The 72,089-nt window shown below is 41.7% G+C and overlaps 1 pseudogene; it reads right to left on the bottom strand.

The window, feature by feature from the left end:
• Positions 1-35,427: 35,427 nt before the first annotated feature.
• On the bottom strand, positions 35,428-39,181 carry LOC710971 (large ribosomal subunit protein uL29 pseudogene; annotated as a pseudogene).
• Positions 39,182-72,089: the final 32,908 nt, after the last annotated feature.

Genomic DNA, 72,089 nt, shown 5'->3' with positions numbered 1-72,089 from the left:
TGAAACATCTAAATTTCTGATAACATAGCTGTAAATGAATAAAACACAGCATTTCAGTCTCACCCTCAAACAGTACTAGTGCAGCCCTAAAAACATGTTCCTTAGCACACAGCATGTACTCAGTCATTCCTTTAATTTCTCTGCAGCTGCTACCATTCCTGGCTGTCTTCAGTATGGAGGTGTCTATATCAGGATAGGTTAGGTAATTCTCCAACAACAAATGGCCACACCATTTATGTGGATTCCACTACAAAGGTTTTTCTCTTTTTTTTAAATTTTTGAGACAGAGTCTTGCTCTGCCGCCCAGGCTGGAGTGCAGTAGCTCCATCTTGCCTCACTGCAACTTCTGCCTCCTGGGCTCAAGTGATCCTCCCACGTCAGCCCCCCAAGTAGCTGAAACTACCGGTGCACACCACCATGCCCAGCTAATTTTTGTATATTTAGTAGAGCTAGGGGTCTCGCTATGTCGCCCTGACTGGTCTCGAACTCCTGACCCCAAGGGATCCACCCACCTTGGCCTCCCAAAGTGCTGGGTTTAGAGCCATGAGCCACCGTGCCCAGCCAAAAGTTTCTGTTTCATTCCTACTTTATGTTCCTTCTGGATTGACCGAATCCCTGCTCCCTGTGGCCTTCACTCTGGGATCTCCATCACAGAAGTTATCTTTTTCTGGAAAAGTGGTGGGTAGAGGAAATAGACAGATAGGGTGAGCCACAGGCTGACTCCTAAAACCTCTGTTCAGAAATGACACACATCACTTTCTATTGCTATGTTGCTGGCAAAAGCATGCAGGGTCAGAAATGTGCAATTGTCCCACAGTGAGGGTTACCACAAGAAGGGCCCTGCAGGGCCACCAGAGTATTGGCCAACAGTAATCCAGTCAGCCACAAAGTCTTCTGTTCTCTGTAAGGCTTTCCCATCATTCATTAAAATGCTGGTCTAAATTGTCAGGTATCCATAAGCCTTGGCCAACTGAATAGCCAACTCTCTTCTTGTTAGGGACCTCCAAAAAACACTGATGTATTATGTTGGGAAAATAGATTGGTTCAACATCTTTAGGGAGAAAACTGGTGAATGTGAAAATTTCAGATATGCATTTCTACTTCGAGGCATGTATCCTAGACACATTCATGGGGGTGAGCAGCAAGAAACACGAGCAAGGGTATTCATCGCAGTGCTGTGAATGAATGAAAAGCTGTAATATATTGATATCATGGAATTTAAGTGATGTACAACAGTTTAAATGCGATAACTATATATTGTACCTTCATACAGTAAAGCTGAGATGGGAACATGATAATTGAAATGAATGGGATACACATGTATTACCATGAATAGACATCAAAAAGGTACTGTGAACCCCAAACAGCAGGATGCAGAATTATATAGTGCAATCCAATATTATATATAAGTCCATTTTTAAAAGCCACAGTAGATAATTTGTGTGTGTGTGTGTAACGTGGTTGGGAAATACATACATCAAATTCCCATGATAGTGGTTTATGAGGCCAGGCTGGACACAGGAAAAAGAAAGGTAGTTCACTTTCTTAAAAATGTTTTCTCGGCCGGGCGCGGTGGCTCAAGCCTGTAATCCCAGCACTTTGGGAGGCTGAGGCGGGCGGATCACAAGGTCAGGAGATCGAGACCACAGTGAAACCCCGTCTCTACTAAAAATACAAAAAATTAGCCGGGCGCGGTGGCGGGCGCCTGTAGTCCCAGCTACTCAGGAGGCTGAGGCAGGAGAATGGCGGGAACCCAGGAGGCGGAGCTTGCAGTGAGCCGAGATCGCGCCACTGCACTCCAGCCTGGGCAACAGCGTGAGACTCCGTCTCAAAAAAAAAAAAAAAAAAAAAAAAAAAAAAAAAAAATGTTTTCTCATTTTTCTTTAAACAGAATTAAATACAACAGAATGTTGGCATTTGTAGATTCTGGGTAGTAGCTGCACAGGTGTTTGTTTTGTTATTTTCTGTGCTTTTCTGTAGTTTTTCTTAAACACACAAAGCAAAGAATTAGATTAGCAGATGTTTCACATGTTTTTGTAATCGTGTTTTTTTGTGCTGCCTCCTCCACCTGAAGTTTTTAAAGTGGTCAGCCTCATTTTTTTGCCACAGATTTCAGTCTTTCACCTGGGTGTCATCAGTGAACTCACTCATATTCATTGTCTAGAACGTAACCCCTCCCTTTTTCCCCACTGCCTGAAACTTTAGTTTCAACCCCTGGTCAGGGCTGGGAAGCAACATTCCCTCGTTTCATAGCTCAGAGTCACCCGGATTTCATCCTCACTTTGCACGGAGTTTACCCCAAAATTCAAAGCTACTCTTGGGGACTGAAGGAGAAAACATCCAGAGTTGTCAGATGTATCTGTCCATGGCCCAAGGGAGGAAACGATTTCAATCCTTTTATGCCCGTCACACTTCCAAACATGTAAATTATGCCCCTATCCCAGCCCCCTCACCAAGCACATGGGTCAGGAAAATTCTGGGAGTCATGCCAAGAAATCACCTCATGATTTTGAAAAATACAGTTTCTCAGTATGGTTTTATAGGTAGCCTAAGGGAGGCAGCAGGATAAGAATGAAGGCTTATGTGCTACTCACCACTTTAATAAAAATCCACATTTTCCCCCTATATTGAGGTTAGTCAGCAACACTGTCTCTGATAAATCTGTTTGTGCTTTCAATCCATTGCCTGCTCTTAGTTCTGCAACGCACACTGAGTGTCACCTGATGATCCACTTTCCTAAGCCTCATAGATGGTTCTTAGCAGCCCATCAACCCATTAGAGCTGGCTTCTGAACCTTTTGGCTTTGACTTTACTGTTGGAACTCCTGCAGGTAGTAACTTAAGACTCACAGCAAGAAAACAAGAGGGAAAAAGACTATAATAAAGACGCTTCCTTCACATGTTGGCTCACGTATGGAGGGAAAAAAAAGAGTTCGAAATGTGAGCTGTTGGCACATCCAAAATAATTTTCCCCATGTTTACCTTTGCTATCAACCAGCAAGGGCTGTCTGCATTAAGTAAACTTTCAATCCACACAGTTTGCATCTCGAGCATCCAAAACCTCCCTGTGAATCTCTGAGACTCTGGAAGTCTCCGGGGCTGTGTCCTTGCTGCACTGCTTTTCTCAGTGATGCCATTGATCCCATGTCGCCACGCACAGCGTGCAAGCCGATGACTGAGCCAAGCTGTCTCTCCACAACTTCCGATGTCCATATCTCACCTCGCAAAGCATCTTCATCTAACCATTGCACAGACACCTCAGATTCAAGAAGGCAAAAATTCACTTCATCAGTTTTCCAACCCAACCAACAAAGAGAAAAGCGAAATGAACAAAACTAGCTCTATGTTTTGTATTCTCTCCTTCTGGTCAGGCTCTCAAACTAGTGACTTGTTCTCTCTTATTCCTACCTTAGGGCAAATACAGGATAATCTTACTTCCTAAAATATGTTTCCAGCTCTGTGTCCTTCAGGCTCTCATCACCTTTTGTTTTTCCTTGTTTTTTTTCTGGAGGCAGAGTCTCACTCTGCTGCCCAGGCTGGAGTGGAGTGGCACGATCTCAGCTCACTGCAACCTCCACCTCCTGAGTGCGAGCGATTCTCCTGCCTCAGCCTCCGGAGTAGTTGGGACTACAGCTATGGATTGGCTAATTAGAACAGGCAGCCAAGGCTAGAAGCAGACAGGAAGAGGCAGAAGCAGTGTCATGGTGTCCACTTCCTGCGTGCCACTGTGCCTGGCTAACTTTTGTGTTTTTAGTAGAGATGGGGTTTTGCCATGTTGGCCAGGCTGGTCTCAAACTCCTGGCCTTAAGTGATCCACTCACCTCGGCCTCCTAGCATGCTGGGATTACAGGTGTGAGCTACCGTGCCCGGCCAGGTGTCACCATCTCTTGTCTCGACTGCTGCTCCATTCCATACACCTCTGGTAACCATAGAATTTAATGACAACATCCATCCACAGCAAGCATTCTTGCTAGGGTCTCCACTGTTTAGAGGCTAAAGTGTGTGGTCCTTAACAGGTCATGAAAATCCCTCCAGGTTTCCAGTGATTTTAGACCTAACCTTCTTCAGAGCATCCCACCAAACTCCTGGGTTGGGCATGGGTGCCTGGCTCTTCCTTTGTTCTCCTGTAATAAGACTCAACTGTCTTTGTGTCCCTTCACACTAAAACTTCTCAAACATTTTCTATCCTTTGTGTTGCTAAATCCAATGGTTAGTGACATTTCTCCTTCCTTTTATAAAAAAAAAAAATTAAGTGTTCTGTTGCCTAGGCTGCGGTGTAGTGGCTGGATCTCAGCTCACTGCAGCTTTGACCTCCCCAGGGCTCAAGTGATCCTCCTCTTGCCTCAGCCTCCCGAGTAGCTGGGACTACAGGCACAGGCCACCACACCTGACTAAGTATTGTGTTTTTTGTCAAAACGGGCTCTCGCCGTGTTGCCCAGGCTAGTCTTGAACTCCTAGACTCAAGTGATCCACCTGCCTTGGCCTACCAAAGTCCTGGGATTGCAGGTGTAGAAGCCTGCAGGATGTGCACACCACGACACTGGTCCTGTCTCTTCCTCTCTGCCTCGAGCTTTGGCAGCCTGTTGTAATTAGTCAATCCATAAATATGCATCAATAAGTGAATGAATTAAATGGATGGAGAACTACTGTTCTCTCACAAAGTAATTGGCCTGTGCTCTCCTTAAGCAGAGAAAATGAATAAAAACAAAATAAAAAACTTTAAAATCTACTGGCATTTATGATTAGCTCATGGGGACAAGAAGATATTTCAACTTTGAAGTAGTGATCTGGTATTTACTACCCCCCCAAAACTCCCCACCCCTGACACTTCACCTTACATATGTGTATCCTTTATCTGTCTTTGATTATCACACAACTCTTGGGCTCCATTTATCACCTAAGCTCCATGCAACAGCCCAGAATCCTAGAACTTTAAAATGGAACTTAGGCCAGCATTCCTCAATCATGCCACCCTAATCACATGGAACACCAGCCAGGCAATGGCCTCTCCCAGGCTCAGAGTGGGCTTGAGGGCCTCGGAGATGCAGGACTGAACTGCCTCATTAGAAATTAGAATTATGATGCTCTCAGTCTTTAAGACTCACACCTTTTTAAAAAAAAAAAAAAAAAAAACCTGCCGAATTTTGTTTATACTTTTTTAAAAGGACAGAAAATGTTTTCTCCCTAAATTTTTGTATGGCTAAAAAGCCAACTGGTGTTGGACAGATTTCACCTTCAGTATAGTGCTGGAGGGCCAGCAGAGGCGTCGAGAACGGCATCTACGAGGTGTGCCATGACTGCCGGGCGGAGCAGAGAGGGCGGGTGAGATCTTCCTTTTCAGATGCTGTTTTTTTCTGTCTATGTTCTCAACTTATAAATATGCCAGCTGGGAACAGTGGCTTCTGCCTGTAATCCCAACACTTTGGGAAGCTGAGCGGGAGAATCATTTGTGCCCAGGAGTTCGAGACCAGCCTGGGCAACTATAGGATGGCCCCATCTCTACAAAAAATTAAAAATTAGATGGGCATGATGGCATGTGCCTGGAATCCCTGCTACTCAAGTGGCTGAGTGGGAGAATTGCTTGAGCCCAGGAGTTCGAGGCTCCAGTAAGCCATGATCGTGACATGCCACTGCACTCCAGCCCAGGTGACAGGGTAAGACCTTGTCTCAAAAACCACCCCCAAACCCCACAAATAAATGACGATGCCATCGAAAGCTATAAAATATGAATGCCTGTGTTTTGAATGAGAGCCTAGGTAATGACATTTACTCCAAGTCTGCAGGATGACATACTTAAAGCCATCTTACCTATTTGCCTAAACTTGCTCCTTAACCTTGGACTTGTGAGTCCAGTGGTGAGGAATTAGAGCATTGCTCTGCATGCATTCCGGGAACCAGCAAGAACTTACCAAGCTGACCCCGATCACACGTAGGTTAGAGGCTGGCCCATGCAGCTCACCGTGCAGAATGACAGGTATACACCCTAAACACCCCCTGTCTTGCTCCTGCAAAACCCTGTCAGTTCACCAAAAGGTTTCACATGATTGGGCAAAACCAAGAATTTTCCAAAATTTTTATATGAAATCATATTACATTATCTCCTCTGCAACGACCAGCTGAAGTTAGGCATTGAAAACTTACACAAAAGTAATTTGTTGACTTTCATAAGGTCGACATGTAGAGATTTCTTTTCCTTTCTCAGTATTTATTGTCAGCTTGTTCAGAATGAGCACTTCTAGAATAAAGAAACATTAAGCTGTTCCAAATCATCACTGGGCATTTTTTTTTGTTTAAGTGTACTTTATTGCTACTGCTGCCACTGCCATTTTTGCTGTCACCCTTGTTCAGGTGTAGTTGGGAGGCACGGGGCACTTCCAGTCTGGGAAGGTTTGTATTACGGGTTGAGTTGTGTCCTTCAAATAGATATGTTCAAGTCCTAACTCCCACTACCTGGGAATGTGACCTCATTTGGAAATAGGGTCTTTGCAGAGATGATCAAGTCAGGGTGAGGTTATTAGGGTGATCCTCATCCAATATGACTGGTCTGCAAAGTCAGAGAAGGAGACGAAAATGCCGGGGGAAGGCCATGGGGCAAGAGAGGCAGAGACTGGCGTGAGTGTCTACACCCCAAAAAGCACCCGGGAGGGCTAGAGACAGGAAGCCTGCTTTTCCTTCATTCATAATCTTACCTACAAGCTGCATACAGGAATAACTGTGAAGTTGAAGCCTGGGTGTAAATTAAATAAAATATTACTTTGTTTTTTCATTCATTCATTCATTCAACAAATATACTCTCAGTGAATGCTAAGCACACTCCAGGCATTTTGTGCATCCTGTTTCTCTTTGCTTGACCCTCTCCTGTGAATGTAAGATGGTGGTGAGTAGAAACAGTGAGAGGGAAGTAAGAGAAAAAAATAGGTTAAGGAGAAACCTGCACATCGGGTATGGATAGGGCAAACCCCTTCCATAGCAGAACGTGGCAAAACAAGTCCATGGAGAAGGAGAGTGTGGTCAGCAGGAACAACGGAACTTGGAAAAATTCAGTATATCAAGATGTCTGGCTTCAAAAAAGAGAACTTTTTGGAAATGTTCAGCAGAGATAGACATGAGGAAAAGCAAATTTCCAGCTGTTCTCAGGCTGTTAGGTGCATTCAAGTCCTTCATAAAATAGAAATATAGACTAAAAGGTTGATCTGTGAAGATTTTAACTTATATAATGCACATAATATTCTGAAAAGTTTTTAAAATTAGACTTCTCAGAGAGTAGTTGTCGGTTCACAGTCAAATTGAGCAGGAGGCACAGAGATTTTCCATATTTCCTTTCCCCCCGCACATGCACAGCCCCTACTAACAACCTCCCCGACAGAGTGGTTCGTTTACTGCAGTGGATAAAACTGCACTGCCACATCAGCATCACTCAGAGTCCGTAGCTTCCATGAGGGTTCACTCTTGGTGTATTTCATACGGGCGTGGACAGTGCATAGTAACACATATCCACCATTACACCTGCAGTGTCACACAGAGTAGTTTCACTGCCCTAAAAATCCTCTGTGCTCTGCTGATTCAGCCCACCCTCTCCACTAACCCCTGGCAACCACTGATCTTTTTTACTGCTTCCATAGCTTTGCCCTTTTCAGTATATTTTAATACGCTGAGCAAAGTAGTAAGAGAAGCAAGGCCAACCCCCAAAGCAAAGTGAAATTATTATAACAGTTGGTATTATATTAAACAATAATATTTCTTTAAGCTCTGCTCACAATACATTTTTGTAGTGGAAGATAACAGTTTCACAATACCACCTGAGAAATAGATGGTGACTAAATTTAAATATATGTATATGTATAGTTAATAAGGATTTGTTTCCTTTTCTAATTATTTGGAAAAAACTTTAGAAAAATTACGCCTGAAACACAGAAATGTTCAGCTTTCTAACACATCCATACATCTAGTTTCAAATTTTTGCTACTTTAATTTAGACATTTGTACCTGTGGTTAATTTAGACTGATTATGCAAATATTAATCTTATTGTTTTCCCCATTTTTCTCAACATTTATTTTCAGATGCCAGCGCAGATGTTGATTGCTTCCATAGCTACTTTCTAAAAATTAAATGTAAAACTTGAGTACCAAGGAAGTTTTAGCTGCTAACAAAAATGGGAAGGAAGTGCGAATTTACAAAAGGAATTCTGACTTCAGTGGGGTCAAAATATTAAAGAGGGCTTAGCATGGTTATTTTCATACTAAGATTTCTTTAAACAGATAAATATCACTTGCAAGTAATTATTTTGAATTCCTCTTTTTTGTTGCAGTTTTGGCCATAAAAAAATATAACAGGTGGCTGGGCATGGTGGCTCGCGTCTGTAATCCCAGAACTTTGGGAGGCCAAAGTGGGCAGATCACTTGGGGTCAGGAGTTCAAGACCAGTCTGGCCAACGTAGTAAAACCCCATCTCTACTAAAAATACAAAAATTAACCGTGTTTGGTGGCACACACCTATAGTCACAGCTACTCAGGAGGCTGAGGCAGGAGAATCGCTTGAACCTGGTAGGCAGAGATTGCAAGTGTGCCGAGATCGTGCCACTGCACTCCAGCCTGGGCAGCAGAGTGACACTCCCTCTCAAAACAAAGAAAAAAAAAAAAGATAATAGCCTAAGTTCTAATATTTGTGTCTTCATTCTTGGGGAGAAATTTATTACATCATATACTTATAATGAGATCAAATTTGATTATTAACTATATCTTAAAAATTAGAAATGGCAGGTAAATTGGTTTTATTTGTATGTAAAATGTATTTAAGTCCTAAGCTCTAACTGAGCACTTCTTTTTGCAGGATTTATGGGGTACCTTCTGCTGTTCTTAGTTCTTCGTGGTAACATTATTATAGTGTATTAACATAATTTCCACTATGCATCTTATGGAGAAATGAAGGCAAGCTAAATGATTTGCTAATTATTACGAGAGTGTTAGAATTACACACATGAGTTTTTATTTTCGTACTACTAATCCAGGACATTATTCATATGATATTGCCTCTAGTTTATACTTCTCAAAATGTGCACATAAATATACCTACAGCTTATTAATGCAAATCATTTGTTACAGGTTAACTGAAGCTCCAAAATGCTAAATATAATGTTTCTATGTTAGAGGATGTATTTTACTAAAAATTGCTAAAACATTCCTTAATTGTCATACTTTTCCATCTCCTATTAATGTGTTTAATGGAACATTATCAAATTAGAATGTTATCATAGGGTTTGGCTAAAAAAATAAGTAAAATAATAAACAGCAAAGTATTTAGTCATAAGGACATTTTCCAGCCTTTCAGCTGATAAAATAAGTAAGCCTGGAAAGTAGATTAAGAAAATAATCAAAAGTATAAAAATAACAATACACATATGAGAAGAATGAAACATTCCTGGGCCAGCACAGACTTTGATTTTAACAACTATCCAGCATGAAAGAAAAATTGTTAAGCTGATGAAAGAGAGGCATGGCTGTTTCATCACTGCGAAGTCAAGTCCTGTAGTCTATTGCAACACAATTCTTACACCTTGAAAAGCAAGCTGACAGAGTAAGCTGGCACTTCAGTTGTGTCTGACCTTGATGCCCCGGTGTCTAGGCCAGGATAGCTTAATTAATCCATAATTATCCCAAGTTCAGAGATTCTGGTAAACCACTACTTCCTAAGTGACTTTTAAAAACTATTAACGACCATTAAAATGATTAGAGACTACAAAATGCTTCTACACTTGGAAGGAATTGGAGAGCTTCGCGTTGTTTCCCCAGTAGCCTCCTGGCATTGGGCAGAACCTCCTCCTCTGTGGCAGGGTTGAGACAATGGAGCACAAAGGAACTCATCCCTGTGCTCAGGGTCTGCGGTCAGGGAAGGGTCCTGGTGGGAGCAGAGGCTCTGCAGGATCAGGCCCCGATTTCAGGGCGGAAGTGTGCGCTACAGTTGGGCATCTGGTAGACCTGGAGGGCGCTACCCAGCTACTGGGGAGGGATTTCTCCCGGGCAGTTGGCAGTAGGGCCCAGGATGGCCTCCCATGGAGCCCCTATCCCCGGACCCCCTCCTGCCCCACAGGGGATCTGGATCTTCCTACCGCCCTGATGGCAGCGAGGGTGCTCTGGAGGCCGTCGCGGAGAAATTATGAAATGGATGTGGAGTGTCTCAGAGCCCTGGGGAACAGGGAGGGGCGCGTGCTTCTCTTTGTTTCGCCAGCAATGTTGGACAAGAAACCTCCCGTCTGTCTCAACTTTTACGCCAGCTCTCTCCTCTGAAGTGGTTACTCTAAATAGTTGAAACATCTCTGATGCTCACACTTGGGAGTGCAGCCGAGCCAAGCCATTCTGGCTTTGGAAAACACATCAGATCATGCAACCATGGGTGATGTAGGGGGAGATGCATGCCTTTCCGCAAGCCATCTAGCTGAGCAGAGGATGTGGCAGGTGTGTTTGTGTTCCCCCAAATTCACATGTTGCCATCCTCATCCCCAAGGTGACAGTATCAGGAGGCGAGGCCTTTGAAAGGGGATCAGGTCTTGGGGGTGGAGTCATCAAGAATGAGATTAGTGCCTTTGTAAAAGTGACACAACAGAGACCTCTCACCCCTTCCACCCTGTGCGCTTAGAGTGAGAAGACAGCTGTCCCTGAGGAAGAGGCTCTCAGCAGACACTGAGTCTGCTGGTGCGGTGAGCTCAGACATCCCAGCCTCCAGAGTGGTGAGAAATACACTCCTGTTGTTTACGAGTCACCCAGTCTATAGCATTTTGTTATAGCAGCCCAGACAGACTAAGTCAGTGGCTTATGTCTGTTTTGGAAAGAGAGAATCGCCAGGCCAACCCAGCACCCCAGAGGGGCCCCAGTGACTGCCAGCTGGCCCCTGGTGCTCGCAGGCCACGCCCAGGAGAGAAAGCACCTTTGCTTCCCCTTTGGTGTCTTGCTCCCGATGGTGTGTAATGCTTGTTGGTTGAATAAAAGAGTGACCCAGTGCATAAACATTTCCCTCTGCAGAGTTGTAAAGGACACATGCAGACCTGCTGATTTCAGCATAGGAACAACGTCCAGAAACTGCTCTCATGTCTCTCTCCAGGATGGTCAGTCAATTTAGCTAATGATACCGCCCCTGGCTCAAGTGATCTTCACTGAGAGCCTGTTAGTAGGTCATTTTCCTAGGTCTTGTGGGGGAATAAGTGGATGAAAAAGAAGGCTCCTGCCCTTAAGAAACTTAGATCCCAATCAGGAAAAGTGGACATACATAAAAACCATAAGAAGCAAAATTGAAAACTGTAGTATAACAAGAGAGTACTTACACATATACAAATAAATGAGCTATTAAATGAAAAACACAGGATTGAATAGTGGGGCCTCAACCAGCTCTGCAGCTTTCAGCATCGTGGATCTTCACGGCAACTCGCTCTGGCAGTTGACACTCGTGGTGTCTGTAGCATATCCCATAAAGAAAAGTTTTACAGAGGCAAGGCTAAAGTGGGCTTCGTTAGGTTGGTGCAAAAGTAATTTTGGTTTTGCCATCGCTTTTAGTGTTATTAAATACTTTTAATTACTATTCCTTTTAATAGCTCCAGTGGGAAGCATTTAAAAAAAAAAAAAAAAAGGCATTTTTCTCTTCTCAAATCCTTCCTGGTCTGTCTGTTTTCCAAAGCTGGAATGGAAGACTTGCCTCTTCTACATTCCTGGTGTTAATATGAGGGACACTTACATTCTGCTTGGCTGTCTTGAAGACTCCTCAAATTCAATATGTCTAAAAAACAGCTTCTCATCTCAGTGGATTACACAAGTGAATAGTGAATTGTTCATCCTACAATCCAGAAGTCGCAGCCACCCTCATGCTCTTCTCCCCCATTTCCCCATATCCAATTTATCAGCAAATCCTCATGATTTTAGCTTCTAAACAAGTTCCTCAGCAGTTTCGTTCTCCCTTCCCCATTGCCACTGTGATGTTCCATGCCGTCATTCTCTGTCGCCTACACAGGTGCTGTGGACTCCTACCTGGTGTCCTTGCACATATTTTGCCTTCTTTGTATCCTTACTCTGTGACCAGAGAGCTGTTCAGCACTCGCATCTGATCAAGCCACTCTCATGCCAGGAGCCCTCTGTGGCTTCCTTATCTCCTAAGTACGGCCAGAAGGGCTCCCAATCACCTGCCTCTGTCTTCTTCTCTGGCCTCGTCTCCCTCCCTTTGTTTTTGCTCCTCAGGCACACTGACCAAATGGACCATGTCTGGGAACCCACTGTCCCAAAAGCTTTGTAGCCTGGTGTTCCTCCTGCTCCAGATGCTCAGAACCCCAGCTCTCACCCCAGCCCCCTGGCCTGGCTAACTCCATTTCATCCTTCAGGTTACATTGCTCAACATGTTTGTCATGTTTTTTGATCAATAGGGAAACCTTCTTAATCCTCCAAGACCAGGTCAATACCTCCTCTTATGTGTATTTTAAAATTTATTTGGCTGGGCGCAGTGGCTCACACCTGTAATCTCAGCATTTTGGGAGGCCGAGGTAGGCGGATCACCTGAGGTCAGGAGTTTGAAACCAGTCTGGCCAACATGGTGAAACCCTGTCTCTACTAAAAATACAAAAAAATTAGCCAGGTGTGGTGGCAGGCACCTGTAATCTCAGCTACTTGGGAGGCTGAGACAGGAGAATCATTTGAACTCAGGAGGCAGAGGTTGCAGTGAGCTGAAATTGTGCCATTGCACTCCAGCCTGGGCAACAAGAGTGAGGCTCCATCTCTCTCTCTCTCTCTCTCTCTCTCTTTCTCTCTCTCTCTCTGACTCTCTCTCTCTATATATATACACACACACACATGCACAATACATATTCATATATATATATACACACACACACATATATATATTCATGGCAATGATCATGGCTTATAAATACATATGTGTGACTGCTAATCAATGTCAGTTAACCCCATCAAACTGCGGGATCTATGAGGCTAAGGCCTACCCGATATTTTGCTCATTGTTTTAAAAATAAGGCTTCTGCTCTGAAGAAATTTATATTCCAATCCAGAAAAATGGACATACATAAAAAACACAAGAAGTAAGATAGAAAATACTCAGTGAGCAAATTATCTGGCTTATTTTGCTTGGCAAATGATGGTTATTCAACAAATATTTGCAAAATGAGACGCTAATATGTTAGGGGTGAGGAACATCATTGTACAAGCTACTAACTAAATTCTAGTGATCATTTAATGTAGGTCACATAAAAAAGCACAGAGAGGACTGGGCGTGGTGACTTATGCCTGTAATCCTGGACCTTCGAGAGGCTGAAGCAGGCAGATCACTTTACTTCCTTTACTTTTTCCCTCCCTCTCTCCTCATTTCTTCCCTTCCTTCCTTCCTCCCTGCTCTTTTCTTTCTGTACTCATGTTAAGAGACATACAGGATGAGTTGAGTTTGGACGGGAGTTAGGGTTAGAGATGGGGTAGAGTGAAACATTGTGTTAGTTCATTTATGCTGCTTTAACAAAATACCTGAAAGAGGGTAATTTATGAACAATAGGCATTATTGTTTACAATTCTGGGGTCTGGGAAGTCCCAGATCAAGGCATCAGCATTGGTGTCTGGTGAGGTTCTTTGTGCTGGTTCCTCACATGGCAGAAGGGCCAGATCTAGCCGGCTCTCTCCTACTCTTTCACCAGGCTGCTAAGCCCATTCATTGGGGCTTTGCCCTCTTAACTTCATCACCTCCTAAAGGCCTCACCTGTTCACTCTCTGTCACTGAGGTTCGAGTCCCAACACGAAACTTGGAGGGGGCGGAAATATTCAAACCATAGCAAACCCTTTTCCTGTTTCTTAATTACTCAAGTAATCATCTGTTGAACACATTAAACACTGTGGCTGGCACTGTGTTGGGAAAAGGTAAAGTGAATATAGTACCTGTAATTTAGGGAGAGACATAAGGAAAAGTGTCTGTGGTATGAATAGTTGAAAAAAAGAAAAGAAACCTGTGTAGGATGCTATGGGAGCGTCGTGGGAAAGTGGTGAATTTTTGGGGAGAAGACCAGGAAGAGTGTCCCGAAGAAGGTGAAGCCTGAACTGAGCCTTCAGTGAGGTCTCAGGTGCTTTGGAGGGAGGAGGAAGGAAGAAGGAGCAGGAACCCAGGTGAGGGAACCACACGCATAAAAGCAGGAGGTGGTGAGCGCGGCTTGTTCGCAGAGCTCTGGTGTCCCTTGTGACCAGAGCAGAGTTCAGAAGACAGACTCCGAGTCCTTTACCAGGGACGTTGCTCTGGTGATTCTCAGACACACTCAGATGCAAAGCACAGGAGAGGCACAGGAGAGCCCTGCTGTGTTCTGTAAAACTGCGTTGAGTATTCTATATGTTAAACTCGTAACAAATACATAATTCAGTATAAAGCAGATACCATTTTTATTTAAAAAAAAAAATCTGAGAAAGACAAATAGTAGTAGGTCCTGAAGGTTTAGGAACTATTTATCAGGGAAAAGCTTGAAACATATTTTATTTTGTTTTCCCAGCTAAGGAAAAAATGATTGAAGTTTAGCAGCCAAACCTGCAGCCTGGCCGGTTAGTGTCTATAGTGAGAGACCTGCTCCAGGCAGAGGCTGGGCCCTGGCTGATTTCAGGAGGCGGAGTTCCTCCATCCGGCTCTGGCTTAGTAGGATCCCTTAGGTTTGGGTTTGGGTTTGGGTGTGCTTTGCTACTTTTAAAGCTCACGGACATCTGTGGGGACACCTGCCCCTCTCAGTCTAGCAGCACTGGGACTGCTGGGTAAGGGAATTAAGATTTCACCTAAGAAGGAGGAAGCATCGGAACAAGACAGAGGAAAGTGCCCCTTTCTAGTAAGAAAATGACTTTATTTTTGTTTTATTTTCATTTTTTGAGACAGGGTCTCACTCTGTCACCAAGGCTGGAGTGCAGTGTCATGATCTCGGCTCACTGCAATCTCTGCTTCCTGGGTTCAAGTAATTCTCTGCCTTAACCTCCCGAGTGGCTGGGACTACAGGTGTGCACCACCACATCTGGCTATTTTTTGTATTTTTTGTAGAGTTGGGGTTTCACCATGTTAGCCAGGCTGGTCTCAAATTCCTGGCCTCAAGTGATCCACCCGCCTCAGCCTCCCAAAGTGCTGGGATTACAGGTGTGAGCCACCACACCTGGCCTAGGAAATGACTTTTGAAAGTGCTGGAGAAATCTTATCTAGTCTCAGCCTATAAGAGAGGCATACAATACTTATGAGGGGTAGACGATAAAAGTGTTTGTTTATTTACTGATTTTTTCCAACTATAAAAGAAGCATGTGCTTATTAGGAAAAGATTAAAATATATATACAAAGATTTAAACATAGAAGTCTGTAATATAAAAAAGTGAAATTCTCTCATATCACCCAGAAATAACCACTGTTAAATAATTTTCCTCAGGTTTAAGATAATTAATTTATGAACACATAAATCTTATAAATAATTTTAAACCAAAATGGAAACTTTCAACTGCCTTCTTTCTCTCCTTCTTTACCAACTTCCTTGCATCACTTTTCATGTCTGTACATAAGTCTAGTTTTCTGTTAAGAGCATTATTATCTTGTTTGGGTACTTTCAGTTTTATTTGATTTTTTTTTTAAATGCGGACTATCAGTAACTGGGAAAAAAATATTATATATCATTAAATCTAATTTTATCCTTCAGATTTTTTTTTTACATTAAGTTAATGGTAAGAATAGTTTTCAAAAGGAGGAATCATTTAATGTTTTATGTGGCAAAATGACCCAAAATTGAAGGATGGCTGGTAATAAACCCATTGGTGTTTATTTTCCAGGGAAAAGATACTTTCTGTTGAGAAATTATTTTTATATTTCATGGATTTGTTCTTTTTCCTTCTCTTATTTACTAAAATTAAAGTTAAAAAAAGAAAAGCATTTGCTGATACTGGGTAATCTAAAGAGACACCTGCTCTGTGTTATGCGTTTGTGATTATAGAAGTTCCTAGGAGGCTGACCCGAAATGGGCACCCCAGGTAAGTGCCTGTGTTGGCACTCACCCAGCAGGAGTGAAATTGTTAGGGATGGGATTTTAATAAAGGAGTAGTGGGAAAGCCATGGAGCACCGCTGATATCTGGAAGCAAAATAAATAACATATTACAACCCTGCAAAATGTCTTTTCTGAGAAAAATTGAAGTTTTCTCTGTGGCTTAAGGCCTGCATACACCACCCATGGGACCTCAATATGTAATTCTAATAGGCAAGCGTTTTATCAAAACAAAAACTAAACTAAAAGACAGTGGTGGTGATCAAACTGTCTTCATTTTGTTAGGGCTGCTGTATTAGTCTGTTCTCATGCTACTGTGAAGAAATACTTGAGACTGGATAATTTATAAAGCAAAGAGGTTTAATTGACTCGAAGTTCTGCATGGCTGGGGAGGCCTCAGCAAACTTACCGTCATGGTGGAAGGCGCCTCTTCACAGGACGGCAGGAAAGAGAATGAATGCGAGCAGGGCAAATACTAGATGCTTCTAAAGCCATCAGATCTCATGAGAACTCACTCATGAGAACAGCATGGAGGAAATCGCCCACATGATCCAGTCACTTTCCCCTGAGTCCCTCTCATGACACAGGGGGGTTATGGGACCCAGCATTCAAGATGAGATTTGGGGGGGGACACAGCCGAACCGGATCAGCTGCTGGAACAAAAATAACATAAATGGGGTGCCTTAGAAACAAGAGAAATTTATTTCTCACAGTTTGGAGGTTGGGAAGTCCTAGATCAAGGCACCCACAAATTCAGGGGCTGTTGAGGGTCATTTCCTGGTTTACGGACAGTGCATCCTTTTTATGTTCTCATGTGGTGGAAGGGGCAAGAGAGCTCTCTGAGGTCTCTGGTATAACGGCGCTAACCCCATTCACGAGGGATTCACCTCGTGCCCTCATCACCTCCCAAAGGTCTCACCTCCTAACTCCACCACACTGGGGAGTAGTTTTCAGTGCACACATTTCAGGGGGTCACAGACATTGTCTAAACACAAAAGGCCAAATGCAGCAAGGTGTATGCTTTGCTGAACTGAAGTGAGACATGGTGGCTTGAGAGGGGCCAGCGTGTGGATGGAGGTTTGACCCTGTCTTTACTGACTGCTCCTCAGAGACCACAGACTTCTTTACTCCCCCACAGCTTCACACATGCTGTTCCCTCTTCCTGGTTTCCCTTTCCCTCTACCCATCCTTCAGAGTCCAGCTTAGATTTCATCTCCCCTGTCAACCTTTTCTAGTACTCCCTGGAAAAATCCTTCCCTCTCGTGTCTGTGTTCTTGCAGTGTTTTTTTTGCGACACCTGCCCTTCCATATCATGACTCATCTCCTCCACAGAAGGTGAGTGTCTCACGGACGTGTCTTCCTCATGAGCTCACCCCAGCTGTCCAAACAAGCTCCTGGAATGGAGTGGTTGTGCTATGCTCAGAGATTGGATGACTGGTGGGGACCAATAGGAAGGAAGAGTCAGCTTCTATACCCAAAAGAGTAATAATAATACCTATCTTGGCTGGACGCGGTGGTGCACGCCTGTAATCCCAGCACACAGGGAGGCTGAGGCGGGCGGATCACTTGAGGTCAGGAGTTTGAGACCAGCCTGGCCAACACGGTGAAACCCTGTCTCTACTAAAAATACAAAAATTAGCCATGGTGGCACACATTTGTAATCCCAGCTACTCAGGAGGCTGACGGGAGAATTGCTTTAACTCGGGGGGTGGAGGTTGCAGTGAGCCAAGATCGCACCACTGCACTCCAGGCTGGGTGACAGAGTGAGACTTTGTCTTGAAAACAACAACAAACAAACGAACAAGAACAAAACCCATCTCCTTCTACCTCTTAGTCATAAAGTAATTCCACAAAGTACTTTAAGTTCCTTGGAATGAATAAAAACAAGAGCTACTGTTACAGAACACATTTGAACATGTTTCCCCTTTGAACCACAGCAAGTGGAGCCTGTGTCTCCTTGCTCTCTTACCCCATGCATTCATAGCTTCTCAACCATTTGGTAAAAATAGATTTTCTTTTACAGCTCATCACCAATGACCACTTTTTGGGAACTCTCCATATTTTGATGTTTATTTGCTGTGGTGTCAAATTTTGATTTTTGTATTGAATTTTGAATGAAAATTCTGTGTATTGTGTGTCCTCCTTTCAGGGCATTGGCCTTAATACAAGACTAGTTTTGTCTAGAGTTGCATGTTTGGTTGGCTTCACAATGCCACTTGGAACATCAAAAGTCAATAGGGTGGTGTCGTGAACCAGGGTGAGATCATGTACTGCAGGCTCAGAACTGCAAGCCTGTGATTCCATTTGTGCATGGGCAATTTTCTGTACTGTTTAGGAATAGTAACACAGTTAGTGCTAGGAGCTCTAGTTTTCAGGGCGTGGAATCACTGTCATAAGGTCTTGTTTGACATTTTTCTTTGAAATATTATGTTTCTCCCTTTCGAGCATCGTTGAAGTTATTCCTCGTTCCAAAGTCCAAAGAGGACTCTAGTTGACAGTAGGTTCTCAGAAGCATATGGGATATTGGAGGTTGTGTGCACAGTGGTTAAATGAGCAGGTTTTAGAGAGAGACATAGTGGAGTCAGGTCTGAATCCCCCTTCCAACCACCACCTTAAGATTTGCTGGCTGTTGTTCCTCCGGCAAATTGATTACAATTTCCTCAACTGTAAAATGAAGACAATACTTCCTATCTCATGTGGTTGTTATAGGAACTAAATACTGTACTTCTGTAGCTCAACCCACAAAGCAAACCAGAACAGAAAATAAATAAATAGACAGGATACCTAGATTCTAGTAAATGCACGATAAATGCTACCTGAAATTACTGATGTAATTAAAAGATGTTATCACTGCCCTCCCTACTGTGGTGGTATAGTATCATGTTGCCAGCCACATGCAAGAACTTCAGACTACCCCTGTGCCTTGCCTTCTGTGGATGTACAGCCTGGGTAATACTCTTCCCTTAACTGTGGGCTGGACCAAGGGACCTACTTCCAACAAAGAGAAGATGGCATAGTGATGGTAATTCACTTCTGAGATTGAGTTACAAAAATGTGCGGCTTCTGTGTTGGGTGTCTTTCATCCTGAGTGCATGCCTCTTGCTCTCCCTTGAATTACTCATCCTGGGGGAGGTCAACTGCATGGATGAGCAGGAAAGCACATCCTTCCATCTCTCTAGTGTCCCTTCAGCTGGGCCAGAGGCAACCAACTGACCTACACAAACTGTGAAACAAAGACTGTGCTGTGTAGGGTGCTACGTTTTTGGGTAATGTGTTATGCAACAATAGATGACTGATATAAAGCTGTAGCTGAAGCTGTCTCAGATCTCATGGTTGCTGGCCAGGCCAGCACTCCATGGAGATAGAAGAAAATAATCCTATACAATGTTCCCTGTTTTTTTTTTTTTTTTTTTTTTTTTGAGGGAGATGAAGAGCAAACTCCTAAGCGTAGCCCTTCATACTGTCACCCGTGCCTTACTTTGCTATAGGTAAACAAAAATGCCAACCACACTGAATTTCTTGACTCTCCTTGCAATGCTGTGCCATTGTTTTGCACCAGTGCATGTACCATTCCCTCTGTATGGAGCGCTCATACACCTTCTCTGTAGGGAAACAAAGGCCTCCCCTCTAGCAAGACTTATGTGAGCTTCCCCTCAGATCTGTGTCTCCTTCCCATGGCAGGCTGTGCATCTCTTAATGACAGGTCTGATAACTGTTGCTTATTTAGCATGTCTGGTATTTGGTTCTCTCCACTAACTGTGAGTTTATTTAAGGACTGTATTTCCTCAAGCCATTGAAAGCGCTTGGCCAATGGGTCCTGCTTAAATGTTTTTTCAGTGAATAATGGAATGACTGCAGCTCTCACACAGCAGAATTGTTTTCTGCATCCGACCTCTTATGAAGTGCAAATATGCTTTTCTTTATATTCTTTTAATATGTGACATGAGGGTTGTCCTTGCAATATAAACAGATCTGAAACAGAAAGAGCAGCTCAGTTACCTGACTCAGAAACAGGCTGGAGCAGACCAGTTTGGTCTGTAGATATCTATCAGAGAGTGGTTGCACTGGGAACCATGTCTTAATCACACAACTTGGGGTTCAGGGGTTGCTGGGAAATGCAATGGTTAGAACAATCTACATTTAATTTGTGAATGAGGATGGAGAAACCGTGGTTTCTGTGCAGTCATTTTGCTCTCTCCTATTTCCCAAGAGGCTTGATATTTCCCTCTGTAGAGTTTGCAAATGTAAAGAGTGATTATAACATTTGTTTTCAGATTGGTTATGGGTTTTGACCTAGAAACAAATTGGATCATAGCCAATGGCAGGGTTAGGGCCAAGACACATCACGATGGCAATTGCCATGTTCACCTCAGGTCTACCAAGGAATCCTTAACAGAGCCCAAATACAAGACTCAATACTAGGTACTGTGTTTTGTCATAAGCATAACATATAAAACTGACTTTTTATAGTGTAATTACAAAACTCTGATAGACTAAGACCAATAACAGTTTTCTTTCTCACTTCTTCATTGAAATGTGTGACAAAGAAGAAATACCTGAGATACTTGGATGAAAGTCACTGCAAATACTTCAGGAACTCAAAACACCAACAGAATGAATTAGAAGCTTTCTTTTCTGCTATGGGACCCAGAGCCAAAAATACAGGTCAGTTTTCTAAGATGGGAAAGTAAAACTGAGAGCGAACCTCTATTACAGAAAGGAACTTGGAAATTTGGCAAATAGTTGTATAATTTCTACCCCCAGTGAGATCTGGTTATGGATGTTATATTGATCAAACCAATGGAAATATTTCAAAATACTGACTTCATTTGGTGGAGGTGGGGAGGGGAGAAGCCTGTAAAAAAGCAGTGGACCAACTTGCTGAAGTGAGTGAGGCTGAGGGGAAGAGTAAATATGAGAAACCATGTCTTATTCATCTCTGTGTGCCACACATAGTAGGTGTTCAATAAAATCACTGAGTGCATGAACACGGACCCTTAATTCTTAGACCCAATGAAGGTTTCATAACCACTTCCAACTAATTTATAATTTAGATCACACGTTTCACAAATCTACTTTAGAATATCATTTGCAATTATGTCTTATGAAAATATGACATCAGATTTCACGGTTTTATCCTGGTCTGGTGCATGTTCCTTGGTTGCCGTAGTAACGAGTTGCCATGGATTACGCTGCAGGAGTTGCAAGGGTCAGCAAAGACCAGAGCTCTGTCATTCTTCATTCCAAGGCAATTGTCCCTGAAAAATGTGACTTGCTTCAATATTTAAGAACAGGGCACTGATATTAAACGAGAATGATACTTCGGTTAAAAACCAATAATTAACCTTGTCTTCAACTCTATGTCACACTTTAATAGCAATTTCATAAAGTGGACATTCCTCTGTCTTTCATTCTTGAAGTCCTAGATAGGTTTTAAATAATATGTCTCCTGGAAAAGCACACGGGTAATCGTTGCAATTTATTTTATGTCATTATCTAAGTAAGCCCTTGAGACCTTGCAATTCCCGCGCTTCTCTCCAGGGTAATTGCATGCATCTTGGGGAGATGTGAGATGATGTTAATATTCAGAACACTATCCCTTTGAAACGATTCACAGCCTACAATGGAACACTGTCTGGGTGGCTTTCTGCAAAATTTATTTTTAGACAAGTATAAGGTATTTCCTTTCTAAAGAATAATTTTTTCTCAAAATCATAGTCTTTGATGTCATGAGTTTACAATATGTATCCTGAAGACCAGTTTTAATTTTAATGTGGAGACTATGCAACTGGATTTTGTTACAATAAAACCCTTCGGGTTATAAATTAAGACCATCTCTGAGGCACGTAAATGCCATTCTTTCCCTAACACTTCTCACTCTTTTTTCCTCACTAAATCATTTTAAATTACTGTAGTGCTTTACACTGTAGTACAGAACATGCTTTAGTTGCTTAAACTTTTTAACACCAGTAGAGTGAAATTTTGGCACCCATGCAAGAAACATATAAAATATTACTGTCTTTCAACACAAAGATTAGATGGTTCTCAAGATTTCACGTTATTTGAAAACATTATCTCTCGAAGTGGTCAAATAATGTTAAATAGTTATTTCTTATAACAAGACAAAGTTGGAATATACATATATATTTCATTCATATATACAAATTCAAGTAGAATTATTTTTACATATTTGAAACTTTAGTTGTCACATTAAAAAGTGAATTAATTATAAAAATGTAAAAATACATTTAAAATATTTGAAATATAAGAATCTAGCTCTTTACTAGTCACAAAAAGTTTAACAAAAGTTTTAATAGTCTGTGTTCGGCTGGGCATGGTGGCTCATGCCTGTAATCCCAGCACTTTGGGAGGCTGAGGCAGGTGGATCACGAGGTCAGGAATTCGAGATTACCCTGGCCAAAATGTTAAAACCCCATCTCTACTAAAAATTACAAAAATTAGCTGGGCATGATGGTGGGTGCCTGTAATCCCAGATACTCAGGAGGCTGAGGCAGGAGAATCGCTTGAACCCAGGAGGTGGAGGTTGCAGTGAGCCAAGATAGCGCCACTGCACCCTAGCCTGGGTAACAGAGCAAGACTTCGTCTCAAAAAAAAAAAAAAAAAAAAAAAAAGGCTGTCTTTAAATTCTCCATATGTTTATTATTTTAAAGGATAAAAGTGATTTTTCTTACGTTTTTTGATTCTAACAATCAATAAACTTTTATGTGATGCCACATTCATTAAGAGTCAGATAACATTATTGATGTTAGGAATGGAAATGATTCCCATTTGCTCAGTTATTAAATACATTGATTATATGACAGAATATTATTTTCTTTGAGAGAAATAAATTTTTTATACTTTTTATGGACTACAGAAACTCTAGGCAAGATATTTGATTTACTGGAGTGTCTAATTATAGTTATAATTGAAAATGTTACAAGTGCTGTTATTTATCCAACTTTTGAGTTTGAATCCATTTTGCAGCAAGAGTGCAGAACACAGAGAAACTTTGGAAAATAAATCTGAAATTCATTATAAACGATGATCTCTTCAGTATTCACCCCTCCCCCATCGCTCCCTGTCCCCCCTCAACAAGTTTCAATGAAGACAAGCAGATTGACTATATTCTAATTAACAACCCAAAGACCTGGCTCGTTCTTTTGAATTGCCAAAATTGCTTTTGCTCCACATTCATCTGGTTTCAGAGAAGGAAAATAATCCACAATTTAAATAAGTGTATGCTAAAATTACTCCTGACGCTCTGAAATGCTTAGCTTTTCTAGATCTAGCTTTCACAGATGAAGGAGAGAAGGGTTGCACTGTTTCTTCTTGATAATTATGTATTTACATTAAACATAGACTCACACTGTGAGTTCATTCTTTAAAAATTAGCTCCAACAAATGTGGTCTTTGCAGTGCTCACCCTCCTTCTCCTTGGTGCTCCTGCTGGTGTCTCCTCTCATGTACCCTACACGCCCTTTGATGTCAACAGGAGATCTTGAGGGGCAGGAGGAGGTTATTGAGAGGCATAAAAAGGAATCAGAAAATCAAATTGAAGGTTTACATCAATTAGTTAAGAACCAAATCACAGAGTGCACCAACTATTTATTCATTACACTAACATATTTACCAAATGTATGTTTGCACTTATTTTAATTATGGATATTATTATTTTATGATCGTTGGCCTTTTTCCCTTTTAGGCATGGACTAGCTTTCCATATGGCGAAATCATGTTTTTAACATGTTAGTGAAGAAGGAGAAAGATCAAGCACTATTTTTAAAATAAAAGATTAGCAATTCCTTAAAATCTTTCTTTACTTATAGGAGATAATTTGATTGTCATCCACGTAAAAGTTCATAAGATTGAGCAAGCACAGATTAAGATGCTTCTAATTCAATATTATTCTTTGAAAATTGGATGCTTTTTATCTTTTCACCCTTCTTCCCTAACTATCCTTTTTCTTTTTCTGCGAGGCTGCTGGAGTGGCACTTCCTGAATGACATTTCAAGAGGGCTTTCCAAGTAAACGGCATAACAAAGAGATCAAGGCCTGCTGGGAAGCCAGAGTACATTTTTTTTTTGCTTCATGAAATGAATAGTTTTAATTATGTCTTTTCTGCCTCCTCCGTATAACCTTCCAGCCTCTACCCCCACACGAATCCTAAGGCAGCAAGCAAAACACTGACACTCATTTCTTCACACCTTTTTACCAACAAGTTTTACAATCAGTTAGGTCTCCAAGCAGGGACATTGTTGCCCTGCACTCACACAGCCTGGGTCCCCATCCTCTGCCAGCTCATTGCTGTGAGAGATAAGCAGACCTCCTAAGGCTCAATTATGATCTTGTTTTCAGTCATGCCTCCAGGATCTATAGCAATGCCAACAACAGCTTGAAAAATGGACCCGTTTTCAAAGAAGAGCTAGCTGTTGCTGTGACTGATGACTAGGGAACCTCTGGTTATTCAGGTTTTCAGAAAGGGTCAACTCTTCACTTCCAGCTAGTCTTTTCAGTACCTTGAAAACATTAAGAAGCAGTTATGCTAGCATCAGTTACACTTCTTTAAACTGCTAAGATAATTGCAAGCAAAAGTCAATGATCTCATAGGGATGCCACTTTCATATTGTGAATGAGCCAGTTTGAAAAATCTTAAATCAAGGCGTTGCAAACATTAAAGTTATTGTAATTCAGAGAAGACTTTTTTTTTTTTTTTAAATTGAGAGTGGAAATCTCTGGTGGGTTGCTTGAAATATTGGTTTTTAAAGTTTAAAAAAACCTGGTAAGTGAATTTGTACCATCCCTTATGAAACAAACTTTTGATAGGCCACAAACTTTTAGTGGAAATGAACATTTTATGAAAACAAACAAACAAATGTATTCAGTTAAAATGTTTTGAGCAAAACTCCATATTCTCTTTTATTCAACTGTCCCTTCCACAATTATAATAGTTCCCTCTCCTTAAGTTTATATTTATTAGGACACATATAATGTTATTAGTACGATACAGAAGCACTGTCTACCTCAGAATATCCTTGCAATTCTATTTTTAAGACTGTTGATAGTGCAACCACTTTAGACTCTTCAACTGAGTGAAACTCTGTTACTTGGTATGAAGCAATCAGCTTTTCTGTGAGCTCAGAAATCTCATCAATCTAACCTTGCCTTCAAATTTACTTTATAGAAAAACCAAATAATATACTTACTACTTGAAGCTGTTTACCACAGTTTTTACTTGAAGCACAATTTCATGAATTTAATAAACATTGTCTAATGGTAGATTGAATGACTAAAATAGATAAATTTTTAAGGCATGACTTAAATAGATAAATATTAAGATTATAAATGGGCCACTATCCCCGAATTCTTGCAATGTAGTGTAACAGTGACACCTCACAGGAACAAAATAAAGACTTATAGTGAGAATGATGTTGGCAAAATTGACCTCTGATGCCCATATGCCACTCTCACCAACTTTATGACTTTACTGCTTCCCTCTACATTGGGGAGAATCCCCTCCCCAATGATTCTCCTAACACACACACACATGCACACACACACATGCACATACATGTGCACACACACATACTTTCTCTCTTCCAGTTCCAATGTCCTGTGGTTGCACGCTATTTTCTTGGATCTCAGTTGGTTCTTAATTGCATGCAAAGAAAGTGGATTCTTTTTTGTAAGTCAAAAGGGATTTAATTAAAGAAATATTGGGTGGATCAGAAATATTGGGAGGTTGTAAAACCTGATCCAAGGCTAATCTTTGTGAGGTAATGCCCACATCACCCCTCAGAGTTTGTCTGATAAGGATACCGCCTCCACTGGGCTGCTCCAGCATTGCTGTCCCCATATCTTTCCTCTACACCAGGAGCTCCATTATAACTCCTGTGAAATCACTGCGGCTTCCACTGATGCCATAAAGTTGATTGTGTTAAGTCCATCCCCTGCAAAAATGGGGATACCGGGCCTGTTGCCTTGTGTTGCTTGTTTCTTTGCATTAAAGTCTTGTGTGCGTCTATTTGATTGGAGAAACTTAGATCACATGCTTGTATTCTGGTTGCACAGGAAATTGGAGAAAACTCAATTTCCTGAGCTCGACTTTGGGGAGCCAGGATTCTCAGTGTTAGAAGATTCCCAATCACAGAGTTTTCAAGAGGTAATGGGTCTAAGAAATGTTCTCTATAGGTATTGAACAGCCTTGCAATACCACAGGCTGAATGACCCATCCCTCCATCATCCATCCATCCATCCATCTATACATTCCTCCTTTCTTCTTTCACCCATCCCTCCTTCCATCCATATATCCATCCATTCATCCATTCGTCCATCTATACATGCCTCCTTTCCTTCCCTTATTTATCCCTCCATTCCTCCTCCATTCATTCATATATCCATCCCTCTTTCCATCCATCCATCCATTCATTCTATATTTTAACAGCTATTGAGCATCTGAAGTGTGAGAGGGAAGATGCTGGAAGCTCTGGGTACATAAACAAGGTGCAGAAGCAACTTTGAGGCTCTGATCATCTAATGAGGAAGAAAGAGGGGAGCAAGTCTGGGTGGTGCGAGCTATGGCCGGGATACCATGCAGACCAGTGTTGGGGTATCAGGTAGGGAGCACAAACAGCCCATGTGTTCCCCTGTACTTCTCTCTATCCTCGCAGCGAGGTGCGACCTGCTGACTAGTTCTTGCCTGGGGGCCTCAGGAGGGCTGGGCTGCAGCACCTCGTGCCTCTTGTTCCCTTTCTTCTTTCCACGTGGACACCTGGGAGACCTGTGTCCAAACTGATGTGAATGCAAAATGGAGAGCAGCAGGCAGACCCGCCCTGGGCTCCTTCTAAGCAAGAACTCACACTCTGTGTGAAGCCGTTGAAGACGGCAGTGTCTTTCGGTTGTTGCAGACAGCATTAATTACTCTAATTAAAATTAGCTGCACGGTAAATCAGGAAAGGTAGAGTTACCCAGAAAAGGGCGACTAGGAAATTTCCCCTTTCAACAATTCAGTGTAGCAAGTCAGACAGAGGAGTCTGGAGAGGAAATCAGAGGCCAGCTCTCAGAGGTCTTAGATGTGTCTTGCTATGAATTTGTTTTTTTTCTTGAGGCTCTGGGGAGTTACAGAAGAATTTTAATACCTTTTCCACCTTTCCACCTGGGGAACAACTTACCAATATCCTTTGCAGCACAGAGCTAATCTGATACACTAAAATCTGCTCTGGCTAATAAAAAAGGATCAATCTTTCAGCCTTCCCGACTTTACTAGTTCAAATATGCCATGCTTTAAGTATTATACAATTAGCCCATGAGGGTCTGCCTTGTGTAGGGTAAAGAACGACTTGTACTGAACATTGTGGTGCTCTTCAAATCACATGGAGCGTCTCATTTACAAGTCCAGCTTTGAGAAGACCAAGATATAACAACAATAAATTTATAGACCTTTTAAAAATGATGCTGAGGAAGTCAGCCAATTCTCAGTGGCGCTCACCTAGGTTCTAAAGCATTTTACAAGGCCTGTATGTTTTTCACATATAGCACACGAGCTGAAGAAAATGAGTTTTTATCCTGTGGGAGAGGAGAAAGAGATCAGTGTTACAGTTCTATTTTATTATACAGAAAAATGCATACATCCTAAATATTTGGAGTGAATGTTAGAGAAAAAGGTATAATTTGCAGTGTTTCATAAAAAATCTCAGAATATGAAAATTAGTCTAATGTGCATATGTGATTAAAAGTCTATATCTTCTTCATATTGTAACTTCTACCTGTGGTTTCAAATCTTCATTGTATTATTTTTTTTTATATCTTTCTCGATCAAGTTAAAAGTCATAGTTTAGCAAGTTTGACGTCCTGGGAATTTTCTATTTAGCTCTGTTGAGAACAATTAGTAACTCCTCTAAGAGTTAACTTTGGAAAATTCTTTACATTTAAATTCTAAATAACAGCATCCATTTACTCAAGACCTTATGTAACTGGAGGTAAATGAGTTTGTATTAGTTTGCTAAGGCTGCCATAACAAAGTACTATAAACTGAGTGACTTAAAATAGCAGAAATGCATCGCCTCACAGTTTTGGAGGCCAGAAATCAGGGTGTCAGCAGAGATACATTCCCTTGGAAGACACTGGCGCAGGATCTGCTGCTGGCTTCCCTCCTTGCTTCTAGTGACCTCAGGCATCCCTGAGGTCTTGGAGATGGTGGAGATGGTGGTGGTCTTTCCACTGCCCCTCTTCACACCATCTTCCCTCCATGTGTTCTGACCCGTGTCTGGATTTCCTCTTTGTATAAGGACAGTCATATTGGGTTAGGGTTCACCCTGATGACCTCATCTCAGCTTGATTATCTGCAAAGACCAGACACTATTCCCAAATAAGGTCACATTCACAGCTCCTGGGGTTTGGACAGCACCATCTTTTGGGAACACAATTTGACCCATAGCAATGTGTGTATTCCTCAGCTTTCACTAAGCTATGCTGGGTAACGACCCCAGAATCTCAAGGACTTAGCACGAAGACTTAGTCTGGCTCTCACTGCATGTCAATTGCAGGTAGATGCGGCATTGCCTGGCTCTGCTCTGCCTGTCTTCGTTGCAGATCCAGGCTGAAGGATAAGTCAAGTCAAATGATCAGGCTTGGATGTCAGTGAGCAAGGGGTACACTTCTATTACAAGGAAAACGGAATAATTGGTAAAGATAGTCTACCATAATGTATAAAGACTTTTTTTTAATGTGAAAGAAAATAATAGCTTTCCTTCTTCTGCCCCACCCCACAATATTTGTATTCATTAACCTATTACTCTTCTGATACTAATTTAGAAAATTGAACTCAGTTTATACAGCTACACCAAATACTGCTTACATTTACCACTCAACAGATAACATTAATGAAGTGCTAGGATTGTGTAGGAATCTAGGCATTTTCTCTGGAAAAGTTTTGGAGGTTAGATGACCCTCGGAAACAGGTTAATCTATCAGTGACTACACAAGTGTGGAATGGTAAAAGTGTTGAGAGTACAGTTTCTGGGGTCAGAGTCCTAGAAGGTCAAACCCCTGCTTTACCATGTTCTAGTTGAGTAGCCTAAGCCTCGGTTTCTTCATCTGCAAAATAGGATGAATGCAAGCAGCTGCCTGCCGTGACACACATTCGTGAAAGTGGCTTAGCGCAGAGCTCAGCAAATGTTCTTACAGCTGTGGGGACTGTTTCCTTCCAGTCATTCATCCAGCAAATACTATTAGTGTCTTTTATGCCAGATGCTGCACCCAGCACTAGTCCCTGTAGTGGTGCCACGTGGATGGCATAGACTTGCTTATTCTTTTTTTTTTTTTTTCCCGAGACAGAGTCTTGATCTGTCACCCAGGCTGGTGTGCAGTGGTGCAATCTCGGCTCACTGCAGCCTCCAACTCCTGGATTTCAGCGATCCTCCTTCCTCAGCCTCCCAGGTAGCTGGGATTACAGGCATGTGCCACCACGCCTGACTAATTTTTTGTATTTTAGTAGAGACGTGATTTAACCATGTTGACCAGGCTAGTCTCGAATTCCTGGCCTCGGGTGATTCGCCTGCCTCAGCCTCCCAAAGTGCTAGGATTATAGGTGTGAACCACTGCACCCAGCTGACATAGACTTTCTCTCAGTGAGTGTGATAGTCCCAGGGCTGGAAGGGGACAGAGGTTGCTAGGATGGAACAAGAGATGATGTCACCAAGTGGTGTTGATAGCCATGGGCAATAAAACTACACATGTGTATATGTGAACAACAGGATCACACTCACTGTGACTGAGACAACGTGGGAGGCCACAGGGGCTGAGACTGGACGAGGAAACAGCATACGCCACACTCACTCCTCTCAGCTGTCCGCCAGGCTCAGCGAGTGGAAGGTCAGCATAAAGTTGTAGCATTTTGTATTAAATTGAATTCGTTATTCTTTCATTGAAGCTGGTACATCAAATTTATGTTAATTAGGCCTGGTGCCGTGGCTCACAACTGTCTTCCCATCTCTTTGGGAGAAGAAGGAGGGTGGATCAGTCGATGCTAGGAGATCTAGATCGGCCTGGCCAACATGGTGAGATTCCGTCTCTACTAAAAATATGAAAGTTGGCCGGGCGTGGTGGCGGGCACCTGTAGTCCCAGCTACTCAGGAGGCTGAGGCAGGAGGATTGCTTGAAGCCGGGAGGTGGAGGCTGCAGTAAACCAAGATTGTGCCACTGTACTCCAGCCCGGGCAACAAAGCAAGATCTGTCTCAGAAAAAAGAAAAAAAAAGTTAATAAAATGGTTGAATGATGCAGCTCCATTGTAATGTATCAAAGTTGTGTTGTTACCACTAATCACTATTAAAAGGGAAAGCCTTCCGTGTTTTGTTTCTGAGGGGTGGTGGTAGTGATGGGATCTAATCTGAAGAATCCCAAACCCCCAAACCTACTTTTACTGTGGACCGCAGTGCCCGCTGCTGCCTTACAGGGTGATGCTCATGCCATGGCCTGGACCCAGGGTCTGAATGCATGGCCAGGTGAAGGAAGAGGGGAGAGGGAGGCCACCAGGGGAAACATCAGGCCCTCCGAGGCTGGTTCTCTATGAACAGAACAATGACCCTCTGGGAAAAGAAAGAAACATTTAGAGCCATCTGTTTTTGGGTGGTGGGGGAGGGAGTCTCGCTTTGTTGCCCAGGTTAGAGTGTAGTGGTGTGATCTCAGCTCACTGCAATCCCCGCCTGCTGGGTTCAAGTGATTCTCCTGCCTCAGCCTCCTGAGTAGCTGGGATTACAAGTGCCCGCTACCGTGCCCGGCTAATTACTGTATTTTGGGTAGAGACGGGGTTTCACCATGTTGGCCAGGCTGGTCTCAAACTCCTGACCTCAGGTGATCTGCCCACTTCAGCCTCCCAAAGTGCTGGGATTACATACAGGTATGAGCCACCGTGCCCAGCCTAATTTTCTTCTGGTAGTTTCTACAGCCCAGAATCAGAAGTGGGGACAACTCATGGCTTAGTTTCTGTCTGACAAGATGGGTTTAGAGGATGTGTGAATTCTGAGTGCTAGGAAAATTTTAATTGAAATGGTTGAGCAGATGTGGTTTCAGGCTGGGTTGTTATAAAAACGTCATAAGTAAGTGGTCATAATACCTTGTCATTGATTGTAGTTACCAGTTTCTGAGGGGTTTCTATTTGTATTTTACATCCAGAAAGGGACTCATGGGAGATGAGAGAGGGGCTGAGAATCAAAGGTCACACTGAGAGTAAACAGGAGTGAGAGTAGGGGGTTGTAACAGGGGTAAGAATTTCTGAGTTTAAGATGGTGGAGATGGAGCAGCTTCAGGTAATGCTGAAGTCCAAGGTGTGGCTGTGAGTGCTGGTGCTAGAGGAGGGTATAGCTGAAGGCCAATGGAGGTAGTTGAAGTGTGAAGCCAGCAGTTTGCAAGGGCCATCAAAATAAATGGCTCCCAAGACACTTCAAAGAGGACAGTGATGGTCCAAGTGTGCAGACCCTCAAGGCATGTGGGTGGGGAGCAGACACCAGTGGAGGCAGCACTGTGGTCAGGGAAGTGCTAATGGAATGGTGTGGACTTCAAAAGAAACCAGCTGGGGCAGAGAACGGATCAGAGGTCAAGAGGTGACTGTAGCTGTTTTGCCTTATTTTGGAAAACTGTAAAATGGGGGAACTCTGAATTCCATTCAGGTTAGTAAGAGAACAGCACATCAGGGGAAAAGAATGGTGTCGTTCCAGAAGTTGTTGACAATAGAACAAAGATGCTGGGCTGATGATAAATGGTAACAAATAAACAAACAAATTAAAACAACTGCAAACAGATGGGAGGTGGCAGGAAATTAGGTTTAATGTATTAAGATGCCTGAAGATGGATGGCTTCCAGGCTGAAGGATTCAGTCTTCCCTCTTCATTCAAACACCCACGTTCTTCCCATTTTCCCTTTTGCTACCTTCACTGTTCGGCTTGTTCTCAAGTTAATTCTTCTTCCATAGTGGGGAGAAAAGTTGTTTTAGGAGTGCCTAAATCCTCCAGGAATTTTAGGAGGCCACACCCAGATGAAAGGTGAGCGTTCCTTCCTGGTTGTCTGTATCAACAAGGAAACGTTTCCCAGATGTCTTTAAATTTCTTCTGATGTCATCGTTAACTACATCTGCATCACACGCCTATTTCTAAACCAGCCACTGCCAAGGAGAATGGGACTGCCATTGCCACCATTGACTGCAAAGCAGTTTCCCATGAATAGACAACACATTGTATGAAAAAATGAAATTTCTGTTAAAAGGGAGAAATTGTTGAGTAGGCAATCAATAGCATCTGCTATATTTTACATTAAACAAAATAATCACACAAATATCATTAAAATCTGACTACATGTATACATATCACCAACTGGATAAATAAAAATAGAATTGTAATCTACTTCAATTTAGCCTGTGCTCCCGCTGAGCCACCAAAATTACTGTTGCTAAAGTTACCATCATGCTGCTAAAACTACTAGGCCCCTCACGGTAAGCGTCGTTCTTGACTTTTCCACGGAAATCTGTGATTTGAGTTTTCCCGAGATCGTCTTTTCTCCTGACTTCTGACACATCGTACCCTTCTGCTTTTCCTCTTCCCCCTTTACTTATTCTTTATATTTTTTCTTTGCTTGTCTATTCTACACTAGTTGTTAACCAAGGGTGATTTGGGGCCCCAGGGGACACTTGGCAAAGCCTGGAGGCATGTTTGGTTGTCATAATTAAGAGGAGGCTGCTAACTTCTGCTGAGTAGAGGCTGCGATGCTGCTGAACATTTTGCGGTGCACAAGGCTGCCCCTACAGCAACGATTATCTGGCTCCAGACATCAGCAAAGCCGACACTGAGGAAACCTGAACCAAGCCTCCTCTAATAGGGCTTCTCAGGCACCAGTGCTGTCCCTTCTCCTCCTGTTCTACCTTCTCTCCTGAGGTCATCTCATCTTTTCCCACTTTAAAATACCATTTATGTACCAACAGAACCAATTTTATTGTATTTTCAGATCTGATTTCTTTTCTGAGTTACAAGTCTAGATGTTAAACTGTCTACTTAAAAATTACATTTAGATTACACAGGCATCTCAAACTTAGTATTTTCAAAACTTACTTGACCATTCATGCCAAATGCACTCCTCTTCCTCAATTCTTCATTTCAGAAGGAGTTATTATTCACCCAGCTGTGGAAACCACAGGCCCATGAGTCCTTCCTGAAGCTACCATTTCCACAACTATCACCATATTTGTGGTCCAACACTGAGACCTACTGCTTTTAACTCCAAAATTACCCCGACTCAGGCCCCACCTGACTGCCACCACCCTACTTCCAGCACTGTCTCCTCTTACTTTTTTTTTTTTTTTTGGTAGACCATGAGTCTTGCTATATTGCCCAGGCTTGTCCTGAACTCCTGGTCTCAAACAATTCTCTTGCCTTGGCCTCCCAAAGTGATGAGATGATGGGCATGAGCCCCTGTGCCCAGCTCACTGTCACCCCTTAACTGGCCTCCTGGCATTGTCTCCCTGCTGGTCTCCAGACATTCACTTCTACTCCCCTCCAATCTGTTCTCCAAATAGTAGCGAGGCAGGCCTTGTGAAGCTAGACCATGTCACACCCATTGCACTTGTGATAGAAAACCTAAAATCCTCAAGTCAACCTATAACCCTCCTCTCTGGTTTCAGTCTTTGATGCCTCCTGTCTGTGTTTCCTAGAGCTCTCACATTAAAGTTCAGCACCAAAAACGAAGTGCCTTCCACAACAGAAATGTATGATGCCAATGTTCTAGAGGCTAGGAGTCTGAGACCAAGGTGTGGGCAGGGCTGTGGGGGAAGGGTCAGTTCCAGACCCCTCCCCTGGGCCTCTAGATGGTCTTCATGTTCACATGGTTGCCTCCCTGTATGCACATCTGTCTCCAAATTTCTCCTTCTTTTAGGGAAACCAGTCATGTTGGATCAGGGCCCGCCCTAATGACCTCGTTTTAACTTCATTAACTCTATAAAGACCCTGTTTCCAAACAAGGTCACATTCCTATGAATACCAGGGTTTAGGACTCCAACATAGGAAGTTTGGGGAGACACAACCCAATCCATCACACCCCTCTTAATTATCAAGGATTTCTGTATCTGTTTCCTCAGTCTAGAAGGCTTGATTCCTTACTCTCCACTTCATTGTCATCTATTCCATTCAGCCGGCAAGACTCAGGTTAAATGTGGCTTCTTCCAACAGGACAGGTCATCCTTGATGCCTCCTCTAGGTCAGGTCCCCTGTGACACTCACTCACAGCACCTTCTGGTGTGACTTCCTGTGCTTGTAGCAATTCTAAAATATATATGTAGGTGGGGATTCTTTTTTGTTTGCTGTGTTTCTCTCCTGCATCGTTTATAAGTTCCATGAAGACTAAGACCATGTCTAATTTGTTCATCACTGCATGCCCAGTGCCTACGCAGTGGTCTACAGAAAAATACTTAAACATTTATTGACTGAACATGAATTAAAAATCATCACTTTCTTAGTCTTCTTCTCTTTCATCTTCACTTTTGATGCTTTTTTTTTCTCTCTCAGAAGGAACAGTTTTCACATTTTCTCACTAGTGTTTCTAGGTAAACCACAGCAAGCTGAGCACACGAAGCTGTTGCCGTGGAAGCTGGGGAGGTGGGTTGGATTCCTCACCAGTCAAGTGACCTTTTACCACCCCGACGTCCATGATTTACGTCTGTTTTTCAGAAAGATCACTAATGACTCTGTCCTATGAACATTTACGTTGCCTTTTGTTAACCCACAAAGGTTACATCTTTGAATGCCAGAGTTCTTTCAAATAAAAGTTTATGAAAATTGTACCCTTGCCTGCAGTAAGGCCAATGCATATATAGATTGAATAAATGCATGTAAATTTTCTTTGCTTTTTCTTGGTATTGTATCAATTCAGTTTGATAACATAAATTATTTCACACTGATTAGAAGAGACTCACTTTCTCTCTATATATATACACACACATACAGATACACGTATATACACACATATGTACATACATATATACACACATACACATACACATATATGTATATATATCACATAGGAAAACAAATACATTGTTACTAATAAACTCAAGTAACTTAGTATGAAAGGTTTCCCAATACATAAAGTCCATGGAAGGAGGTTTCCTCTTGCAGGTGGAGTGGGGCTGGAATGTTGGCATGCGGGGCAGGTGCGTTATTACTGATAGCAATGTCTTCATTTGGACTGGAAAAGTCAAGGAGAAAGAGTTGTACCAGTCTTTCAATAGCTTCTACAGATCCATTAAACTTAAAATAGATTAATCTCCAGAGACAGTCAACTTCCCGGACACAGCAATTACAGTGAAAGATGGCAAGCCCAAGACATCCATTTAATGGAAACCTACCGCCCAATACAGCTGCCTCCATAATTCTAGTTCTCATCCTGTGCAGGCTGCTTCTCCATCTCTGCTGCCAAACTATTCAATGCCAACTTGTTCTTCCCCTTAAAAGGCAGAGAGGGATGAATTTCTGAACTTTGCAGGATGTTCACTGGAAATGAGGCAAACTTAGGATACTTTGAAAAACATTAAATCAACTTAAAAAAAGTAAACAAAGCCTAGGAAAGCCAAATATGAGTTAGGTGACATATACCAAGACGACTGGCCTATGCACAATTACTTTGAAGACACTGGAACAATGCTTAGACCAAGTAGCTCTAATTTACCCAAGGAATGAAAGCAAAAACACACCATTATATATTTTTAAAAGTTTGTTTTATGAGAAATATATTCTGAAATAACATCCATCAAGTTAAAGTTGGATTCATGTTTAAGTGGTAGACTTGAAAGAACCTTTTATAAGCTACATAGAGTTTGGTTAGGTGTAACATATTCATTAATGTTTAAAATTAATATTTATTGAGAACCGTTAAAAGGGCAAGTTATCTTCCAAAGATTGGAGGAATGTCAGAACTGAAATGGTAATTTACAGACAATCAGATCTTGTCCCGCTTCCTCGAAGAAATGGAGATTTAGAGAGAAGAGATTTATTGGTCCTGTGTTATAGCAGTTTGTTATTAAAGAATACTATTTTTCTCCTGAAAATAAATTCACAAAGTTCCTACCCTAGGTAGCAGCAATGTCCCAGGGAATCTGGCGACTCTTCAAAGACTTCGAAAGTTGTGTGCATTTTCTACTGGGCACGCAGCCCTTCTGGAACATGTCAGTATGTTTTTTCTTCAGGGCATCGTGCAGGACCCGTTGCCTACGGCTAATAGTCCCAAATATGTGTGTGTGTGTGGACGGATTGGAATTCTCTGCTGGCCATAAATAGGCATGTGTGTTTTGGTTCAATGTACTTTTAATAGTTAGAGACCTCGTGAAAATAAAAAATGTTCTAAAGTTATAAATATGTATATGAATATTGCAGTTAAATACAACAGGCAATTGTACATAATTTAACTTTAAATACAAACATACCTGACAGCCACGCCTAAGATTAAATAGAAGGTTTACTTTTCTCCCTAGTTTATAATTCTCTGTTCTCTTCCAATTCGTCATTTACAAGCCAAGTTCCATACTGTTAGCCAATAATTTTGTATTTTATATTCAACACATTTAATTTTGCTAGAGCTATGAAATATCATTTACAACCTTCCACAACTTATTTGCCTGTTTCTTATCAATTTCAGATCCATAATTGCTTTCTCACACCTCTTGTTGGTTCATCAGATTCTGTCTAGATGAGGCAGTCTTATTGCTGCAAAGCTGTTTAGTCATTATATCGAATTAAGGCAACGCTATGCCCCATGCACCGGATTTTTCACCTGGGCGTGTGTGTTTACAGCTTCCATTGCTTCCTTAGTGTCGTCTTCTGGTTATTTATTTATTTATTTATTTACATTTTGAGACTGAGTCTCGCTCTGCCACCCAGGCTGCAGTGCAGTGGCGAGATCTCAGCTCACTGCAACCTCTGCCTCCCGGGTTCAAGCGATTCTCCTGCCTCAACTTCCAGGTGCCCACCACCACGCCCAGCTAATTTTTGTATTTTTAGTAGAGACAGGGTTTCACCATGTTGGCCAGGCTGGTCTTGAATTCCTGACCTCAAGTGATCATCCAGCCTCAGCATCTCAAAGTGCTGGGATCACAGGCAGGAGCCACCACACCTGGCCTGTGTCGTCTTTTTAAAAACCATTAAAGAGAGGAAAATGTCTAAAGCTGTGGGTCTATTTGCTATTAGTACCATTGGCAGGACATGGAAAGTAACACCTATGTTTCCTGAGTGCTATATATATGCTACTAACACTTCTGGACTTTTTAAATGTTTTTGTTCGTTTGATCTACATTTTAATAAAATTATTACCATCTTCCTAAATAAGCCATTTAAGTTTCATTATGTTTGAATAGAATACGTGCTTAGAAAAAAAATCAGTTTAGTTTCTTCTCCTGAGCCTTCAGACTCAGCAAAGAGTGATATCTGGTAATGTCTGGTTGAACTCATATGTTAAAAAAACAAAAAACAAAAAAAACAAAAAAAAACCACCAAAAGTTTGTGATCTTGTTCTTGGCAATCTTCTGTTCAGGAAACGTCAATTCCCAGTGCTTGGGTTTCTAAAAATGATGACCTCTGAAGCATGCACCAATGTCTGAAGAAGTGGGCTTAATTTGTTTAAAGTTTCAGCTATCACCATGCGGCCAGTAGCCTGGATGCACGTCTTCCAGTGTCAGGCAGGACTGTAACAGCTGAAGAAGCCATCCAGTGCTTCTTTCTCATTTTATGAGTCTGAGACTTAATGGAGTACTATACAGGAAACTGGCAAGCACCGTTTTCACCTGGGGTGGTTGTGGAGGGTTATTCCGTTAGTTGGGAGTGGTTTCTAAGGAACACTTGCCGTCAGATTCCCTATTGTCAGTGATTCATTTATGTGACAACCCAGCTTGCCCCTGGCAGCGACAGTCCTCGCGGTAGCAGTGCTTTGGGGCTCACCTCTTACCAACAGGTGTAGGCAATAGCGCAATCCATCTTGCAAATTAAATGTGCTTAGGTATTTGTCAATTTTACTGTTATCACTGTAAGAGGCAGAAAGGGGAATTGAACCATTATTCTTTTAAAAACGATCACAAAATATGTATTATTCCTAATCAATAAATAGGATTTTCCACTGCTTCAGTTACTCCAGGAGAACAAGGCAGGGAGTTAAGGCATCTTGCTTTGCTCCTTCAAACCCCCAAAGTTGTCTTCCGTCCTGTAAAAGACAACTTGAACTTACCAGCCACACAAAGCCTGGCAGTATCAAAGGTTCATGCACTTTCTCCAAAGGGCCTGCCCTGTGCCAGGGGCTTGTTGAGGGTCCACCTATTTTTTGTCATCTTTTAATGAATCTTACTATAAGCAAAGCAATGGGCTCTGAGCCTGGAAGGGGAGACACCAATAAGAAATAAGACACAAACTTCGCAGCAACGTGTACACCAAGCCGTTCTATATAGCACAAGAAGTTGCTGATGTCTTGGACCTGGAGGAAGCTTTCTCGTTGTCATTGCAGACGGCCTCCGTATTTCCCAACGTGGAGCCTCCCGTTTCCTAAATACCTAATATATGTTCATATTCGTGTAGCAGGGCTTTTGTAACAAAGCGTCACAGACGGGTGCCGTGAACAGCAGAGATGTATTTCTCGTGGTTCTGGAGGCTGGAAGGCCACGATCATGTGATGGACAAGTTTTTTTCGTCTGAGGCTTTCTCCTTGGCTCCTAGAGGGTTGTCTTTCTCCTGCGTCTGTTCACGATCTTTTCAGTGTGTGTGTCTGTGTCTTTTTTTTTTTTTTTTTTTTTTTTTTTTCCGCCGCAGTGGGTACAGCCGCTCCTAACGCTGCTGCTTTTTGGTCTTCAGGTTCTCTTCGCGCTGGTGGAGCCGGCGGTGGCTGGCGCGAGTCTTCTCAGGCCTCAGAGTCAGGGGCTTGCGCTTCTTGCCCTTGTAGACTTCCCTGAGGATTTCTTTCTGAGTCTGGTTAATAACGGTGAGAACACGGGCAAGGGACTTGCAGACGACTCGGATCTTAGAGAGCTTGGAGGCCGCGCTGCCTGTCACTTTGGCAACTTGCAGCTGGGACCGCTGCACCCTCAGGTCGCCTGTTTCAGCAGCTCCTCCTCCTCCTTCCCGCGAAGGTCTGGAGACTCGATCTTGGCCATTGCTGCACAGGCCGCCCATTCATCTTTTTTTTGTATATATATCTTATATATATTTATATATACATTTATATACATTTATAGATATTTTAATATATTTTTATATATCTATATAGAGAGAGACACCAATCACATTGAATTAGGGCCCCACCCATATGACCTCATTTAACCTTAATCACCTCTTTAAAGACCCTATCTCCAAATATAGTCATGTTCTGAGGTACTGAGGGTGAAGGCATCAACATGTGAATTTCGGGGCACAGGGTTCAGCTGATAAACTATGCCAAGCCTTTTATACATATTATTCTCTCATTTACTCACGACAAAATTCCTCCATGGGAAATGCTATCATTGACATTTGCAAATAAACAAATCAGGGAAGTAGAATAGAAAAATGTGGACATTTCAGGCTTTCTAATGGGGCTGATTTCCAGTCCAAGCAATTCCATGTAAGCTACGTGAACTTGGCTAACCCACTTAAACTCTGAGCATTATCACACAGAAAAAGATGAATTCCAGTGAAGAATCAGCCTTCCCTAAAAATGCAATGCTACCTGTCTACAGTTAGACAAAGAAAGTTAAGATCTCAACTATTCAAGAGATTCTTACTATTTTTCTTCTATGGATAAGCAATTGATCACTTATAAATATGAAATGTTTTACTGGACAAATACTGGGATCCTTTAAAAATGTACGTGGTTTGCGTTCTTTTCAAAGAGGCTTCTCAAGCTTTGGTAACTTATTAATAAAAGACCCATTCTCCCCTCCCATCAGAGAGGACTGATAATTATAAGGTCCTCCCTCCTACATCTGACTCATGGAGCAAATCTTTATGAGCAAAGACCGTGTTTTCCTGGAGGGAATACCTGGTTGAACTCGTGTGTTTACAAAAAAAAAAGCCTGAATTTTTTTTTTTCTCACTGCAACTTCTGCCTCCTTGGTTCAAGTGATTCTCCTGCCTCAGCCTCCCGAGTAGCTGACCTTACAGGCGCTCACTACCACGCCTGGCTAATTTTTGTATTTTTAGTAGAGATGGAGTTTCACCATGTTGGCCAGGCTGTGCTCACACTCCTGACTTCAAGTGATCCGCCCTCCTCGGCCTCCCAAAGTGCTGGGATTACAGGCATGAGCCACCACGCCCAGCCCCAAAGCCTGAAGTTCTGATGAGGTAACAACCTAAAGGTTGAGGATTCCAGTTTCTGACAGGTTAAGCATCTCCCTCCTTTTTTTCCATCTTTTTTTTTTAAATGATAAACTTACTTTGAATTCTGAGTGTGTGAACTTTCTATATCACAATATTCTACCTCTTACGGTTGCTGTACTGACTCAATGAAATAATCTGTGAAGAGCCAATTGCCTGGGACACTGTCAATATTTTGGATGTAAAATGATGGAGGATAAACAGCTAGTGTCCTGGGATGTAATCTCTTCAATTTCTCTGAGAATCCTCCTGTCTCAGAGCCAAGAACTTTCAATAGCTGCCGTTGCTGAGGTTTTATTATTTTGGAATCAATGAGAGTTAAAATACAATGAAACAAGATGAGGTTTTTCACGTGATAATTCTATTTCCTTACAAAATTGGACACAAAAAAATATTGATTAAGATTCATAACAAGACTCATCATTACATAAATGTCTAAACTTCTGATTCAAATGAGGTACCACGAAGCTGATTACTTCCTGCAAAAAATGGGAGGCGAGCTTGTACATAAGGGAAGAATTATTCCTTTGTTTTTTGTTCTGACTTCTGCCTAAAATGGAAATTTTCCTGAAATTGAAAATTTTCAACTTTTCTTGTTAATTGCAGTCACCACCTCTGGGAATAAACCTTAGATGCTCCGTATTCCCAAGAAGGCTCTTTCTCGGGGTCTTATAGAAGAACTCGGGCTAGCTGTGGTTCTTTTGCATTCAACTGAGAAGAGGGGAGTGGTTGCACCCTACTTTCCAGGCCTTCCTCAGGCCTGGTGCTGGTGGACTGGTGGGCAGGCAGGCAGCGACAAACTCTTGCAAACGTGCAATAGAAAGTGGAAGGGGAGTTACCTTCCAGAGACTGGGTTAGCTTAACCTTTTCCTCCCACATTTTACTCTTCACTATAAAGAAGTAAAAAGGTCAACCTTCCCCTTGGGGCTGGTGTCACCAGTCACTTCGATAAAAGATACTGTCTGGAGTGACTTTCCAAGCCCCGGGCTAAGCCTGGAGGTCAGAAAGGGTTAGGAATGCCCCCAAGGGAATTCATTCTCCAATTCCCCTCCCCTTAGGTGTCCTTAGGTTGGCCTTTGTTTGCATTCAGGCTTTAGGAACCTTTGTTTTCAGTTGGGCAGGGCTTTTTGCTGGGGTCCCACATTGTGATGTGTGTAGTGGGCTCTGAATTTTAGATGTGTTTGTTCCATTTGGTTTTCACTCTTTTGACATAGTTCAGTAGCTGAGTCATTCATTGCCTTTGCTCAAATTTCCCTGTATTTGAGCTCTGATTAATAGCTAATAGGATGAATGGATAACACTTACACAGTGCTTATGACGTGCCAGGCGCTGCTCTGAGAGCTTTACATATATCAACTTATTAATGGAAATTTCCAGGTTTCCTGTCTGCAGAATCTTTCGTATCAGGGCAATCCATATTTTTAAATTCAACCACTGCAGGTAAGAAGCTCACATGGTGCAAAGCATAGATGCAAAGAAGAGGAATTGAGTGGCTGCCCTTCCTGAGCCTCCAGTATGAGGTAACTGTTTCATGTGGCAGGTTTTGATGGATGTAGAGAGAAGCACAGATAAAGTACTAGGGAGGCTCAAAGGAGAGGAGGAACTCACATTGGGTTGTGATCATCATGGAAGAGCCACTTTGGGGACAGCAAATATTTCAAATGGCAGCAGTGGGAGGGTAGCATGAAAATCACGTGCCACGTACAGGTACCAGAGGGAAGCTCAGGGCTTGTTCAGGGGCAGTGATAGCCAGCTCCTGACCTCCAAAGCTAGGACAGTAGATGGCCTGTCTGAAAAACCTGGGGGTTTTCCTAAGGGCAGATGACAGAAGAGTTGTTTGTATTAAATGTCAGGAGGATAAACTGTAGAGCCAGGAAGAAGAGGAAGCTGCTGTAACAGTGAAGCAGAGAGGGAAAGAACCTGGAAATGGGGCAGCGGCAATGGAAATCAAGAGAGCTCAAAGTGAGTTTGGGCTGCTGAGTCTCACAGTACGAGACAAGAAGGGAGGAGCCGCCACTGTTCCAGAACCTTTAAGGCTGGCATAATTCTGTCATTATTTACAGAAGCTGCGGATTTAGGTGGGATATATGCATGTGTCACTCTGCACATGGGAAGATAATTCTATTTGTTTTGGACATGTTGAGTCTGAGGTCCTGCTGAGACATTAGGACAGTAGAGGCGTGCCAAAATGACCAAGCTGGCTCTCTGAGAATGAAAGTATTATTGAAAAATAAATGCACAGAGTAAATATAGTCATTCAACTATGTCATAGTCTTACTTCTCAAGCAGACAAAAAAAAATTATCAAGAGTGGAGTTCTTAAAGTGGTCCATAGCATGACCGCACCTAGTTATTTTCTATTATATATACGTATGTGTGTGTTTTGTGTCATTTACCTTTGAACAAATCACATGAAAATAAAAGTTACATATGTGTGTTTAGCTACTACTAAATACAGAAAACACAAAGGACAAACAGGCAAAAAACAAAAACAAAATCAAAACTGTAATGGACTCACCACCCAAAGGTAAAAACTATTAACACTTTACTGTATTTTCGTTCTTTGATAGTTTTTTCAAAAAAACTGTGTACGTTTTGCCCCGCATATTTGTAATCATAATTGTAATTTTTAAATCATTAAATCTGATTCTGACCTGCTTTTAAATCAGCTGTTGTACACACTCCCTGTGTAATCATTTCCCATTAAATATCTTTAGGGAACTTAGAAAAAAATTATAATAAGAAATAAAACAGAGCTGAAAGAATTCTACCTATTCTTTGGGCAATCCCCAAAACTTTTTTTAGTTTTTTGGCTGCTTTGCAATTTTCCAATGTTTGTACGTCTATTAAATTAAATAGAAGCTACCAGCATCTCCTTTTATTTGTTTATCTTTGGGTGTTTATCCTCAGAATGATCAGTAATTTACATTACTTATGAAAGTGGACTATCGCCCCAGATGCTAACAATAGTATAGTTTGCTAGAATTCCACATTTATGTCCAATGTACATTGGAAAATATTAAATTTTCTGCCAAGCTTCTATAAAATCTAAGGAGTACAGGGGAAATGCTTTGCAGTTTCCATCATTAAGGTAGATGAGATTAAAAAGAAACTAAACCCAACTCAAATATTCATAAATATTTTGAAGTTATTGGCGTAAACAAAATTCCTTTCTCATGCCTTTTCTACCAAAGGAAAAACACACTCGGTTCTCTTTAGTTTGTTTATATCAGAGGATACTGACCCTAGAAGCAAACACCAACCACACCTGTGAGTCTGTTCCTAGGCCATTTGACATCCAGGTGGAGCTGATTCCTGGAGAAAGTTAATCTGTAAGGATCGGCTTAATTTTCACTCATTTCTTCAGACTTTGTTTGCCTTGGAAAGCATCCTGAGGGACAGGATCCTTTAGGAAGCTTTTTGAGAAGCCCCCTTAAACATATTTTTTCCCTGCAAGGCCAGGAAGTGCCATTTTGTCGAAAATAATTGAAATTCAAACCTCAAAAAGGCTGAATTCATTTGAAAATTTGAAGTGTCCATTCAAGAAGGTTTTACATTTTGTAATGTTTGCCTTATCCACGGCATAAGGAAACATACAATTTGAAAGTTAGACTTGTTTAATTTAAAACCCATATTCTAGTTTTGTACCAGTGTTTTATCTGGTAATATTTAGTCCTAGTATATGTAGGCTGGGGACAGGATGGAGTTCAATATGAATACCACATACAAATTATATGTTTGTAATCACAGATAGGGCTATGATTTTTTCATTTTATAAAAATCAAGTTATTTTCTTATTAATGATACAAACATCCGAACACTTTTTATAATAAACTGCTTTTTGTGAAATATTGGAAGATAACTCTAGGAATCTTTTTGTACTCACTGGAGGTAGTGCTATTTAAACAATATCCTCCCCACTTATGATCAGAGCCAAAAGGTTTTTAAAACAGGATGCAAAATATTACAACATCTCATTATGGGGTTGAGGTTTCCTTTAACATCGTGTTTATGGATCTGAAAATCAAGTAAAGATAATAATTGAAGGGTTGTCTCTACTCAGCAGTTGAGATGGGAGATGAGGGAAGATGGTGTACAGCGGAAATCTGGTTACACACAGTCAGCTCTGCCCTCGTCCATGGGAAGGAGGGCAATGCCCAAGGGTTGCCTTTGTAAAGTACTCTCTTGATTTGTTCCTCGAAATTTTAAAAAGATTTAAAAAGTGTCTACCTACCCATTTTATTTTAATGCTAATTTTGAGTGGGCTGAACAGGACATTTTGATGTGTGATACTGTTCACATGCATAATGGGTTCAGGCTGGCTCTGAGCTTTGAAAAGTCAATGTCTTTCGTGTGCCTGGTTGGTCAACTTTAATTGGCGAGGTGCTCAATTCTCCATTTCATTAAAACCCCACCAACCAAAAACAAAAGTGAGACTCTTAGTTCTTATAAAAATGGAAAAACAGAAATCAGTTAAAGTCGTATCTCAAAGAAACCCACCCTGAGAAGGAGAAACCTGGAGGCCAAGATCACATATTCTTTGACAAACAGCAAGGAAGATGTCCATCGGATATTCAGGGATATTCAGAAATGATTCCGATATTCAGAAACCGTTGGAAATAGCGAATGCATGCAGGCCTGAATACCTAGGGGATGGGTTGATAGGTGCAGCAAACCACAATGGCAGACATATACCTATGTAACAAACCTGCATGTTCTGCGCATGTATACTGGAGCTTAAAATAAAATTAAGAAAAGAAAAAAAAAAAGAAATTGTTGGAAGTATTGGGAATAGTTACTTGTTATTTAGCACTTCCCTGCCAGGTTCCTTATCAGCATTATCTAATGTAATGTTCATAACAACCATATGGGATAGGATTTATTACTAACATTGGAGAGTTGAGAAAATAGACTTAAAAGTTAAATAAACTTGTCCCACATTTCCCAGCTAGTTAAGGGGTGAAACCCTGACTTGAACCCCACAGCTCCTCCTTACACAAAGCCCCTGCTTTTGCTTAATTTTTATTCTCTTCCTTTGTGCGCTGGGATCTAGCATTCTGGATAATTTAGTAACCATCCAAAAAAGGTATCTTATCCAAATTAAAAATAATTACATACAGAAAAGATAGCATTTCTATATACCAGATTTCTTAACAAGCAAATTCTTTAAAAAATTTTTTTGGAGGGATGAGTTGAAAACGACCTAGTGGGTAACTATGGTCAGGGTAACTAACCTGCACATGTACCCCCATCTTTAAAATAAAAATTGAAAATTTTAAAATTTGACTACAAATGATGTTTTTCAAGCATAATAAATATTCTCACATTATCTAATCCTTTACATAAATGATAACTAAAAGCAGCTTGAACTTAGGGAATAAAAGGAAGACATTAGGGTTTTCCCATTGCAGAGAAAAGCTGCTTTATTCCAGAACTTGGAAAAGACATCACTGTAAAAGCTTTGGGAGTGGTATCAGGCCATCTAGAGAGCTTATATTTAATCAATCGCCTATGACTTCCCTCACAATGGATGAGCTGTTCAGCTGGGTGCGGGTACTGAAGGGCAACCTGCCAGCCTCTTTACTCATCAAGCCTTAGTTTTCTTTCTGGATTTAAGAGGTCCTGGAGTCTTAATGATATTCATCTGCTATCACTTTCGGCTTAAACAGCTAATGACAGTGCACGTTGTGTTTGATCAGTTCTTCTCTCCCGGAGAACGTGAAAACAGAGCAAGACGCTGACACTACGAAACATCAGGAGAACCCGGACTCTGCTGAGGTATGGTGTCCCTGCACTGTATTTTATCAAATGACATATTGATCCGTGCCTGCCTAGGAAACCAGCGGGGGGCAAAACTGCTGAAAACTTTCAGTGCTTTTCAAATAGGCAAAGACACTTACGAAACAATATCTTTGTAATGACTCTCAGAAGCGCATCACTGTCTTTATGTGGAGAGTGATTTAGAGTAATTAAATATAGTAGTCAGTGGGACAGAAAATGGAAAATTACTAGAATAAATTGAATACATTTTCTCATTTGGAAAAGAAAACAGATACCTTTGGTGATATGGGCCCACTCTCTTCAAGAAGAGACAATTAACTCTCTTTCAATTTGTTTCCAAAAAAAGATACTTAATGATGTAGTACCCTCTGTTGCAATTCAACTCAGAGCATTTTGTCAATCCCTTGATTTAATGACAGATGTTTAAACCTAACGGCATTGCAGAACAAACTTTAAGACGGCTACAAACCAGATGTTCTCAATATTGTCATTTTGAGAAGCAAAAAAAAAAAAAAATTTATTTCACATTGCCACGGGCAAAAAGAAAATCTGTTGAACGAGCCGTGGGATGATGCAGAAGCCAGAGTGTGAAGAGGGATCCTAAATTGTATTTGTATTCTAAAAATGAAAGCTCACCCACCGCAAGTGAGGATTTTCTGGAAGTTCAAGAGATCAAGTTCGCTTTTCGTATGACTTGCACATTGTTTTGAGCAAGTGAAATGTGAGTGTTCCCATGGCCATAACACAGAGACGGCAAAAAGCTGGGCATTTACAGCTGCGAGGCCAGGAGGTGACACGCAGCAAAGGAACCTCAGACCTTTGCATCTTCAGCCACACCTGCTGCTCCTGTCGCTCCCCAGGGTAAAGCAAGCGGCTCTAACTTGGCAGTCTCATGATCTCTTTCACTGACCAGCAGGCAGTAGGTGAGGGAAATGAATGTTAAGTCACAGCTGTTACTTTAAAAAAAAAAACAAAATCAAAGTTCTGAAATTCATATACCTATAATGAGAGTATAAATACCAGGTACTTTTGCCTGCTTAGCTGATTCTAGTTGTATATTTTGTCTCCCTTCCCCCGATTTTTCCTCTTCAAAGCAACTTCTGAAGTTCATTTTAACCAGACTTCTCTTGTAAAACAAAAGGAATCTGGGGACAGGTAACTGTTAGCCCCAGTCCTTGCCCGGTCTGAATCTGAAGGCTTTTCTAGTTCCCTGATTTAGAAAAACAACTATCTTCATGGCCATGGCTGTTTCCTGCTTTGTGTCTATTCATCACTGCACATTAATAACTTGGAGATATGATGCACCTCCCACCCGCCCAAATTGTATACTGTTTCTAATGTAGATAACCATCTTTATAAGGCCAAATGAAGAATCAGTTTAACTAAATAATAATGCGAAAATAATCATTTAAAAAAATTTGTCAGAATAGGCTAGTAAGAATCAACTCCCAAATGTCAGCGGCTTAAAATAAGAAAGGCTCATGTACATCCTGGGTGGTGGCATTGTCCCTTTGTTACCCGGGTAGCCAGAGTGACCATCTTGCACATAACTGGTGGCTGTACCAGAGAAAAAGACAGCTCTGGAGGGATTTGCACCCCCAGGGAAACACTCAGCCCAGGAATGACCCATCACTTCTACTTGCAATGCATTGGCTGGAACCAGTCACGTGGTCCCTGTCAGTACCAGGAAGTACTGAGGAAGGGGGAGGGAACCAGAAGTACTCTGCAAATGGCAGGTGATTGTTATCAATCACAGGGAGTAAACCCAGTGAGCTCTCTCATACTCATCCTGACCTTGAATTAACTTATGCTGCCTTTCAGTGGTTATTCTCAGAAGTGTCAATATCTATTTTGGTGAGTATGCATGATCATTAGATCTTTTTGTTTCCCTTTAATGAAAAGTTAAAAAAAAGGCATAAAAGATTTTGTTCCTATGAATGTTTAACTTCGTAAGCTTTAAGGAATCTCAATAGTCATAGGTTGATAGAACTACATCCCATGGTCTGGGCATGTAGATAAAATCTAGTGCAAGAAATCTCAAAAGACTTTTAAAATCTGGCAAAATGTTGTCAGCTCTTTCCCACAGAAGGTTCATAATCTTGTTTCATTATTTCATTTCTTAAAAATGGTATGAAATTCATAGAAAGTACCTAGAGAAAGATGAGTTAAAATAATACATTGTTGTATGAAAATTGACTCAACTCTTCTGCATAGCTCCTCTTGGGTTAAAATGCTAATTATGATATTTTCACTTTTGAGAACTTCAGAAAGATTTCTTTTGTGAAACTGTTGCCAAAAAATCAGCATGAATGGGGAGCTTTCTCTGAGCTCTGTGTATTGTACTCAGTGTAGCAGAGAACAGCAGGACAGCCCTGTGATGGGCTGCCTCATCTATTTTTGTTTCACTAACTACATTCTAGTAAAGACACATAATAATTGCAACATAACAGAAGCTTTATGTTCCTACATAATGATGAAAGAATATCAATAATGTAGGCTCCAAGGCAGAGAAGAGACTCAGTGCTATTTCCTTTTCAGTCTGGAGGAAGCCAAAATGAACTATCAATGAAGGTTATGGTCCATCAGCCTAGAAATCAATAGAAAAACAAGTCATTGCACAGCACAATTCATCCAAATTGCAAGGGTCTTTATGAAATCTTTAGGAGCAGAAATATATCTTTCCAAGCACACTTTGATTTTAGAACATTTTCAGTGTACCAGATAGCAAAACTGTCCTTTGCTGAAGTGCTACAATATCAGAGCAGCCATTAAGTTAGGGATTTGAAGTTTATTTTATTAGTACTAAGCAAACCCCAGAATAGATAAACCAGTTTTATGGCCTACATCTGGTTGAATAATAAAACATACGGCTGTACAGTCAAGAATCTGCAGCTATAAGTTACTGTAAATACTCAACTCAAGACAGTGACAGAGGTACTCACACATGGGATTCAGTAAGTCTTCTCCCTCTTCACATCAGAGGTTGAATATTCGTAATTCTCAGATACTTGAGATGGGATTTGCTAATTAACCATGGTTTTTTTTCGCTATTGCTGTTACTTCATTCAGATTATTTTACTTTATTTGTTATAGAGCTATTTTAGGTTCAGGAAGGGACCAACATAAACACTTTCATTCTTTATTTGATATTTTATATTTGTGTCACTATTCTCTGTAGCTGGTCTCCAGCTAAATCTTCCTGTTGGTTTTAGAAGAATAGTCTAAGGAAAAAGAAAATTTTAACCTAGGTTTCTTCATACTTTAACAGAGTTACTGTGTTGAGAAGTAATATATAAGAAATGTAAGGTGTCGCAGTGAGGAAGCTGTGAAACTAAAGATGTTTGAGAGAGAAACAGTGGAGGATAAAAATCATATCCTTACATCTGTTAAATTATTTCTATGTCACTCGCTCTGAGCACTACCCACTGGTCATATATCTATCAGAAAAACAGGGAGCTCTAAACAAAATTTATCCTCAGGCCAACTGCATAATAAAAGTGAGATACTTGCATATCACAAAATTGTACTATATCCTCGCACCTTATTCTAAAGAACTATCTTTAGGCTGCAGTAAGTAGGGGAAGCAAAGGGCTTTAGTGAGTTACCCTTGGTCTGTGCTGATGAAGTGAAGGGCCTGGCAGAGGTGGTCTTCCTTCTTTGTGGAGGTGGGGTCGGCGTTGCTGCTATGGACATGCAGCCTCTGGCTGATATGGAAAGGTTAGGGGTCTTTTGAGCCACTCTGCTCAGTGAAGGTGGAGAAACCACCAGGCAGGCTGTGCTCCAGGCGCGGTTCTGGGTGCTTTGGATGCATCAGTGAGCAAAGCAGAGATCTGTGGCCTTGCAGAGTTACCTCCTCACAGGAGGGGCTGGGACAAAAAATAAATGCCTGACCCAGTAGATTAGTACATTAGAAAGTATAATAGAAAGCCAGGTGCAGTGGCTCATGCCTGTAATCCCAGAACTTTGAGAGACCGAGGAGGTGGATCACAAGGTCAGGAGTTCGAGATCAGCTTGGCCAACATGGAGAAACCCCGTCTCTGCTAAAAACACAAAAATTAGCCAGGTGTGGTGGCATGTAGCTGTAATTCCAGCTACTTGGGAGGCTGAGGCATGAGAATTGCTTGAATCCAGGAGGTGGAGGTTGCAGTGAGCTGAGATTTTGCCAACCTACTCTAGCCTGGGCAAAAGAGTCAACAACAGCAACAACAACAACAACCACCTACCATATTAGAGCGTCATGAGTCCCGTGGGAAAAAGAAAAGAAGGGAGCAGGTAGTATAAAGAGGATTGGGAATAGGGATGTTCCAATTTAAAACAGAGAAGTCAGAAAAGTGACGGAGAAGTGCCTTATGAGCAATAATTTTAAGGAGGCAAAGGAGCCAGGCAGGCCAACTTCTCGGAAGATCATCTCAGCAGGAGGCTCAACAAGGGCCACGTCCTTCCTGTGATCTGTCCTGTGATCCTTCCTGTGAGCATGTGCCTGGCTGTTAGAGGAACAGCGAGCGAGCTGGTGTGGGGTGAGCAGCAGCAGAGGGGGGCGTAGGAGATGAGGTCAAAGAGAGAGCAGATGGAGTGGGGACAGATCATTTCAGAAATGGGAGACACTACAGGGGGTTGGCCTTTATTCTTAGTGCTCTGTAAATCATTGGGCAGCTTTGAGGAGGGTGGCATGCACCAACTTATATTTTTAAAAAAACACTCTGGCTGTTGAGTTTAAATTCAAAGATAAAAACAGGCAAACCACTTGGGTGAGTGCTACAGACATCCAGGCAAGAGAGGGTCTTAGACTCAGGGTGAAGCTGTAAAATTGGGGAGAAGCATCAGATTCTGCTGCGTTTTGAAGATAGAACCAACAAGACTTTCCGATCAATTGGATCAGAAAGAAAATATGAAAAATGATCCCAAAGTCGGCTTATTTGATTGTCTTTTGATTTTACCTGAGTCATTGGAAGATGGAGTTGTCATCAGCTGAGACAGGAAAGCTGACCTCAGGCAGATTTTTGGGGAGAAGGTCGGTCGTTCAGTTCGTGTTGGGTGAGAATTGAGATGTGGCACACCGGTTGTTGAGGATCTTTACTGGAATAAAAATTTCTTTTTTTTTCTACCCTGCCTTGTGGTGCTGATGTAATAAAAATTTCTATTTAAATAATTACATTCTGGAAAATGAGTTGATTTAGTTAAATAACTGAATGGTAGTACTAAGACATATTAAGTGTCACAGCAGTTGTAAGTGAATGGCTGTAATTTGGGAACTCTGGTGCAAATCACACAGCTGGCACATGCAGAGCTGAGTTCATGTCATTCCTTTATGGACGATTCTTCATGACATATGTGGACTTGACACAAACACGTATTACACTGTGTGAGAGACTCAAAACAGCAAGTCATGTTCAAGTGAACCTTTTCTTTGATATTATACAATGTGAATCTGAGACCAACTTGTTCACATACTTATTAGTTGAAAAAAGATCTGAGTGTTTTGCTTGAGAGCCATCAAGGTGATTTTTAGTTATCTTAGTGGAAATGTAAAGAATCAGGGAAGGTGTCGTTTCAGTTTGTTTTGGACTGGTCAGCCGAGATCTGCAGAATGACAATTCTGGGTGCTACAATTTGAAGAGAACTTTGGCAAAATACAATGTGTCCAGAGCGAGGCAATTAGGATGAAAAATGATGTGAGATCCTAAGGCATGAGGAATGAAGGGAAGAACCGGGATGTTACATAAGATTAAGAAAAATGGGCCGGGTACGGTGACTCATGCCTGTAATTCCAGCACTTTGGGAGGCCGAGGTGGATGGATCACGAGGTCAGGAGTTTGAGACCAGCCTGGCCAAGATGGTGAAACCCCATCTCTACTAAAAAATACAAAAATTAGCCAAGCGTGGTGGCGGGTGCCTGTAATCCCAGCTACTCAGGAGGTTGAGGCAGGAGAATCGCTTGAACCCGGGAGGCGGAGTCTGTAGTGTGCCAAGATCATGTTATGCACTCTAGCCTGGGTGACAGAACAAGACTCCATCTCAAAAAAAAAAAAAAAAAAAAAAAAAAAAAAAAAAAAAAGTTTCTAGATGTTTAATGGATAAAATATAAGCTTTGTATTTAGAAGACAGGTACGACTCCTAGGGGCTAAAATACATGGGAATTGCAGGGAGGCAGAGTGCATCCCAAAAAAAAGCAGGTGCTTCTCACCAATGAAAACATCTGGGAAAGGAACAGGCTTGCCTTGTGAGCATATAAAACCCCATCACCAGGAAGAATCCAACAGCTGTTAGATGCCCACTGTCAGGGATTTTCACTGAATCATTGACATCTGTGATTAAAAAGAGTGTTACAAATCCAACAAGAATTCTACTGAAAGAGGAGTTGGGGTATGAGACTCCTTGATGTTGTCCAGTTCCCAGGTTCTATTACTCCAGGGTCCCTCTAAGTGCCCCCACTGGGTTGTGTCCCCATTTGTGCTATGAAGCAGGACCCAGGACCACCACAGGCTGCGTGTGGATGGTTGCTGGGTTACTCCCTGCTTGGCCCATTTCTGCATTCTCAGACTTCTAAAAAGTTGAGTTGTAAGCTCACCAAAAGTCAGTCACATTTCTTTCTAGAATTATTGATGCCAGTTTCACTTGCTGTTGTAATTACATGACTTAACTCACTGTAAGGTAAACCAGTGATGTCTGAATGTGAGAAGGGATTTGTTATTTCCGTGAAATCAAAGCAATTCCTTTGGAAGATGGCCATGAGAGAAGAGCGAAAAGTTGCTGTTGAATTAGATGTGGGGGAGAAAACTCTTAAAAGACCAAGGGAAAATGTAAGAATCCAGAAGGATTCTCCACTCAAAATGTACTTTTTTTTTTGTTATTTTTTTTGTTTTGTTTTTGAGACAGAGTCTCACTCTGTCACCCAGGCTGGAGTGCATTGGCGCAATCTCAGCTCACTGCAAGTTCTGCCTCCCAGGTTCAAGCGATTCTCCTTCCTCAGTCTCCCAAGTAGCTGGGACCACAGGCACCCGCCACCACTCCCGGCTAATTTTTGTATGTTTAGTAGAGATGGGGCTTCACCGTGTTAGCCAGGATGGTCTCAATCTCCTGACCTCATGATCCACCCACCTCGACCTCCCAAAGTGCTGGGATGACAGGCATGAGCCACTGCACCTGGCCAAAATGTACTTCTTGATGATCCATTTTAAAGCAGATGAAACTGAAAATCATGTGCGATGTTATTATGGGCTGAATGGCATCTTCCACAGATTCATATGTTGAAGTCCCAACCCTCTAGTATCTCAGAATGTAACCGTATTTGAAGATAGGGTCTTTAAAGAGGTCATTAAGTGAAAACGAGGTCTTTAGAGTAGGCCCTAATCTGATGTGACTGATGTCTTTATAAGAAGGAAAAAAGACACCAGGGATAGGGATGCTCACACCCAGACCTTGTGAAGAGGCTGCAAGAGGGTGGCCAACTGCCAACCAAGTAACAGACCTGCCAACATCTTAACCTTGGACTTCCAGCCTCCTGAACGGTGAAAACATAAATTTCTGTTGCTTAACCCGTGCAGTATGGGGTATTTTGTTATGGTAGCCCTAGCAATCTAATAGAGATGTGTTCTAGGTGCGATTTATGCAAAGAGACGAGACAAAATACCAATCAGAAGACCCCACCTCAGAAGTTCCGTGAACAGATGTTTACGTGTGAAATGTTTAAGACGTGTGCATCTATTATTTTGTTGGGATTCACTGCCTGGCCTTCTGTTTTGATTAATGGACCAGGAACAGGTCCTTTTCCTCCAGACTGGAAGGTGTTTCCTGGGCTTGATGTCACTCTTTTATTTGTTCATAAACATTTGATCAAAGACGTATGTATCACGGACCTGCTTTGTGACGCACGGCATCATGGCGGCATGAGAGAAGTCACGAAGGATGTTCTAGGTAGATGTTGTTTTTGCCTTCAGATGCTAATAATAAGTAATATGAGTTGGACGCACAAATAACTCTCACTCGAGCCATTAGGGCGATGGACCATAACTGAGGAACATAAAGTGTCGTAAAAGTTCTCAGGGAGATGTGACCATTTCAGCTGAGGTGATCAGAGGACACAGTAATTCATGTTTTAGGGCTGAAGATAAGATTTGGGCTAGTGGAAATAGGTAGGAAGCTTACTCTAAGTAGAAGGATTGGTGTGAACAAAGGCACACACTCTGAAAAGTTACAAGACCTTTCTGGAGCGGCCAGTGGTTCAGTCCAACAAAGGCACCCTGATCTGTGGAAAAAGTGAAACTGCAAACCATCTTTCCCTGGTCCAGCTGTGCCTATCAGTTCCAGCCTAACTCCTACCCCTCACTGCCATCATCTTTTGGCTCCAGTGCCAGGAATCTTGCTATCTTCACATAGGATATGCTTTGTCACCTCCCTGCCTAGCTTGGCTTAAATCTATAACAACTCAGCTCAGTTGTCAGCTCCTCAGGGAAGTGGCGTGCGTTTCCTGTTTCTCTTATAACAAGTTACCACAAACTTAGCGGTGTAAAAGAACACAAATTTATTATCTTACAGTTTTATAGATTGGAAGTCTGACATGGAGACATCCAAAACAGTGGTGGCCCTTTTGCATGGCAGGAGAATACCAGCCTGAGTGAGGAGGAGGAGAGGAAGCAAGGAGGAAGGGGAGGAGAGATGCCAACACTGCCACATTTATGCCGATTTTTGTTTTGTTTTGTTTTGTTTTTTGAAATAGAGTCTCACTCTGTGCCCAGGCTGGAGTGCAGTGGCTCAATCTCTGCTCACTGCAGCCTCTGCCTCCTGGGTTCAAGCGATTCTCCCACCTCAGCCTCCTTGGCAGCTGGGATTACAAGCACCCCCAACCACACTCAGCTAATTTTTGTATTTTTGGTTCACATGGGTTTCACCATGTTGGCCAGGCTGGTCTCGAACTCCTGACCTCAAGTGATCCACCCGCCTTGGCCTCTCAAAGTGCTGGGATTACAGGCATGAGTCTCTGTGCCAGGCCAAATTTTGGTTTTGAGCATCCCCTGACCGACGGGCTCTTCTTAATTACAAGTGTTCACTTCACCTCTCTGTCCTTTTAGGACATCAGCAGTGGAGTCCGTTCCAAGATTGTCAATTATTGTAGTGACGTGAGAACCTGTATCCCTTGTCCTGTTTAGCAGAGTTGCTCGCATTCACCAAAGTTTGTTTTTCCAAGCTCCTGATGGCTATGAACACTGTGTGGGTTTTTTTTTTTTTTTTTTTTTTTGATTTTCACACATGGAGGGAGAGGTATTTCTTAGAGAGATTATCATTTTATGGTGCATTAAAATAAAAATACTTCTACTTAAAAAGAAAAAAAGTCTTCCCCAGTCTCACTGGGTTCCAGGTAATATGAGGCTGGATTCCTGTCTGAAAGGGTGAGGGTGGAGTCAGTTTCTCGCCTCTTCCAGTCTCTAGAGGCTTCCTACATGTCGCAGGCAATGGCTTCTTGCCCTATCTTTGCCAGCAATGACAGGTCCCCCAGGCGTCCCATCACCCTGACCTCCCCTTTTGCCTCTTGATCACTTTTAAGAATCCCTATGATTACTTGGGTCTGCCTGGATAATGCAGGATAATCTATTTAAAGTCAGCTGATTACAGCCGGGCGCGGTGGCTCACGCCTGTAATCCCAGCACTTTGGGAGGCCGAGACGGGCGGATCGCGAGGTCAGGAGATCGAGACCATCCTGGCTAACACGGTGAAACCCCGTCTCTACTAAAAATACAAAAAATTAGCCGGGTGTGGTGGGCGCCTGTAGTCCCAGCTACTCGGGAGGCTGAGGCAGGAGAATGGCGGGAACCCGGGAGGCGGAGCTTGCAGTGAGCTGAGATCGCGCCACTGCACTCCAGCCTGGGCGACAGTGTGAGACTCTGTCTCAAAAAAAAAAAGTCAGCTAATTAGTACCCTTCATTCTGCCTGCAGTGTGAATTCCCCTTTGCCATATAACCTCTTATACTTACAGTTTGGGGAGATTAAGGCATGAACACCTTGGGAGGGCCGTCTTCTGTCTATCCCAGAAACCTTTCTTACCTTTTTTGCCATCCATACCAGGCAGAGTTTTGCTCTCAGCATAGCTCACCTACAGTGCATCTTAAGCTTGACACTTACCATATAAATATATTTTATATTTTCATTGGAGTCTAAAATGCAAAATTATAAGTGTGTTTATCATCTCTTCCATTATACTTTGTGAGGGAAGATGCTGCCCCTTTTATCTCATTCTTGCTTTTGTGTCCCCAGTGTATTACACAATAAAGAGAGAGACAGGAGTGGGGAGAGTAAGGGGTGAAGAGTTCCCTGCCTGACAGAATGATGTGCAATCTGTTAGACAAAAACATTTCTTAATTACTCATTTGCAAACCTTTGAGAAAGGAGATAGCTGAGTGCTGGCATTTGCAAGAGAGTTTTTTATGCACTCCAGGCAGTGGGATCCTAAGAATACTGTACCGAGTCTACTGCTAAGAACAAGGGAGTAACAAACAAATTAGCAAGAAAAGCAACAAACAATCCTATCAAAAAGTGGGGCTAAGGACATGAATAGACAGTTCTCGAAAGAGGATATACAAATGGCCAACAAACATATGAAAAAATGCTCAGCATCACTAGTGATCAGGGAAATGCAAATCAAAACAACAATGCAATACCATCTCACTCCTGCAAGAATGGCCATAATCAAAAAATCAACAAATAATAGATGTTGGTGTGGATGCAGTGAAAAGGGAACACTTCTCCACTGCTGGTGGGAATGTGAACTAGTACAACCACTATGGAAAACTGTGTGGAGATTCCCTAAAGAACTACAAGTAGAACTACCATTTGATCCACCAATCCCACTACTGGGTATCCACCCAGAGGAAAAGAAGTCATTATACGAAGAAGATACTTGTACACACATGTTTATAGCAGCACAATTTGCAATTGCAAAGAACATGTATGTTCTTACTCATAAGTGGGAGCTAAGCTATGAGGATGCATAGCCATAAGAATGACAGTCGACACTGGGGACTCAGGAAGAAAGGGTGGGAAGTGGGTGAAGGATGAAAGACCACAAATGGGGTTCAGTGTATACTGCTCGGGTGATGGGTGCACCAAAATCTCACAAATCACCACTAAAGAACCTACTCATATAACCACATACCACCTGTTCCCCAAAAACCTATGGAAATAAAAAATTTTTAATAAAAGAGAAAACAAAAAGAGAGCAGGATGGAGAGGAGATCATGAATATGTCTGCCACAGTTCACCTTTGTACCTTTTCTTTCTTCTCTTCACAAAGGAGGGATGAGAAAGCAGGTAAAGAAACATGGTGACGTTACGGAGAGGCTGGATTCAGCTGAGCTGAGCAAGGGCTTCCTGGAGGCCTTGGGACAGGCATGTGTCACAAAGCAATCCCGAGGTAACCACCAGGCATCAGAAAGCCAGGGGTCTCCTCCGCAGAGGTGAAATGGTAAGAAGGCAGCATTTGCCTTGGGGCTCCACACTCTGGATCTCACCTGCTTCCCGGAACCTGCCTTTTCACTGTCCAGCACACAGTCCTGCTTTTCACCTGATGCAGAAGAACTGGCTGAGTATCGCCGCCTTATTTAGACATTGATCCATTTACGTGACTAAAATAACCCACATAATCGTACAAAAGCAGCTGAGTCATTTCCTGAAGTGATTTTGTAGCTATTCTCAGTCCCTTACCTCTCAGACATGTACAGGAATAGGCTTTGTCTGTCCCCGTGTCCACGGTCAGTCAGGAGGGACATGGAGCAGAATCCACATCCCCCATCTCCAAATTCATTATCTCCAGAATTCGTTCGCCAACTCTTAGCCTGGAGTGTTTGCAACCTGGAACCTCTCAAAGGTTCAGAACTGACCCCCAGATTTAAATGATTAAGATGACTCTTGCGGTGAATAACTGTCAATCTGTTCTGACCATTGCTCCACTGCCTCCCGTCCCACTTTTCCTGTGGTGTGGTGTTTTTTTGCTCATATTCTTGATAATAGAAATCGTTTTGTGAACACATGCTCTGTGTCCGGGCATTTCATATCTATTATTTCTACCTCAAAATTCTTGCAAATACATTGTGTTCTTTTCATCTTATCGCTAAAGCAGCTTCTGCAAGAGTGCATAGTTAGTAAGCAACTGGTTTATGTCATCTAGATCAAACTCCGAAACTGATTTTACTTTTCGAATTGTTCCAGTGTGTCAGTGTGGTGAGCAGGGCAGGAGGGAGGGAGGTGGATGGTGCAGAGTGGGAGAAGAGAATTCAGATAGGTCAATAGCAACTTAAACTGCTCTTTCTGAGTTCGCTCAAATGCGAGCTTGTATGGTTCCCATTGAGACTGTTTTAGAAGCATCCTTAAAATATTTATGAGGAAAGCTTAGGTGACATCTGGGACATATGTTATTGGATGAGTCAGAGAATTTCTTCTCCCCTTCCTTCATTTGGGTGATTAAAACAAATCTTTACCATCAGCAGGGTGGGCTCAGTTTAGAGGGTGCTAGAGAGACTGGCAGTGTTCAAATCATGCTCCTATGGGTTGGTCCTATAGGGTAGGCTTCTCTCCACCAGGCTCGATGGCCACCTTGGTCTTGGCCACATGGTGCTGCTGGGCCTCCTCATGGCTTGTTTTGGTGCTTCTTGGCCCTGATGTCCTTAATAAACACCAGTAGGGTGCTACCATCCATCTTTTTCATCATTGTCTCTGTGCTTCAAGAACTTGATGAGGGTATGCAGGGCTTGTCCAAGGACACACACGTCGCTTGTACGATACCTGGGGCTCCCGCCACGGAAAAAGTGACTGACTGTGGGCCTTTCAGGGCTGTGAACATCTTTCAGCACAGGCTTCTTGACCTTCAAAGCCAGCTTTGGCTTTGATTTTGCAGAGGAGGGGTGTGGTGTCGGGGTTTCCTTCTTTCCTTTCAAAACCACCTTCATAAAAAGGATCTCTCAGTCCCAGATGTTTTATGTCTTGTAGGATCATTTGCCCTGAACACAATAAACAGAAATAAAGTATACAAAAGGTTGACATCACTTTTATGATGTTCTGAAGCAGAACAAATTCTGAACAGAAAAAGTAAGAACCTTCAAAATGTAGCAACCTGGGAAGCCAGCAAGAAAGCAAATTGTTTACAATAAGAGCTGCTCAATAGAATTTGTCCTCGCATTTACCCTTCTTGTAGGAGACCCACTGGGTCACTAATTACTAAAGAGTCAGGAATGCAAACGAGATTGATCGGCATCTAATTCCCAGGAAGATGACAAAACTGGCTTATCAATAAACTTTTACAAAGCTAGGAAAACAAATGAAACGCAGATTTGACAAATTAGCCTTGAGATTAGTGCACAGTGGGATCACTTCAGGCATTTAGTTTTGCCTCTTGCCCAGATAAAATCCTACTGGGAGTTACCGCTGCTTTAGCATTTGCAGGATGGAATCCTAAAAGAAATGCAATGACATTACAGAATTCATGGCTTTTGCTTTCAAAGCAGCAGTTTGAAAAATAAATTTGTGTGTTAAACATTAAGATGAAGTTTAATACCTACTTGTTAGAAACCTTTGAAGAGAGAAAATAGGATACTTTGTTCTGGAATAGATCACTAGCTTGAATTTGACATTACTTTTATCACATTTCCTTTGAAAGATGTTTCTGACTTAACACTTGACCTCTTTGAGAAGATAAAAGTCCTATATCCTATTGACAAAAATGTGTGTTTGTGTAAATGAAATACATTGTGTAATCACAAAAATATGGTTTAATGGTTTCAAGATTATATGATTTAAAATAAATTTCAAAACATCGAGCTTGATACCCTACATTTATAAACACGTTTACACGTATATGGCACAGGTATGGTACATATACAATGTCTCTGTAATAAGTTATACTGTAATTTCTTTGTCTTAAAATTTTCAGGATAAAACATAAACCATCCTAAATGTACATTCATGTTCTATTTGTTTGGGGCAAACAAGCAACCAAAAAACCACAAAGAAGAAAATAAGCATATTTGTATCATTTTTTAAAATTTTTGAATGAAACATTATTCTATCCAAATAAAACACCTAGAAATGTATATTTTAAAAAACACTGATCCCTGGGTTCTTCTCCCAGAGGACCTGATATAAATAGATCTGTTGTGTGGTACTGGGCCTCAAGATATTTGAAAGCATCCCGTGTGCTCCTAATGATCACCTAATGAGGTGGCAAAGTTGAGAACCAGTGTTTTATTTGCTATTTATAATGTAGTGTTTCCGAACCTTGGATACTCAGCACATGCATTTAATTCTGCTTCTATACTATATCCTACACCAGCACTCCTCAAACTTTAGTGTGCCGCTAGAGTCACTTGGAGGGCTTGGGCCCCACTCTCTCATTTGGTAAGTGGGGGTGGGGCCTGAGAGTTTGCATTTCTTAATTCCCACGTGATGCTGATGCGGCCGTTCCGGGGCCACACTTTAAGAATTACTGTCTGAAACAGAATCACCTGGGGACTCTTGTTAAAACCGCTATCCAAAGTGAGTCCTCCTCCTACCAACGAGGTCTTGACTCGTTGACAGCAGAAGTGGAGCCTGTCTGTGTTTTCATCTAGCGCCTCCAACAATTCTGACATTTGCTAGGTATAGGAAATACTGTGATAGTGTACTGAAGTTAAATCCACGTATTTCAAAAACGTATGGAGTTTAAGCAGTCTAACATCAAATATCAAATCGGTGATATTCAAAGTACAGGTGAGGAGCCTTCTACCATCTTTGTGATCAAAGACATGTATCCAAATACAACTTCCTTGAAGGTATCAATAATTGAGTGAGTCGTGATCCTGACAGATGCACATGAGCTTTGAATGAAATCATTGTCTCTTAAGGGTGGGACCTAGATCTCTTTTTCTCATTATTGCCAGTCACTAACAGAGTGCCTGGGACCGAGCAGGGGTATGTAAATGTCACACACAACAGAGTTCACTGACGTTTATATCCTGCTGTACAATACTATAGCTTGTATTAGCAAAACACATTTTATTAGCAACCTGCATATCTGCTAATTTAAGCAATTCTGATTCAGGATTCCGTATTATCTCCATTTTCCCATGAGGAAAGGACCCTAGCGTATCATGACAAGGTGGTTATCACAGAGTCCTCACTGGATCGACCTCTCTTCCATTAGGCCCAGTGCATTTCCTTCTGTCTCATAATGATGCCCTCTCGTCAACATTCGAAGCTCCCAGGGGTGTCCCTTTTCATGGCATTGACTTAGGAGAATTTCACTGTAATGAAAAATACCTTATATCAATGTTTTATGTGGTATGGTATGTGAACTATACTAATCTGCTCGAGTTTTAAAAGAATGTATACATATTAGGAAAAAAGTGCAGCTAGCATACAAAATCCAAGATATTTTACTAGATACTATTTTGCCAATATTTTATCAATATGTTATCAATTATACCAATCGTTTTCCTGAGGCTGACGTGGACAATTAGATTTCTAAAAAGTGGTCTGCTTTAAGGAATTATGTTAAGAAGTAATAACGTGGGTGTCACTGCCATACAACAAAAGTTATGTGAATGTTTATGTTGGGGAAGCATTGCTTTGTACGATAAACAGTAATATTGTGTTTAGACAACATGGTCTTTAATACCGCTTAGAAAGTGGTGGGTTGTCAGAGAACATGTACATGATTGACAGTTATTTACTGAGGAAGGTCTAGATTTCCAATATTTCTTGAATTGTGTGTATGTGTGCGTGTGCATGTGTGTGTAATTTTCCTTTGACTTCTAAGAGTTTGTGTTATAGAAGCTTGATGAAATAGCCATGATTAATTACAACCCTTTTTATGAAAAGGATTTCAATGAAAAAGCAAGCTTTCTTTTCTTCTCTTTTTTTAAAGGAAGAGGTTTCCTTCTATAATCAAGACAATATATTCTTTTAAAGTGGTATTTCTTGACATTTATAGTGCTGGTGACAAGGTCATAATTTCCATCGTAATGAGATGCCTTTTAATAATGCATAACCCCTAACGTAGAAAGCAGCGCAACATCTCACAGGCTGTGTTCATGGTGAATATTTCCTGCCGAGGTCTGGGAGTGTCTGAGTAGGTCACATGTTGACTTAGCAGCTCCAGTGGCCTTTCCTCTATGGTGCGCCGTAATCCAGGCCTCTTCCAACTGTGTTTGAATAGACCGAGATGCTTTGAGCAAAGAATTCTGGATTTTTCTGCTTTTATTTCAGAGAATGGTTAACTGTGAATAAAGGCTCTCAGTGAATTCTCATGAGTTTTTAATGGTCATAGCTGAGAATGAGGAGGAGGTGATAGGATTGGATTTTGACTTTAGAAACACTTGGGTTTTTGTTTCCCCCAGTGTTTGAATAATATCTCATGCAGAGGTATTGCCACTGCCACAAGGGGAGAAAAAAAGATTTCATCCAGTTATATGCGCGCGCGCGCACACACACACACACACACACACACACACACAGAGTGATTAGGAAGTAATGGATACATACAGTAAACGTTTTTAAATACATAACATGTTTAAGAAGGGGATGAAAACAAATCACTCATTCTTTCGTGGCTGTATCTGAGCCTCTGTGTGTGTCACTGCACTGGCTGTGCCTCCTGAGGACATTATTGCTCACCACATTTGTACCTGGTGGCGTAGCTGGAGTATTGTACCAAATGTTGTCAAATATTCTTTTAAAATGAGGTTTTAATATTCTGCAGATAGGAATAACAAAGCTTTCCTGTGAGTTTCTAAAATCCACTCGAGTCTGAGATTGACGTGGTGTGGATAAAGCCACTGAGATGGTATTAACCTGTCTTTTAAACACACACATGAGCTATAAAAAGTGCGACTTGGAAGTGCCCAGCACAATGACGGGAGGTCATAGGGTTTCATCTGTATTTATTAAATAACCACGAAAAACATCACTGTAACAGAATAATTGACACATATTATTGGTCAAGCTGTGACATAGTAGGCATATTTTAGGTAAGCACCTTCTATAATGTAAAAGGAATGCAGTTATAACTTTAAGATGGCCACAGTAACTAAAGCCAGTCCCTGTTCATGTCGTTGCTTGCTGCTGTGATTTAAGAGATTGTGTACTGTATGATTTGCGTTACAGAACCACTTCTCTTTCTAATATCTGTAGCAGATTTGAATTATACAATAAATTTTGCAAAATCGCCCTTGTCTCTCCCACCTATGGCTGTACTTTCATGTTCACTGGCTTTAAAACATGAATGATGAGAGGAAAACTATGGTGCCAAGTATCTGCCTCCATTTGTCAGCGTTTACATTCTCCGTTAATTACTGATGTTGTGCAGTCAGTAATACACAGCACCGGAAAGAAACACAAGCTTTGTTAGAATAGAACATCTTTTTTTTTTTTTTTTTTTTTTTTTTTTCCTGTGTGTTTTCCTATAGATTTGCTAAACATCTTCACATCTTCAATCCATTCCGTTGGATGTCATTTAATTTGGTCTTCGTTTTTGCAGAACATGCATAGCATAAAGGTGTTAAATGTTTTTTCTTTGCAGCTGTCACTTTGTGTTTCTTATTTATTTCCTTGGATAGGTATCTTCCCCCTTGCAGATGTTTCTTTGTGTTTCTTCTTGACTTTGTTTTGTTTCTCAGGCAGATCATCATTTCCTTAGCAGAGATGGAAGACAAGATCTGTCTTGAAGCCACTCTGCCTTTGCTCTTCCTCCCTGATGGGTCTGGCTTCGTGCAGCTGCCCGTCCCTTCTCTGATGCAGTGATGGTTAACTTGAAGGCGCACAGCTGCCCAATCTCTTTTGATGTTTCCTGCTTCACACGGGGACTACTCTTCTTATTCCTGTGTTGAGAAATTTAAGCAAGACCTGCCATTGAAGCAGCATTGTGTAACATGATTTATATTCGGGGTATTGTTATCACGTCTCTGGAAATAACCTCCAGTTCTTTTAATTAAATTAGTGACTAACTTCCAGGAAATAACCCAAAGGTCATGATTATCATTGCAGTTCTAAAGGCGTATGTATAAGGAAAAACAAGTCAATTATCCTTTTGGGTTTCAGTTAATTTGATTCACACATTGCTCTCTATAATGTTGTACAAACAAAGGAAAGCAGTATTTGTTCTTCACATACTGCAGATTTCTGTTCATTCCCATTCTTATGGATAAAATGTCCTATGCACTTAAAGCATCAGCACACAGTACGTAAAACAACAAAACCCGAAAGAGGTAAATTTTGATATTGGCGTTATCCCTTTGACTTTTGATTCATTCACTATTACTCAGTTCCTCTATCTGCTAACATATATATATATATTTTATTTATCTATTAACATACATACTTTTTTACATGAATTTCCAACTTTTCTGGGAGAATTATTATTTGAGACTGCTCTGAAGCTTAAAAGTGCTGTTAAACAAGTATTTTCATTTATCATGAATATGGTTTTAAGTCCTTGCACAAGGAACAGAGGTAAATATACATTTAAACATTCCTCCTAGGTATTGTGAAAAAAGAGTATTATTTCAATTCTGCAAGGCAGAAAAAGTGCTCTAGCTTTCTGAGAGTTTGCAGTTTGAAACTTACATTTTTTCAATCCATTGTGAAGTCCCCTGCAGGCAGAGCTGTGTCTGGGTATTCAGCTGATAGCAGAAGCATTCTTCCCTCTCATCCTCACCATAACCAGATCCAACAGGGTCTGGTTCATAATTTATCTCAAGTTAGTCCATTTGATAGAGCTGTCTCTTCTAATGCCAACCAGGGAAGGTCATGAATCCGAGTGAATTTGTTAAGGCCTGGACAAGACAAGATCAACGTGGAAAATCTTTGCTATCTTACCAGCCCCCAAACTTTACATTTCCTGAGGCCACTTTGCACAGTTCAGCATGCTTTCACCAGTTACAGCTGGGAATATGAACTTCTTCGATAACACAGGACGGACATGGGGACACCTAAACGAGAAGGTCATTCACACGCAGCATTTCACCTCCTTCACATCTATCTGCACGACAAAATACTGAGAAAGTGGAACCTATTTCTACAGGGTTTGGTTCTATTATTTCTATTTGCACCACCATCAAATTTCAGATATGTTAGGAAGTTCTTTCATGTAATTCTGAGACATCAAGTCCTATGAACACCACAGCACTATTCCTGTGGTCCTCCCTCTATGAGAAATACTTTCCTAGAGCTCAGAAACTGGTCTCTATGGAGACCAGATCTAGAAATGATTTATCTTAGCATAACACATTTTTAGGACCAGACTTTTCCAGCTAAATGCATAGTTATTTCATATACCCAGCAATAGAAATGTTTCCAAAATAGTACTTCCAATTAGGTAAAAATATTATAATTATGGGAGTGGTTAACCTTGTATTTATCAATATATTTTTGCCACATATCAGTATTAAAAGTATTCCCACTGTTACTTCAGTGGGAAAGAAAGTTGTCCCATTAGCAATTTGGGTTAAGATAGAAACAAAAGTGTTCTTGACTTACTTGGGAACAAAAGATATTCTGTAGATAGAGCTGAACCCACAATGATTATACCAATGCATTTCACCGTAAAGTTTCTAGTTTACTTCTCGATTATTCCTCTGAAAGATTTACTGTAATAATTCCCATATTATAGGTGAAATAAGGAATAAGAGTGACATCAACCTTTCTAGTAATCATAGAGTAAATTTCTCACTGGCCTCACTCCTATGTAAAGCCATTTTCAGTCCTGGAGCATAAGAAATATCTTTCTTAGTATTAATAAAAGAACAGGAGTTACAGAGAAAACAATGGCTTAGCTATCCAAGGGATGCTGAAATAAGGAAAGGGATAATTTTTATAGGATTGGGGATATTAAAAAATACAATAATGCAAGGAGAGTAGAGAGACTTAGAGTTTATGACAAGACTACAAAATCTGTCCTTTTCTTTTTCCTTTTTTTTCACTTCTTGCAACGTATCGATTATATCTTCGTGCGGTGGTGATTTGGGTAGAAATGGCGGTTTCAGTGCCTTTTCTGTACCTGTTTCCAATTGATTGTTGCTCATACTTCCTGGGGTTTTGCTGGAGTCTCTCTGTCATGCGGGAGGAGGAGAGGGAAGAAACTCGCCTGGTTGAAATTGCATTTACTCTGCTCTAGGAAGAAATGAAAAGATCCATCTAATTGCTACTATGCAATTGTAGGACTGCCCATCTGGCCTGAAATATATAGTATGTTTTCATTTCGCCACGAGGCTGACTCCTGAGGGGAATTAGTTTCCTGATGAAATTATAGCCCCTGCTCTTATAGGTTTTAAAGCAGCACTGAAGTAAATCTAAAGCGCTAGCCACTGAAATAGAGCCTCAGAGATCACTGGAATTAGGTCAGCTTTCCTAGGTTCATTTTGAAAAATCAGTTTCCAAATTGAGATTTGTGGACCTGGAAAAGTCCATTTTGTTCATTTCCATAACTTTAGAAAATCCATTCGGTTGCTCGTCCTGGGTAAAACCTCACTTTACCTGCGTGTGCTGTAGCTGAGCAGGGGCAATGTATTTTCCTAGAAAGAAGAACGCAGATGCTATAGCTGACTGGTTTTCTTTTCATGAATTGTATATTGATTTATATTTTAATGAAACTTTGGCCGGTCTACTAAATGTAAGTTTCTCGGAGACAAGATGTTAATCTGTATTTAATGCATGTATCATAAGGTTAAATCTGGCATGAAAGGCAATTGAGATTACCACAGTTCTTTGGTTCAGTGCTTTACGGGAGAGAACAGAAGCACAAATCTAATTTTACAAGGAAATTGCTGAAAGAATTGATGTAATACAATGGGTGTAATAGAACAAGGTATTTAAAATGCGCATGCTCAGGTGGGTAATAAGCGCTGAGACATTATCAGAGGCCACTGGAAAAGCACAGTTGCTAAAAAGACCCTATGTCTTTTGATAGCCATAAGTCAGGTTATTAACTTTGTCTTTTTTCAGTTTGATGTTTTACTATTAAGGTGACTTCAAGCATATTTTATCTTGAACGATCCAAACAAAAAGTGTATGTGTGTGTGCATGAATTTGAATATATAATTATGTGTATATATATATATATGGCGCTGTGCACAGGTATACAGCAGAACACTGCTGGAATGCTGGTGTTGGGTGAAACGGAACTCCAGTCAGAGCCTGTGACCGTTTCAATGAGAAGAATGTTTTATAGATGGGCAGCACTGAGAGGCAATTTAATCACGTGTATATATGTGAATGTGTGTTTATAGAAAAATAAATACAAATATGCCATTTTATTATAACATTAATTAGAAAGGGCATGCATCGCCATCCTTGGAATTTCCTTCGCATTTTAAAATAAATTTTTAAGGAGGGAGAGAAGGAGTTGAAAGTGATTTACAAAGTTTAAAAAATGCGAAGTTAAGTGGAGGTGGTGAGGCCAGCATCCCACTGAGAAGCGAGAAGAATGACAGTAGAGTCTGCTGCTGGTCTTTTGGGCAGGTGTGGCCACACTTTCCCCACTTTTCTGATGCCACCTGCTCATGGTCCATTTGCTATAGTGGGTTAGATCCTAAGAAATAAGGAGCAAAGTAATCAATGACCCAGGTGAGCCCCGGAGACTGCAGGGTGACAGAGGAAAAAGACAATCATGAACCAAGGCTCTGACGGAGCAGAGACCACCTGAGATGGCCTGTGTGGAGGGACTCATTTTGTGGATTTCTGGATGAACCAAAAAGCAAGAGAGGGCAGATCGATTCGATATTATAGATAATTACTTAACTATCTATACTCTCTCTGATTGAGCAGTCTGGGTTTTGCAGTGGGCATTAACATTACATTTATGAACTTAATATCACTGATCATTAGAGAAATGCAAACCAAAGCCACAATGAGATATCATCTCATAAGAGCCAGAAGAGCTATAAGTAAAAAGTAAAAAGTAACAGATGTTGGCAAGGTTGCAGAGAAAAGGGAGCCCTTATACACTGTTGGTGGGAGTGTAAATTAGTTCAATCATTGTGGAAAGCAGTGTGGCAATTCCTCAAAGAGCTAAAAACAGCTCTTTGAGCTGTTTGATCCAGCTCTTTGATCCAGCAGTCCCATTATTGGGTATATACTCAAAAGAATATAAATCATTCTACCATAAACACACAGGCACGCAAATGTTCATTGCAGCGTTATTCAAATTACCAAAGACATGGAATCAACCTAAATGCCCATCAGTGACAGGTTGGAAAAAGAAAATATGGTACATACACATCATGAAATACTATGCGGCTATAAAGAAGAATAGATCATGTCTTTTATGGGAACATGGATGGAGCTGGAGGCCATTATTCTTAGCGAACTAACACAGGAACAGAAAACCAAATACCACATGTTCTTACTTATAAGTGGGAGCTAAATGATGAGAACTCATGAACACAAAGGAGGGAACAACAGACACTGGGGGCTACTTGAGGATGGAGGGTGGGAGGAGGGAGAGAAGCAGAAAAAAATAACTATTTGATACTGGGCTTAATACCTGGGTGATGAAATAATCTGTACAACAAACCTCTGTGACACTAGTTTATCTGTGTAACAAACCTTCACATGTACCCCTGAACCTAAAGTTTAAAAAAAAAAAAAGCATAAACTCCAAAAGGACATTTTCAGAAGGAGGTGCCTTTTTTTTTTTTTTTTTTTTTTAGATAGAGTCTCGCTCTGTGTAAAAGTCACTCCAGCACTTCAGGCTGGAGTGCAGTGGCATGATCTCAGCTCACTGCAACCTCCACCTCCTGGGTTCAAGTGATACTCTTGCCTCAGCCTCCTGAGTAGCTGGGATTACAGGAGCCTGCCACAACAACTGGCTAATGTTTTTGTATTTTTAGTAGAGATGTGATTTTACCATGTTGGCAAGGCTGGTCTCGAACTCCTGACCTCAAGTCATCTGCCTGCCTTGACCTCCCAAAGTGCTTGGATTACAGGCATGAGCCAAAAGATGTCCTATTTTAAAAGCAGTATGTTAAGTAGCATTGGAAGAACAAATTAAGCATCAAGAAATACAGTGGATTCATTCCTAATAATTTATAGAGCTTTCAATGGTTAATGCACAAGAAGAACGTGTGTTTTTCTCTATGCTTCCCCTCACTACCATCAAAGGCCACTGACAAGATACCTTTTTAATAATTGTATTCTATTTCTGGCTGTGCGTGGAGGCTCATGCCTGTAATCCCAGCACTCTGGGAGGCCAAGGCGGGTGAATCACCTGAGGTCAGGAGTTCGAGACCAGCCTGGCCTATATGGTGAAATCCTATCCACCAAAAATACAAAAATTAGTTGGGTGTGGTGACGCATGCCTGTAATCCCAGCTGCTCCAGAGGCTGAGGCAGGAGAATCGCTTGAACCTGGGAGGTGGAGGCTGCAGTGAGCCGAGATTGTGCCACTGCACTGCAGCCTGGGTGACAGAGTGAGACTCCATCTAAAAAAAAAAAAAAAAAAAAAAAAAGAGAATAAGGAAAATTGTATTCTATTTCCTAGAACTATTTTAGATGATTACATATAATCTGCTATGATCTGAATGTTTGTTTCCCTCCAAAATTCATGTTGAAACTTAACCCTTACTGCAAGAGTGTTAAGAGATGGGGCCTGCAGGGGGTCATCCGGTCACAAGGGCTCCACCTCATGAATGGGACTAGTGCACTAATAAAAAAGCTTCAGGCCGGGTGCAGTGGCGGACTCCTGTAATCCCAGCACTTTGGGAGGCCAACACGGGCGGATCACAACGTCAGGAGATTGAGACCTTCCTGGCTAGCACAGTGAAACCCCGTCTCTACTAAAAATACAAAAAATTTAGCCAGGTGCAGTGGCAGGTGCCTGTAGTCCCAGTTACTCAGGAGGCTGAGGCAGGAGAATGGCGTGAACCCGGGAGGTGGAGCTTGCAGTGAACCGAGATCACACCGTTGCACTCCAGCCTGGGTGACAGAGTGAGACTCCGTCAAAAAAAAAAAAAAAGCTTCAGAGAGCTGCCTGGCCTTTTTGCCGTTTCACCATGTGAGGATACCCAGGCAGTGCCATCTGTGAGAAACAGGTTCTCATCAGATGCTGAATCTGCCAGTGCTTTAATCTTGAACTTCCCAGCCTCCAAGACTGTGAGTAATACATTTCTGTTGTTTATAAATGACCCAATCTCAGGTATTTTTCTATAGCAGCAGGAATGGATCAAGAAGGAAACTTTATTTTACTTGGTGACCCTGACATTTTGCACCAAAAAGGGAGTGGGCCTAGGGATTTTATTTAGTAGATAAGTCCTTCAAGTGGTAAGGCTAAAATTCTGTTTGAGAATTAAAAGGTCCTAGATTCTGTGAGTCCTGAATACAGAGTTGATGGTCAGAACCTGATACGGTTTGGCTCTGTGTCCCCACCTGAATCTCATCTTGTAGCTCCCATAATCCCCTGGTGTTGTGGGAGGGACCCGGTGGGTGACGATTGAATCGTGGGGGCGGGTCTTTCCCGTGCTGTTCTCGTGATAGTGAATGGGTCTCATGAGATCTGATGATTTTAAAATTGGGAGTCTCTCGCACAAGCTCTTTCTCTGCCTGCTGCCATTCAGGTAAGATGTGACTTGCTTCTCCTTTCTTTCCGCCATGATTGTGAGGCCTCCCCAGTGATGTGGAGCTGTAAGTCCAATACCTCTTTTTCTGTAAATTGACCAGTCTTGAGTATGTTTTTATCAGCAGCGTGAAAAGGGACTAATACAGAACCTGTGTCCAAAAGGAGTCACATGCAAATAAAAATTCCAAGCTGTCAAAGCGCACAGGGCAGGTCTGCCTGTCAAAAGCCCTGCGTGTTCTATTGTGGACCTTCATGCATTAGCTCCTTCAACCAGTGTCACCACGATTCGAGGACCTGAGCTGGAGTGGTCACTGGTACCTTACATCAATTACTATCCAAGTGAAAGAGGACTACCACAGCCTTATCATCTACAGTCTCAGAAGGAATATAGCTCACATCATGGATACCTCATGGCAGCTAATTTTAAGAGTTGACTAAATTTTTTTTTTTTGAAACGGAGTCTCGCTCTGTTGCCCAGACTGGAGTGCAGTGGCATGATCTCGGCTCACTGCAAGCTCCACCTCCAGGGTTCACACCATTCTCCTGCCTCAGCCTCCCGAGTAGCTGGGTCTACAGGCGCCTGCCACCTAGCCTGGCTAATTTTTTAGTAGAGACAGGGTTTCACCGTGTTAGTCAGGATGGTCTCCATCTCCTGACCTTGTGATCTGCCTGCCTCGCCCTCCCAAAGTGCTGGGATTATAGGCGTGAGCCACCACGCCGGCCCTAGGGTTGATTAATTCTTAAGGCAGGTGCGTTCTAAGGAGTATTTGACTTACCCATAGGAAAATTTGGCACATTTCAGGCACCACGGATGACCTGAAAGAGGATTTTGATACAACAGTTGCAAGGGAGATGAAAGGATCACAACAGAACCTTCAACGTAGAAAAAGCAAAGATGGGCATGAGTTTATGGCTGGGAGCTGGTGCTGTGTGTAGGTGGTGGCCTGGGCCCGTGGGTTAAAGGTACCAGGAAGTCGGCCCATTCCTTTCCTTCTCCCAAATTTCTCAGCAGTTAGATGCTCACTCGTTGGAGTTAAGAAATCAGGGAGGACAAGTTTGCCTCTAGGCTTTTCAGTAACACACGCTGTAGGTTATCAGACAGTACAGCTGTGAAAAGCAGGTTTTAACATGTTGGGGACAGTTCAAAGTGGGATGCACAGAATAAACCTTGCTTAGGAGGACAGGCCCAGGGGAGGCCCGTGTGCAGAGAGGTGGTGAGTTGTTGGGAAGCTGCTAGGAACTATGGCAGTTGTATTAGTCAGTGTTCTCCACAGGGACAGAGCTGATAGGATATATGTATATAGGAAAGGGAAAAATAATAAATTTAGGGGGAATAATTTAGGGAGAATTGGCTCACACAATT

Source organism: Macaca mulatta, chromosome 17 (assembly GCF_049350105.2).
Source record: "Macaca mulatta isolate MMU2019108-1 chromosome 17, T2T-MMU8v2.0, whole genome shotgun sequence".
Classification (NCBI taxonomy): Eukaryota; Metazoa; Chordata; class Mammalia; order Primates; family Cercopithecidae; genus Macaca; species Macaca mulatta.
Note: the sequence above shows the minus strand (reverse complement) of the source record. Positions and strands in the feature narration are given on the sequence as shown.